This window comes from Stegodyphus dumicola, chromosome 4 (assembly GCF_044657685.1).
Source record: "Stegodyphus dumicola isolate Sdum_Otavi_A_Nest chromosome 4, ASM4465768v1".
Lineage (NCBI taxonomy): Eukaryota > Metazoa > Arthropoda > Arachnida > Araneae > Eresidae > Stegodyphus > Stegodyphus dumicola.
In genome coordinates, this window is record NC_140771.1 from 222887002 (window position 1) to 222959090 (window position 72089).

General features: G+C 32.6%; 1 protein-coding gene across 1 annotated transcript; it reads right to left on the bottom strand.

The window, feature by feature from the left end:
- Window positions 1-11640: 11640 nt before the first annotated feature.
- LOC146997828 (uncharacterized) lies at window positions 11641-31655 on the bottom strand. The gene is made up of 3 exons (XM_085814409.1): window positions 31468-31655; window positions 30530-30767; window positions 11641-11696 (listed from the first exon to the last, which is right to left on the bottom strand). The coding sequence occupies exons 1-3, from the start codon at window positions 31621-31623 to the stop codon at window positions 11641-11643; spliced, it is 450 nt and encodes a 149-aa protein (XP_085670535.1). The 5' UTR covers window positions 31624-31655.
- Window positions 31656-72089: the final 40434 nt, after the last annotated feature.

A 72089-nucleotide genomic window follows, 5' to 3' on the forward strand; every position in this document is an offset into this window, starting at 1 on the left:
CGTAGAATAAGTAAACTTTGAACGAATGAGGCGCTCGTGTGGCGCCGTCTATTAGTAGGGATGAAAAGCATTTTCGCATTGTAACTCAGGATGCACAAAATTTATATCATTTGAAGATTAGCTAATCGTTGCCACATGTTCTATTCAATTACTATAATAAATCTAGAACGATACATAAAAGAAATTAAGCAAACAAAAACAAAAAATAAACAGTTTTTCACAGACGATTTAGTATTTCTCATTCAATTAATTCAGTTCTCACTCCGCGACAAGGCAAAAATATATTAAAACTGAAGATGTCTGTATTGGAAATTATGAAGTAAATCGTAAAAACTTATTTCTTCGAATAAATTCCAGAATGGATTAAGCATGATTAATTCGCAATATAAAAGAAGGCGTTATCTTTGTTATTGCCAAGCTTACTTTCTCTAGATTGGCAACAAATCTACTATTCTGCTGTTTCAAATGAAAACAAGCAATGGCTGCCATGGAAAAAATTATTAGGCTTAGCGGCAGTTAAACGACTTTTAAATTGTTGATAATTCTAAAAACATTGCATACAGATTTATTAAAAGCATAAAAACCTTAACCGGAAGATAAGAACAGCATAATTTAATCATTTTTAAAGCAAAAAAGTGCACTATTTAAAACATATAAGAATAAAGAAACTGAAACCATTGAGCCGAGTAACAGAGTGGATATATATATATATACATATATTTATATACTTTTGGTGCGGCCGATTGCAACCAAAATACGAGGTGCACATCTACATGTTATAGCAGTTCTATATAAATTTCAACGTTCTGATGCTACTCGTTTTTGAGTTATGCGAGATACATACGTACGTACGCACAGACGCCACGAAAAATTCTCTTCAGAATTAATTTTAAATTAGTTTTACAATTTTTTTGGAGGTAAAGAGTCCTTTATTCTGTCCTTACGTACAGATGTCAAGCAAAAACATCATTAAATTGCATTCGATAGCGGTGGAAATGGATATTTGCTTTGAAATATGCTGCCTGAAACTTACTGTTACAATACTTCCTTTTTACTTTGTACAAGGAAGTAACAATGATATATACGATTTCAAAAATGAATACCAAAACAATTGTAAATTGTCTATTCCAACTGCCTCACTTTTGTGTAAAGAGCGATTTAAAAAGTTTTCTTTGAACTTATGAATCATGTATTGTATGACTGACAGATGCGCCAGCTCCGTAAAAATGATAATACGTATTAAAAGGGAAAATTTTGTGAAAGAATGTAAAGCACGTTTACTCACGTTGAAAGTTATGCACGTTTACTCACGTACTGACGGTTTTATTGCTTTATACGGTTTGTTTTTGTAACAGAAGAATGAATCTGAAATTTATGGCCTGTGTGTCACAAACCGACACGTCCATTACAACATATTTTTGCTACTGTTTTGATCTCTTTCAATATTGAGACCTGCGAGTGGCCCCGTATTAGTGCTTCAGAACCCATTGTATTCAGTATGGCATAATCTGACAGGACACGAATAGCAGATCCATCCACTCCAATACGGTATAACGCAGGTTCCAGTGAAATTTATTCAGTTCTTCTTGCTCAGAAATGCCAGTTATACCTTGGATATTTCAATGCCGGATGAATTATCATCAGACCCTAATCACGTAGGATCTCCCTGAACATCAGTTGTCATTGTCCACCAAACATTGCAGCCGTTATTACCACCTAGCAAAATTTTGCCAAAGTTTAGAAATATGGTGTTGCTTTGAGCCTAAAAAAACTCAGATATATACTGCGGGGGGGGGGGGAAGACAGTTCTATATCTCCCGTTCCAGACTGTGCCGAATGACAAAATTCAAATTGAGTTCATGTCTCGAAAGCGCGACTTAGAATACATGTTAGATTCATATATAGCATTGTTCTAACATTGATATTTTGACGCAAAATCGGACTTTTCCTGAAATAACATACCAATGTTTTTCCATATTTCTATTCTACAACTCAAATTATGCTTAGATATTAAATTTCGTAAAATTTGGTGCAAAATTTACGGAGAAATTCAAAAATTTATCTTGGCGCAATTTTTTTCAGTTTGAGCCAAGAATAATTTATTTGGCAAACTTCTTAATATATGGCAACCAATTTTCCTTTCCCTTCTATTATGCGAGAGGAAAAAAATAAGTACCTCGTTCCAAGGAGGTTAGAATAGAAGGAGGGAGGGTTCGCGGTTTCCTCCACTATCGGGGAATGAAACTCCGCCGAACAAGCGGCGTCCATGTTTGTGACTTCAAAGCATTGCATTACGGCAGTGACATGTACGTGTTTCTAACCTGTTCCGTGCATTTATTTTCCAGTAAAAATATGTTAAATTTATAATGAAATCCCTCGCTATTGTTGAATTTTTGTTTTAAAGTAATAAAGATGATATCCATAATTTACTATGTACAGCAAACTATTAAGAAATAGTTCGAAATCTAAATGCATGCGCATAACATTAAAGCCTTTAAAAAATGATGTTTCCGCATATTTCACGGACTTGCTTAGGTTAGAAAATAAATCTTAATAAAATAAAACAGATTTATGTGAATTCATTGATTTCAGTTATGCGCATTTCATATTTATTAATCTCAAAGAAACTGCCTTTAATTAAGTTGAATTACAGAAATACACCTATATAAGTTTTTGGATACATCTTTCCACATGTTCAATTGTGTAAATATTTTACTTAATTTTATCACTATACTGCCCAGAAATTTGTAAGTTTATGCAAAAAATTTTTAACAACAGAACAGTTTATCTTAACTTAAAAAAATGAATAATAATTAATATATAAAGAAAAGCATTGCTCTATTTAACACCTTTACAATTAATAAAAATAGTAACAATTGATTTCTTACTTTTCATGAAAGTTATAAAACGAATTAACTGAAACGTTCAAATTATACAATTTAAATCCTACCACATAGCATTGTATCTTAAGGAACGAAGATACCAGCTATAAACAGAAACATTAAAATGTATTTAATATATTTTGATTATAGTTATATTAAATAACCTATTTTAAGTCCTTCTTTTTCACATCTGAAAAGAAAACCACATGACATTGGGATATTTTTTGACATAGTTGTCATATTACATAAAAAAAGAAAATTAATACTTACGTGTGAAAAATAATGCCCGGAATTTTTTTCGAGAATTTATTTGTGCATCCATATGCAATACAAGCTGACATGCTTCAAAAAGAAAAGAAAAAAATGTTGCAATGACAGACTTCCTTGCACAAGTCACGGTGATAACAGGAAGATGGCCGCCAAGCTTCACCGTTTGAGTTGAACCTTCCCTCCTTATATTCTAACCTCCTTGCCTCGTTCCTACTTTCTAATTTTAGCAAAGAGTCTAAACCACATTTGATGTTTTATCGCTTTCAACAAGTATGCCAAATTACAAAACGCCCCAATATATAAATTCAAGTATATATCTTTAGAAATTTTGAATAAAAAACTTTAATTTTTTGCAGGTATGCTTAGAAATGCGTCTACTTTAAGATGATGCTAAAAATTTTATAGTTATTTTTCTTTTCTTTTTATTTTAATATTTTCTTGAAAATATTTTTAATTCAAATTTAATTCTGGCAAAAAAGATTCATAACATTAAAAATTTCAAATTAAAAAAAAATATAAAAATTATTTAAAAATACAAATTTTAAAATAAATCATAAAGAATGGGTAAATTTTTTTTGGAATGAACCTAAATTTCGAAATGTGAAAGAAAGAATCAAATAAGTTTATTAAAAAAAGAGAGATTAATAAATTTATACCAAATTGAATTAACATGGAGGAACTAAAATTTTGAGAGCTAATGTTTTAAAAACTATTCGTGCGATTTTTACAAAACTTGTTGGTAGTTTGGGGTAATTTCAGTCATAGAATTGAAATATGCAAAAAAAATGGCATGTTAATTCATAAAAAGTCGGATTTTGTGTCAAAATACCTATATTATAACAATGTTATATATAAATCTAATACATATCCTAAGTCGCATTTCGAGATATGAAAAACGCAAGTTGAATTTCGTCAATCGGCCCAGAGAACGGGATATATAGAAGTATCCCACTTTTGTTTTTTATTTCGCAGTGTACGTCAATGAAATATTCGTATTTGAATTTCTTCTGTTTTATTGAAAAGCTGAAATTGAAGCAAAATTTATTCCTTCAAAACGGAAACGACTAAAATATTTCATCTTCAACTTCTATGATTTCCTTTCTAGCTGCGCTTTCAGTAGCCTTGAGCTATAGCATACAATACAACTTCATCAAAATATTTTCTGGAAAATATTTTTAATTGAAATTTACTTCTGCCAGGAAAGATTCATAACATTAATATTTTGGAGTAAGCAAATATAATCCGAGATGTTATAAGGCTTAAGATTTTTGGAGGTTAAGAAAGAATCGTTTTAATGTTCACGAAATAAAATTATTCGTAACATAAACATAACATAAATTCCTGTTATGTGTAACTCAGAGAATATGAATCTTTAATATAAGGAAAGAGATTCGAGAGGGATTTAGATGATTAATTAGCACGCTGAGAGAGACATTTTCTGAAATTTTGCCTGCATAAATAAGCAAGTAATAAAGATCGAAAAGTTATTATCTATTTATTATCTATTTAATAATTTTTCAGAGATTAAAGAATTTTTGATGAACAAACTCAATGATTTCAAACCGAAGAATGGCAACACTGTACGAAAAAAAAAAAAAAAAAAAAAAAAAAAAAAAAATCTGAAATGTTTTAGATTTTAAATTACGTCCAAAGGGGCGTTTTTTTAACATTTTGTGTGTTACCTTTCTTTATTAAATATCATGTTCCTCGCACTTAAACCATAAGATCCAGTGCAACAGCAATATCGCAAAATAGTTTTAAAACGAGCATATCTTTAGAATTTCCGATACAGAGACTCACGCGCTGGAGATAAAAATGTTTTTTCTGCACAACGTTGCCATTGCTCGCTTTGAAATCCTTGAGTTTGTTAATCAAAAATTCGTCAAAGTTTTAAAAAATAGGAAATCGATCATAAAACAAATTTCAAATTTCAAATTTGGTCTTCCACATGCTCATATTCGTTGGAGGATTACGTTATTCAAAATTCGATGACTCTATGTACCGTTGTTTTATCACAATACGAGAAATATACATACATTTATGCAGATTTTTCATTATTTAATTTCTTCAAATATAATGCAGGACTCTAACATTTTGTGGCAACAGTTTGAAAAGTGAACCGGCATTTATGAGTCCGACGCAAAATGCCAAAACGAAACTAATAGTCCTTCGGGATTCAAATCCCTTTGGACTAAAAAAAAACATTTTTTATCTCCAGCGCGCGAGGCTTTGTATCCAAAATTCTAAAGATATGCTCATTTTGAAATTAGTTTGCGATATTGCTGTTGAACTGAATTTTATGGTTTAAGTGCGAAGAACATGATATTTAATAAATAAAGATAACACATAAACCGTTAAAAAGCCCCTTTGGGCATAATGTAAAATCTGAAACCTTTCTGATTTTTTTAAACTAATTTTATTAAATGAAAAACGCGAGGAAAAATTAAACGAATAATTTATATTCTGCAGAATGTTGTTACACTGTAACATTATATTCTGTAACAGTTACAGAATATAACAAATGATCAATATTCACGGATAAAAAGTGGTAACTATCAAAACATTATTTTTTTAAACGAAAGCCTCATACCGGTAAGAAAACACAGTAATATTAAGAATAAAGTAACTAATAGGATTTCTTCATTTCTATTTTTCCGTACCTTGAATCTCGCCTGCTTTTAATGTTGTTCCCTGCTACTCCCTAGGAATTAAATCATTTAATGCCGTGGAAGTGCTATTTATGTTGTCTGCTACAGCTTGCAAGTTTGGAGTCATAGTAATCGTTGTTATCGTCTTCGTCATCATTCAGTCTGACTTCCTACGAGCAATGATTATCAAAACCATAAAGAGCGTAAGGTATCATAATTTTTTTTAAAGCTTTTCACTATTATTGTTTCATTCGTCAGAGATCATTCATCCAAATTCCACGAGCAAACCAATTAGTAAGCTGAAGACAATCACTGCATGGACGAATCCATTTTAAAATATAGGGGAGTTTGCTTTTCTTGAGGAAAGGGAAAAATACGTGACTGTATAAAACATTTTTCAGAACTTATGCTAAAACCCTGAAATAAGTGAGTAAATACGGTATTTGATTTTAGAGAATTTTAAGGCTGCATCTAAACAAGTATTCTGATTTTATGTGTAAAACATTAATGACGGTTTTGTTTGCGTTTATGGTTTGTTAAAATTATATTATTTATTGTTATGATAAGTAATAACGTATAGTAATGATTTTTAAAATGAAAACTTTGATGTATTTTGAATTCTGATACCTTGAAAAATGTAGTGGTAAGATTTTGAATTCTAAACTTAAAGCTCTGCTTAGGTTAGTTCATTAGTTTCAAGTTCGGTTTCGGTTAAGAAGCGTAATATCTAGAACTTATAAAGTTTAAATATTAAGTGCTAATAAAGAGTATTTGCATTATGAAAACGTTGAGGATCATTAATCTCACTAATATGCTGTTCTTGATAAATTTTATTGAATATTTTTAATTTAAATTCTTTTTGCAGTAATTCCTATTACAGATGGAATCAGAGACCACCAGTGGCCGAGCGGTAAAGTCGCTGAACACTGGTAGTTCGGTCCGAGGTTCGAATCCCGCGAACGGGCTGGCTGCATGGGCGTTTTCGTGGTTTTCCCCATGTTTAACGTGTATACGAGCCAGTTTCCCTTAGAAAGTCCTCCACGAAGGCATCCCTCCTCTTAGGCAGATAGCCCTCGAGGCTTTGCCATAATTACACACACACACAGATGGAATAAAACAGAAGCTATATGCATTTTTACTTCCTTGTACGAAGTAAAAAGGAAGTATTGTAATCGCGAAAAGCTTCAGGCAGCATATTTCAAAGAAAATATCCACTTTGACCGCTTACGAATGCAATTTAACGATGTTTTTGCGTGATATCTGTACGTAAGGACAGAATAAAAGACTCTTTTCCTCCAAAAAAATTATAAAACTGCTTTAAAATGAATTCTGAAGAGAATTTTTCGTGGCGTCTGTACGAACGTATGTACGTATCTCGCATAACTCAAAAACGAGTAGCCTCAGAACGTTGAAATTTTGTATATAAGACTACTATAACATGTAGATCACAGGATTTGTTGAATGTGCGTTACAATGTGAAATGGGTTCAACAGTAGCGTGAAAGTTTTCCAGATCAATTTCAACAGCATTTGCTTTCAATTCAGGTACAGTCCATATGCTTCCTCCACAGACACAATTTTTCAGGAATCCTCACAAGTAGAAATTACAGGGATTCAAGTCCAGGGAAAGACAATTCCAGGCATTCGGAAATCTTCTTGAAATTAACTTGAGACATTAGGTTATTTAGAAGCAGGAGATGAGCAACGCCTTCGCCGGGACTCGAACCGTGGACCTCTCGAATACGCGCCGAGCGTGCTGACCACTACACCACGAAAGCTAGTTCGGTCGCCATTGTAGAGACATTAGGTTTTTTTTTTTTATGCGGGAGACGTGAAAGAGGAGCAATTCCCTTGCCGGGACTCGAACCACGGACTACTCGAATACGCGCCGAGTATGCTGACCATGACACCACGAAAGCATGCTAAGAAGGCGGGAGAAATACTTTATAAACTACTCATCTCCAAAGTTTACACGAAGCAGTGCTTTCACTGATCTAGCAGTGTGAGAGTTTGCACCATCTTCCACGAAGACGGTAATCTCTAATCATTCTTATTCTTGTAAGGCAAGAATAACTTGCTGTTGAAGAAGCTCTCAGGATATGTTTTCGACACAGCTATTAATACATACAGTCTAAACGTATCTGCAGTTAATGGGCTAAGACTAACTCAGTAAAATATACTTCAGTTACATATCAGCTCACTATAATTGAACATTTAAATGGAGGAGGTCATGCCACTGTGTAATCACATTATTTACGGTTCGGAAAGATGTTACAGGGAGAAATTTTTCTTTGCATTTATTGTATGTTCGATACTAAAATATTGAAAGCTTTGAGCAGTTTTACCTCTTGGCAAAAATACATTCTCTATATATGTGCACGCAAGAACAATTTTTTTCTCCACTTCCGACAACCTACAAAAAAGAATGAATAAATAAAGTGTTTCACTACATGCAAAGGAAGCATCGAGGGAAAAAATATTGATATCTTCAAAGATAGATGACAGAATTTCTTTCGCATCTTTCTATACAAGATTCATGTGATGAAGCATTTGCCGTTCCAGTAATTCTTTTCAGATATTAATAGATACACAACTACTAGAGAATTAAGTATCAGGATCTGTAATATAATCTCTTCCTTGAAAATCTATTACTTTTCAGAATAATATCCAAGGAAGCATGATAATTTGGTTAGGAAGTTTTATTTTCAAGGCTTTCTTTGTCAGTAACTCTTCAATCATAAAGAATTCGGAAATATTCTGAAGATATAAAGGTAAAGTTGGAAGCAAAAAAGTCACGAGCTTTATTGAATACTTCATAAATTACTTACCTTTATAGATCAGTAATTTTTTAAAAATATTATATTATTCACTAAGTTTTACATCTGGAATTGTCTTGTATACCAATATGACTTACAAGGCATTACTGATTATTATTACCCATCTTATTGAAATTACTCTTATAATTACTGAAAATTAATACTTTGTCCTTTTTCTATAAGTTCCTGCATAAGACAGTTTTCTCTGTCTTCCTTAAAGTGTTTATGTTTTAACGAAACGTTTGAAGTTAAAAAGATAAAATAAGAAAAATAGTTTGTTTAGGTTACAAGAATAACGGATAAGAACAATGGGCCTTTTTTTAGTATTACAAGATTTTAATATTACTGTTGCTCTTACATACAGCTACTCATGTAGAAGACTTTTAAGGTATTTCTCTCGCCTTCTTAGCATGCCTTCGTGGTGTAGTGGTCAGCACGCTCGGCGCGTATTCGAGAGGTCTGTGGTTCGAGTCCCGGCAAGAGCATTGCCAATTTTTCATCTCCGCTGCTGTACAGTCACAATCCCCACTTTACTTTCAGTGCAGAATTGAGCTTTCTCATTCTTGTCTTGTATTTGCGAGAATGATGAGCGAACAGCAGCTTTCTCGGAGTGTGAAACTATGCATTGTTACCAAATTTCTCGGTCTAGAACATATCCAGTCATCTGAAATTTGGCAGAGATGTCTTTGCTTTCAATCAGTGTTGATAGTGTACAAAACATTGGGAAAAAGCATTTGTACTATGGCAAGATGTATGCCCGATGGACTCCACACGCGAAGGATGACAACAAAATAATGCCTATACAAACCGCCAGTTCTCTCCTTCGGCGGTTTGAGGATCAAGAGGATGCATTCTGGAAGTTCACAGTGACTGTCAATGAAACGTGAGTTCACTACTTCAGTCCAGAAACACAGGCTTAAATACCGCTTGGAAGGCGTACTGTTTTATGGATAACGATGCTGTAACCAACAGTGTTCAGGTGTAGATTTACAGCTAACTGAAAATTTTATGAAAAGGGCATAAAAAGCTTCTAGAGCGTTGGTAAAAAAGTAAAACTCTGCAAGGAAGTACATTGGAGGTTGGCATGTTCAAAATATTTCATTCGCAATAAAGGGTTTGGTAAAACAAACGAGAAGCAAAACAAATTAGTCCCGGTCATATTTTGAACCCCCTTGTATCTATTAATGTTTAACATGTTAAAGCGCTAAGTCTCTTTCGTCTTCTTTAGCCACCGATATTAGACCTGAAAAATTTAGAAGAAATACGAATTGCACAGACTTTTGTAGAAATCCGGCTGTTTATATAACAAATTATCAAAATGAAGAAATTGCAAACAGCAGCGCTGTAAATATACCTGAAATATCTCGTCACAAACTGCAGTCAAAGACTGAGAAAGTATCTAAAATTCGTACATATCCGTGAAAAATGTTGCTAAGATAATGCAGCACAATTTGAATGAGATACTGCCAGAAAGTTGGCAAAAAGTTATAACATTCATCGAAACCTGCAAAGATCAACCATTTCCGTGTATACTGTGCTTCAACAATACTCAATAAAATTTATTTTGGAAACAAGTCACATTTAGATATATTCTCGAAATTATTTAAAAATTTCTTAATTAAAGAACATAATTTTTCAAATTGCATATTTTCAATCAACAGTGACTGACGCAGCTCGATCGAAAAGTATACTGTTAGTCACTGGTGACTGATGTGGGTGGAAAGGAAATTATAGTGTCAATCAGTCACCGGCGACTGCTTTAGCGTTTACCGTGTTTAAAATTTTGAATGTGATCAACATTTTGATTGCTAAAAGTAAGAAACTTCTGAGTCTTACTGCATCTTATCTTCATTTACAGACAAACCAAGTTCTTGATAACACTGAAATTCACGCCTTAATGATTAAATAAATCAAAAAGAAGTACTAAATCTCATGTGAAAATGTAGAGTTTTTAAATAAGATAGCGAAAGTTTGAAATTAAAGTAGTAACTTTTAAATTACAGTTACTGTGTGCAGTAAAAATTTTCTGAAATGCATTCAGCATTTTGCAAATGATTAAGTAAAATGTTTTTCTAAATTTCTTTTTGAGAAGAAAATCTACTTTTTTAATATTTGGAATGGTGCCTGCATAAAAAAATTAAGTAACTTTTAATTTGTAGAGTAACAATAAAAAGAAGGTATAAACAAGGAAAAGATTTGTTATGATTTAATACATATATACTACAGTTTTCCAATATAAGCTCTGACGAGTTGCAGGGTAGTGTTCCTAGTACTCGGCGCTGTAAAAGGGCCTAGTGCTAGGCTCTAGTACTGGGTCTAGTACTAGGAAGCAAATAATCACTATGTGAAAATTTGGTTCCTTAAAAATTTTTAAAACAAACAGTTGAAAACATTCACTTGATTACATAAACGTTGTAGTCAAACACCTTTACAAATCACACTAGTCAGCCATGTTGGTTCATATTTTATACATGTAAAATTAATTTTTTTATTTCAAGGTATAGTGCCTGGTATGTTCCCCTTAATGTTTAAAGAATAATCCGTCTCTTTCTGTTGGCTTAGGGCTGCATAAGAGATGCTGTAATCAGTCGTTATAAAGCCATGCTTTACTTCTTGAAAGAAAATTTTGTAAGAACTATGCTTCCAGAAATGTGTATAGTCAAGTTACCATCTCCATTCTGTAAATTGTTTTGAACACTAAATAGATACACATTATTGCTCACATTGGTGGCAATTCGTTATCATGCAGAAGCAGAATGATACTGTAATACGTGAAACATATTTTCGAGCCCAATTGTTTCCTCATCGTCCTCATCGTCATAAAATACTGCAGGTAATATACGAAAAACACTACGCCCAACTCAATTTCTCTCAAAACTGCGGATAGAAATCTGTCAGTCAAATTAATTCTGACAGGAATACGTTACTCGAAAACACCAACTGAATTTCGTCTGATACCAGCATGAAGCTCTGGAAATAGAACCAATATCTGTACAGTAAACGCAGACATGCACTAAACCATTTATTAAATAGTACACTTGCGTGATGTAGAAGACATAACACCTGCGACTTCTTTCCTCTCTGAAACAATTATAGTTTGAAGATTATAATGTACAGAATTGTATATATTATTTTAATCATATGCAGTAAAACCTACGTCATTATAAATTTAATATTCGGGTCAAAGGTATAAGTGCCTATCTTTGGCAGACTATGAAATAACCGAACCAAATGGAAACAGGATACAAAGCAGAATAGAGGATGCAAAAAGTTACGTCTAAGCCATACGTTCAAAATTCTAAAGGCACAACCGATAATTGTAATGATGGTCAATATGTGAAAATAACACATTTCCTTTCAGTATAAGTCAATTTGTGTGCCGAGCAAGAATGTGTTCCCGTACTATTTAATTATTACCAGTCTGTTTCTAAACTGCATGACGAATTTTAATTCATAATTCGATGCAATATTTGTGCAACACATACATGAATATTTCAGTGCTCGTTCAGTTAGCACTTACAGATTACATTCAAAGGGCATCTAGCAGGAGTTGGGGAGCTGAGAAAAAGCAATTTCAGAAACAGGACGGTGAACCATAAAATTTAGGAAAATTTTAGTATAGATACACAAAATTTGAAATTACAGCATAAATATTGTATCTCTCTGAGTACAGTACCTCTCTGAGTACATTTTAGAATGCATAAGAAAAAATCTAATGTGTACACTATATGACTTCCTTGTACGGAATATTAAATTATACCCATTTTTTTCTTGAATTTCATTTAAATTGATTGGATTGAATTAAATCTACTTCGTCGACAGCGCATAAACCACAATAGAATAAATGCACTCTTTAAAATTCACTATATTTGTTTACTATAGCGACACTCTGAATGCACAAAATTTATATCATTTGAAGAATTATCTTATCATTGCCACATGTTCTATTCAAATACTATAAAAAGCTAGAACGATGTATGAAAGAAATTAAGAAAACAAAACAGAAAAGAAACAGTTTTTCACAGACGATTTAGTTTTTCTCATTCAATTAATTCAGTTCTCACTTCGCGACAAGGCAAAAATACATAAAAACTCAAAATATCTGCATTAAAAATTACGAAGTAAATCTTAAACACTTATTTCCTCGAAAAAATTCCAGAAAGGATTAAGCATAATTTAATTCGCAATAATAAATGAAGGCGTTATTTTTGTGTTGCAAAGCTTAGTCTCTCTAGATTGGCAACAAATCTACAATTCTGCTGTTTCAAATGTAAAAAAATATGTCCGCCATGTTATTTAAAACTTGACCGCACTTAAACAGCTCTTAAATTGTTGATAATTGTACAAATATTGCTTCCAGAATTACGAAAGGCATAAAAACCTTAACCGGAAGATAGAAACAACAAATTCAAACCAGTGATAAATGTGTATTATCATTAGTTATCAAATAATACGTTCTTTGCACTTAAACCATAAAATGCAATTAAACAGCAATATCACAAAATATTTAAAGGAGCACATTTTTAGAATTTCCGATATACAGTCTCGCGCGCTGGAGATAAAAAATTTCTTTTCTCGTACAGTGTTGCCATTGCTCGTTTTGAATTCGTTGAGTTTGTTAATCAAAAATTTATTTAATTGTCACAAAATATGAAATTGATAACAAAACGAATTCCAAATTCCAAATTTGGGCTTCCAGATGCCCATATTCGGGTAGAGACATACGTTATTCAAAATTTGATGGGTCTAGATACCGTTGGTTTATCATAATGCGAGAAACATGCATACATTTATGCAGTTTCTTCATTATTTAATTTCTTTAAATATAATACAGGACTCTAATATTTGATGGCAATAATTTAAAATGTGATTCGCCGTTTATAGCGAATTTAAAAAAAAAAAAAAAAAAAAAGATGAATTTTTTTTTTTTTATAAAATTAAAGAGGGATAAAAGAACTAAAAAAAACTTGCATTTTATCGAATCATACAATTCAATGTATACTTAAAATGCAAAGCTACGGGTTTCGTTTCAAGTTTTAAATAGGTCCATGTCTTTGTTGAACATTACAACAGCATAAAATCATTGTATTTCGAAAGCTTTTTTCAAATATCCCTATATTTTGGAAAGCAATAATTATGTTTATTTTCACAAATTTATAAAACTTTGAATGAGACCCTTTGTGTTGTTTATACCTTCTGCAGTCAAAAATTAATTTATAAACTGAAAATACATAAAAATAGCATAACTGAAAGGCAAAGTTTAATTTTATTCAGCGCTGATAATTTAAATAAAAGTATTCAGTGCGTTCAAAAAACAGTTTCATGGTGATCTTTTTACATCGAAAGAATGCGTATAATATCATAATCAAAATAGCTCTTGAAATAGTATATGGATTATTTTCTTTTCAAATCAGCTCCATAATTACGTTCAGTTTCGTCTGCTTATAGAATGGCAGCACTTTGGGAATTGGCTATTTGTCAGAATGCGTGAAAAGAAGAATTAAAGATTTGACGTATTGTGTAGTGTAGCATTTTCTAGATCGAGTGAGTGATAATTATTTGTTAACATAACATGTCCTGAGATGACATAACGACCCAAATTTTAGGAAATTCGGATGTTTCACAGATAAAGAGTTTTCATAAATTCGTTTCATATTCGGATTAACGAGAGACGTTTCATAAATTTGTTTCATGTTCGGATAGACTAAAGACGATTCATATTTACATAGACGAAATTTGCAGAAGCAAGGTATAACCATGACCTTTTAAAACACAATGAAATGAATATAAAAAAATTCACGTCTCGAAAAAGAAATTTCTTCCTTTTTTGCATACTACGCAAAAGTTATTTATTTCTTTAAAACTATTCCCATTTTTTTATCGATCCGAAATTTCTTTCCCTTAGGGCTTATAAAATAAAATATTGGTACTTTATCAGGATGAATTCGCAAATCTCTGTACGAAAAGAAAAAAGAAAACGTTGAACTGATTCTTGGGAATTGAATTTTTTATCATGCTTCTTTTTTGGTATTAATATAATAGCAATGATTCTCTAGTTGTTTTTACAGGTTGAATAAGGATTAAAAAACGTGACACAAGAATAAGTCTCATCAATTAAACTTGCTAAAAATTAATGACGCGTTAATAAACATGTTGCATTTCGAACTACAGTTTTAAAAGAAGAAAAAATCTTCAAAATGTAAAAGCATATCGTTTTAAAAGAAAGCATCTTCAGGAAGAAGAAACATCTTCAGTATTATAAGAGAATATGGTTTTAAAAGATGTATCTTAAGAAAATAAATTATGGAAGTTATTATTTTATTAAATGATATTCACATTCATGTACTTTCAAGATAAATAATCTGTTTCCGAATTTCAGAAGTATTTCTGCCCAAACGTAGGAAACAGAAGGCATCATTAAAAAGGAAAACTAAAGACTGAATTTTATTTTACACCATTTTGTGAAAGAATTTTTTTTTTCAGATTCTTTAATGACTTGTTGTGTTAAATTTTTAAATCGGATTTGTTTAAACAGAACGATTTGTGAAATAGGATTTGTGTTTTTCGTTTTTGGAGTTTGTTTAAATTTTTATCTTACTTATTACCTTAAATCCTGTCTCATCAATAACTTTATTTCTTAGATCATTTCCTCTATTAGAGGGAGTGAACCTAGTATGAAAATTGAACCAGTGTGGCGATTTTTGATCAAAATTTACGTTGCTAACGCAATTTTACTATTTATTAACGCAGTTTTACAATTACTGGTACTGTTACTAGAGAAGAAATTTCTATTCCTTGAATTTCAGTTTTGTAATTTTCCGTAAGTCGAATCAAATGCTTAACACGCACAAAATTTACTAAACATTGTCGATAGCTCAAATTTCTTAAATTCAAAGTATTAGAGAAACCGAACATTTTCCAATGTACTGAAATTATTTCACTTACATTTCATTGCGATAACTCGACTTCAGGTATTATCCTCAAATCGCAGAAGTCCTTTATGTAGCAATATTTATCTTTGTAATCCATTTTTTTTTAAAGCGTACTCTTGGAAGATTTGGTTTGATTTGTTTGATTATGGCAAAGCACGTGAGGGCTATCGTAAGTCGAATCAAATGCTTAACACGCACAAAATTTACTAAACATTTTCGATAGCTCAAATTTCTTAAATTCAAAGTATTAGAGAAACCGAACATTTTCCAATGTACTGAAATTATTTCACTTACATTTCATTGCGATAACTCGACTTCAGGTATTATCCTCAAATCGCAGAAGTCCTTTATGTAGCAATATTTATCTTTGTAATCCATTTTTTTTAAAGCGTACTCTTGGAAGATTTGGTTTGATTTGTTTGATTATGGCAAAGCACGTGAGGGCTATCTGCCCAAAGGGAGGGATGCCTTAGTGGAGGACTTTCTGTGGGAAATTGTCTCGCATACACATTACACATAGAGAAATTGACGAAAAAACGCCCATGCAGCTAAAGCCTGTTCGACACGACTCGAATGTCGGACCGAACTACCAGTGTTCAGTGATTTTACCGCTCATACGCTGTGTGGGTATATTCTTCTCAGAAAGCAATGTTTTGTTTTATTTGATGCTATGAGCTGCAAATGTTAAGATTCCAATTTTTTACTTCCTTGTACGAAGTAAAGGAATTATTGTAATGACGAAAAATTCCGGGTATCATATTTCAAAGAAAATATCCATTTCGATCTCTATCGAATGAAATTTAACGATGGTTTTGCGTGACACCTGTACGTAAGGACAGCATAAAGGATTCTTTTTTTCCAAACGAATTATAAAACTGATTTAAAAAGGATTCAGAAGAGATTTTTTTCGTGGTGTCTGTACGTATGTATGCATGTATGTATCTCGCATAACTCAAAAATGGGTGGCCTCAGACAACACCTCCTTATAGAAGGAAGCCGGGACACTGGATTGTGACGTCACGCGTAGTCGTCTATGTCGAAACCCCGAGAGAGCAACGAAACAAAACAGGCTGCGCGCTAGTGCCGTACTTAACGTTGATTTCACTATTTGATATAGATACTTGGATGGGATTTTATTCAGAGATTCAATTATATATAATGAATAATTTAATTACTTCAAAATTTAACACAATAAAATTTGACATAAATTTAAGAATTTTTTGTTTCTTATTTCTTGACTTTAATGAATTATACTTCCTTGTAGGTTTCACAGCAGCATTTAAAAAGTTAAAAAATCAGCCATACTAACTCAAAAAAAGAATTTCTGACTTTTCCCTCATAATTTAATATTGCTTTATATTTTTCTAATATTTATGAAAAAAACCCAAATTATCTGCATACAAACTATTACTTATCATTTCATTTTTCTTCCAATCAGTAATTTGTCTTTAAAAGAAAATGGTATAAAAATGGTATGCTAAATTTTGTCTATAATATGCTATGTGTCTTGCAAGTTTCAAATAAATTAGTATATCAGAGGTTTGCTTAGCAAATAATTCAATGTGCAATTTAAAATTATTGCTTAAATCTGTAGAACCAATAATATTAGTTGTATATGTACTTAACTGTATTGTGTTAGTTATATAGCTGAACTTGAAAATAAAGATTCACAAGTGAAAAATAAAAAAAAATTATTTACAATTTTATGCAAGCAGTCAGCATAACAACACAACATTTAAGTTATAACATACAAATAAGTTAAAACCAGCTGATCTCTTTTTATCAATAAATTATTCAAACTTTCTTGTAAAAATTGAAGCAGAAATCTCATTAAGCATATTGCCATACTAAGAAATCCCATCAATTCTTATTTATTAACAGGTGTGAAAATTTCAAAACTGCTTCTATATTAATTGGGTCTCATCAGAAACAATAAGATGAGACTATGTGACCTTAATATTTAAATTTTGATACTGCAAGTTCAAGTTTCTATTCGTTAAATTTCAACCCATTTTGTCTGGCAATTACAAACACCGTTATTAACTTTTTACAACAGCCAATTAATAGTTTCAAAATGTATTACGATACTGCCATAATATGGATAAATATCGGGCAAACACTTGAGAAGACCGTCCATTACCATTTAAAACACTTCAGGTGCACAAATGATATTAAATTTTATACGATGGCTATTATTATTTATGAAGCATAAAGATACATTCAACAGCAAATGGATGTCAGCATCACCAGTATATGTAAAAACATTTATTGATGTTGTGTAAAGGAAGTGATTATCAGTTAATGTTTCAAATATAGAAAATAATAAAAATGTTTTACCTATGCACCAGTATCCAATTTGAAAGTATCTGGTCACTACATGCAACACAATTTTGTTGTAATTTTTCCAAGCTAAAATCGTGATCTTCTAAGTTACTCGCTATCAGGCTTGTTTAATTTAAGCAAAGAATATATCAAAATGATTTGTCCAGAAAGCCACCAGTCTTAATTATGGAACACCGGTAATTTCAAAATGCACATGAAAATCACAGGTTTGTGAAATGAGTGCTCCTAATCAGAGACACCCTTTATTCAGCCAATTCCCAGAATAATAGTAGGAGTTATTACAAACCTGTTATTTTGTCGCCATGCTGAAACACATAACTGTTATCTTGATAAAGTAATTTATCATATGGTAACATGAAAATTATACTCAAATGATATAAGTAATGGCCACTTAAAGACACAACATAGACCCTTTTTTACACAACAACAAATTAAAGACAAGGAAATGAATTTTTCAATATTTTTAAGTGTAAAACAGTCAGTACATGCCCATATAAAAAATATAAATTATAATGACCCATTCTCAGTATAAAAGCAGCAGTTACCATAAACTTGTCATCTTGTAAGCATGCTGAAACACAACTTTTATCATGAGAAAGCATTTTACAGTATGTTAACACCAAATGATAACCACTTACTAAACATTAAGTGGTAGCCATTTAAATACAACCCAGATACCATTTTATGCAGCAAACACTCAACAGCACGAAAATGAATTTTTCAATATTATCATCTTTCAAGTGCTCTGAATATAAAACAGTCAGTGCATGTCCATATGAACAAAATTATAATGACCCATTCCCAGTATAATAGCAGCAGCTATTATAAACATACAATTTTCTAATCATGCTGGAAACATATAACTGTTACCTCGATAAAACATTTTACCATATGTTAACACAAAAATTATATCAAAATGATAAGAGTAGTGGCCACTTAAAACATAACCCAGACACATTTTTATGCGATGACAAATTAAAGGCAAGGAAATTCCTTCTTCAATATTTCAAGTCATAGAGTGGATATATATATAAATATATTTATATACGTTTGGTGTGGCCGATTGCAACCAAAATACGAGGTGCACATATACATGTTATAGCAGTCCTATATACAAAATTTCAACGTTCTGAGGCTACTCGTTTTTGAGCTATGTGAGATATGTACACTGCTCAAAAAAAAAAAAAAAAAAAAAAAAAAAAGGACAGTGATATATCTCCCGTTCTACTGGGCCGATTGACAAAATTCAAACTACATTTTTCATGTCTCGAAAGCGCGACTTAGGATATATATTAGATTTATATATAGTACTATTCTAACATAGGTATTTTGACACAAAATCGGACTTTTTCTGAAATAACATACCAATTTTTTTACATATTTCGATTCTACGACTCAAATTATGCCAGAATACCAAGTTTTGTAAAAATCGTACGATTAGTTTTTAAAATATTAGCTCTCAAAATTTTAGCTCCTCAATGTTAATTGAATTTGGCAAATATTTATTAATATCTCTTTTTTTATTAAACTTTTTTGATTTTTTCTCTCACATTTCGAAATTTTGGTTCATTCCAAATAAAATTTACCCATTTTTTGCGTTTTATTTTTTAAATTTTTATTTTTAAATAATTTCTATAGATTTTTCGAAAAAAATTTTGAATTATAACCTATAAAATTTTTACCATCATCTTAAAGTAGGTGTATTTTTAAGCATATCTGCAAAAAATTAGACTTTTTTACTCAAAATTTTCTAAGATATACATGAATTTACATATTTTCGCGTTTTGAAATTTGGCATCTTTTTTTTGAGCAATAATAGTGCCAAATGTGGTGTATGGATTTTTGTTACACTGAATTGCCACAGCTATTTTTAACCCTAAGGCCTACGTTAAAAAAAACGATTTCGGCGAAAAAATTCAATTTTTTTTATTGCCCAATTTAAAAGGTCAATTTTGTAGGATTCCGAAAATGGTTCATTTTTACGTTTGTGATAATTAGAAGAGAAGGTATAGCCAATTAACTGCACTGGAAGTGCAAGCAGAAAGACCGGAAGTGCCATTTAAAAGGCTCAACTTAAAGGTAAACAATGTTGTTATCCGTGTTTTTTTTTTTTAACTGTTTGTGTGTAAAATTGTGCTAAAACATTTCATTTTAATTCTGGGTACTTTTTTTTGTTTCTGGCAATAATTATTTGCCTTAATTCTTTGAACTGGGACTAGCAACATTGCGGTTTTTTTAACTGGGTTTGGCAACATTGCGATTAGGTATAAAGACTATGTTGCTGGGTGCATATATAGCCGTTTTAATTTTTAATTCAGGATATCTTGGATTACTTCCTGTGTTTGAACATTTAGGCATATCAATTGAACAAGAAATGATTAAAAATTACTTTGGAATTGATAACGAAAGAATAAAGAACTCGAAAATTCATTCGTCGCTCATTTCGAAAATAGCCAGAAAAAAATTAAAATCAAATAGGAAATCAAAATTACTTAAGTATAAAGATATGGAGGGTGTGATGTACAAATGTGGAGAATTTTAAGTGTAAATACAACAGAACAGTTTTTCTGTTAATGTGAAATCTTTAAATGCGTTTTCTGAAAAACTAATTTTTCTAGTGTTTTTACATACAAGAAATGAAATTACTCAAAATGGTCTAAAGATATCTCTATTAAATTTCCCTAAAATGTTTTCTATATTATTTATTAGGTTTTAAGCTACAATCTAAGTAATATTTATTAATTTGATTGTTTTATAAGTATTTCTATATAAAACGATAAGAAATATTTTACAAAAAACTGTGTTTTTTCATGTAATTACACATATTTTAGTAAATTTTAGAAATATCATATACATTTTAGTTCATAACACAGATAAGTGTTGTATTAGTATACAGTATAAAAAAATTGAAATATATGCTGTGAGAAAAAATATACGGCATTTAACGTAAGTGTTAAATTCTCCTAAAAATTTGCATAAAATTGCATATATTTCAAAAATTTATAAAAATATTCCTAAAAATTTACCTATTTTCATGATTTGATATCATATTTTGACTAAATAAATATATATTTCATCAGAATTCTATGTTTTTAAAAAAAAGTTCTCCGAACGTAGGCAGATACCTTAAATTTCAAGTAAAATTTTACGGAGAATTAATTATATGATTTTTTCCCTCAATGATGCGTAATAAATATTTATTAATACTATATGAAAGGCTATTTTTTTAAATTATAGATGATATTATTCAAATTTTTAACTATTTTTTTTTAAATTTCACTCGTATCTTTTCTTTTTTTTAAAAAGATTAAGAGTAAGTTTTTGTAAGAGTAAATTTTTACCTTCCGCGTTTTATCGTCTGCTACTTTACTTCGTTTAAATCGAATTGTCTAAAACTGAGAATTTTCGTTTGATATTTATTTGAATTTTATGACATTAACTGCATAATTTATTTCTAAACAAACTGTTGCTTTTGAAGTGGCTGAAAGAGCGGCTGATACTATTATCCATATTTTTAAAGCACAATATATTTTTATAGAAACATAATATTTAGAATAATCATTTTTTATAAAAGTCAAATTATGATATAAACATACAACCCTCTAGAGACTGAATTAATGGAAGTTCAATGGTTATGTAGAAATGATCTGCAGCTACTTAATGGCTGGATAAGTCAGCAGATTCTGTGGACAAGTAAGAATAATTATATAAACGACACCAACATTCTGGATTCAATAAACAACGAGGATACGATGTTTACTAAATGAATTAAGAAGTTTTAAAACAAAAAATCAACTCATTTTTTTTCCTAAAATGTATTTTTGTGCGTAGCGTATTTTCATTATATCCTTAAAATTCTAATTTAGAATGTAATTGTCAAGAACTGAATCTTAATCATCAGTAATATAATAAGTAATTATTGCTGTTATTAATAAATCCTTCTTATAAAGTAATTGCAAATATTTCAAAAACTTTCTGTCTGAATGCAAACATTTTTCTATGCAAATATTTTAAATTTTATATTAATCAAGATTGCACACCATATTACTTATTTCCACTTCAATTCTTACAGTCAGTTCTAGTAGAATTTACAAATCAATTATATTTAATTAAGGATTGAATTGGATTATTTAATTATGGCAAAGCACACGAGGGCTATCTGCCTAAAGGGAGGGATGCCTTCGTGGAGGACTTTCTAAGGGAAACTGGCTCGTATACACGTTACACATGGGGAAAACCACGAAACCGCCCATGCGGCCAGCCCGTCCGCGGGATTCGAAACTCGAACCGAACTACCAGTGTTCAGCGTCTTTACCGCTCGGCTGTTGGTGGGCTATTTAATTAAGGAATGACCATCTAAGTTAAGAAACAGCGTACCGTAACAACATTTCAATTATTGGTTCCGTATCTTTCATGTTACTCCCGATTGGCTAGCTACAGGATTTTTAACGAGTATTCGGATTTTACTAGTAACTTCACTTGGAAATCGCTCTTAAACTAGGTTAGTTGGTTATTTGAACATAGAAAGAACATGGGAGCTATTTAATTAAGATGCTTTCATAGAGAATCTTTGTAAAGAGAACCTAAAAAACTACGAAAACCAACCATGCAGCCTGGGTTAGACTGAGCAGCAAACAATTAGTATTTAACAATATTTTCTTTTTCAAATGCTAGGCAACTGATGAGGCTCCAATTAAATCTCCAATTTAATATTTTATTTGTAAATATTTAAAATATTGTTGTATTCTTTGACACAAAAAGCAGAATTTAAGTTTTGTTAACTCGTTAGTAAACTACCAAGCGTAGTGCAAATGAATATTCAATTTCTTTGGCATTAATTGTATTCACTTAATATTCTTGGAATATGAGCTAAAGAAGGAACGTTCTCGGAAGATTAAAGAAGTGTTTAAATCCAGTGATATTAGGTTTGTCTTACAAGCTCAGAATCAAAACGATTCTGCAATTGCCCGAGTAGTTGACTTGTAAATGGATGTGAATTAAGCAGATGACTTTTAATCTTACGTTATTCAGCCAGAAAACGTATTCCAAATGTTTTGTATTGCATGACAATGCATCTTTTCATTATTCAATAACCAGTCGGAGAACCGCTTGTGTTCGGAAAATAAGTATGTATATTCAATCGTCCTGCATGTTCTTCAAATTTGTCTTCTTGTGATTTTTTTTCTTTCTCAAAAACTAAAGTTGCCTCTCAAAGGAAAGTTTTTTGACATTGAAGAGACAAAATTAATATGACATCTACTTTTAGAGGCATGTGAAAAACAGATCTCTACAAACCTTCTCTTCCATTACATGTTGTGCAGTCAGACAAAAAGTTACATCAGCGTAAATACTATAATCTATTTTTATTACACTCTAATTACTTTATTAACATACAGTGAATATATACTAAATCTTTAACTTTAGCTTAAGTAATTCGGAATTTTTGACGGAATTGTTGTCGGAACTAGCACTTGGAGGATAAGTCAAATTAAATATTTCGATAACCCAGTAAATTCAAGTTCGAAATTTCAATATTTTATTTTCGGAGGGAGGGGAAATGTTTTCAGTTTTGGTACATTATACTAAGTGTGTTTGCTTCGATTTTTTTATTTTTCCATAAAAGCGAAAATTTTACGCATGGTATACATATAACGCATAGCTTCAAATTAAAATTTAATAATATACAGAGTGGTTATAATTAAAGTTCCACATTGAAACGGTCATAAAACTACTGGATCAAATGTTATCAAACTTGGAAATCGTGTAAAGGAGGTCATGGGAATTTATTTTCCGCGAAAAAAAGGAAGTTCGAAACCTCACCACCAGGGATGGAAATGGCGCTGTATGCAATATTGTTAAACGAAATATGGGTCGGAATCTAACTTAACCTTTTGTTAATAATACCCTTAAGAAACTTTGAAGTAGGCAAATTATTATTTAAAGACGTTAAATTCGATAAATGTCAAGTGCGCCATCCCTGTAAGTGAGAATTTCGTCCGTGAAAACCACGAATTAGCGATTAGAAAATGTAAGATCGCAAATCACTCTCACAAGTGCGTACAATCTGGAAATCGTTTTCTTACAGATCGCTAATTTGTAATTTTTTAAGTCTGAATTCGGCACTAAAACATGAAGATACTGATTCAAAATGCTTTTAATCGATTTGGGCCAAAGAAATCTCTCATGTTATCTATCTAGTTCCATTGCATTCTCTTACTGCATTCGATTGCATAACAGTCATTTCACACCGTTTACTCTTGAATGACAGCTAGTTTTATAACTGAACCATTTTTTTCTGAAGAGCAGTCGACAGCTGGACCACTGCGATTGCAGTTCCTTAGAGCCAATATAAAAATGTTTCGTGATACATGAACTGCAGTAACGTGGCATTTTAGATACTACGATTTTTATGCAGGGCTGGGCACCACCTCAAGAGTGTCGCATAGTTACTTAGGCAACATTTCACAAATGAACGTCTTATAGGCCAACACTTCCCCTCTTCCCACCAGACCTCAACCTCTGTGACTTTTGTCTATGAGGTTATCTCAAAAGCACTGTTTATGGTGATAATCTAAACAATTTGGCAGAAATGAAAAATGTGATACACTGATAACATTCCTCCTGATATGCTATGTGTAACGTGTATACGAGCCAGTTTCCCTTAAAAAGTCCTCCACGAAGGCATCCCTCCCTTAAGGCAGATAGCCCTCGAGTGCTTTGCCGTAATCTAATAAACCAAACCAAAACCAAACCTGATATGCTAAGAGCTACTGTTGAGAATGCAGTAACATGATTTAACTTGCTTTCGGAAAATGCTGGACGCTACATTGAACATGCTTTGTAACACGTTTCGGAAAATATTAAACACATTTTAAACAGATGTTTTCGTGTCTTATTTCATTTAACAATATTGTATACAGCGCCATTTTTCCCCTGATGGTGAGTTTTTGAACTCTTTTTTTTTTTTTTCAGCCGAAAATAAATTCCCATAACCTCCTTTACAAGATTCCCAAGTTTGATAACATTTGGTCCGGTAGTTTTCCTTTTATGACCATTTCAAAGTGGAACTTTAATAATAACCACCATGTAAAATAAGCTTTAAAAGTCTGACAGTTTGGTTCAAGTCCCAACTTTAAAAAATATATATATAAATATAAATTTTTATATTAATTCTCTTAGAAAGCATGTTTTAAGAAGCTAATTTTTTCTCTCGCGTTATAGATTGTATAAAAAAACATGATCTTTAATATGATTTAGATTGTTTCAGCCGATATAAGAATCGGGTTACTCTGTGGTACAGAATAAACCCTGCTGGACTGTTTTATTTCTTTGTCATTTAGCAAAAATCTTTTAATTAAATTATTTATCCTTTGGACTTCGCTTTAAACTTTATTTATAGCTAAAATGACTAAAAAATGAAAAGCTGTCTTTAGCTGAAACGCAATTTATATAATTGATATTTTAAAAAATTGACAAGAATGCAAAATGTATGGAAGTCTAGCAGTCGAAAAATCTTAATTTTCTTGTGTGAGCACTGAAAATAACTGTAGAAGGAAAGAAGAAAATTAGGGAGAAAAGTAAGCAAAAATTTGCAGGGAAATTTGGCTGTCAGACGTACCAAGATGTTCAAAAATTTGGACGCTTTCGAATATACTTTCAGGATACTTCAAAGAGAAAACTCTTGGACGAGTACACCAGCAAATACCATCAATTGAGCTTGTGTTAACAGAAAAGACAAAACGATATCATTGCAGATTAAAGTGAAGAGCGACTGGTTTTAAACTATATGGTTGTGTAAATTACGTTATAGAACATCATATCGTATCATAAATGGTGAATCCCATGATTTCCTCAATCGAATTATTTGAAGATTCAAAGTTTATCCAGTGATGTATGTGGATGTCACTTAAAGATGTTTTTTCCCTTCCTGATGAACTAGCGGCCGAGCAGTAAAGTCGCTGAACACTGGTAGTTCGGTCCGAGGTTCGAATCCCGCGAACGGGCTGGCTGCATGGGCGTTTTCGTGGTTTTCCCCAAGTGTAACGTGTATGCGAGCCAGTTTCCCTTAGAAAGTCCTCCAGGAAGGCATCCCTCCCCTTAGGTAGATAGCCGTAGTGTGCTTTGTCATAATAAAATAAACCAAAACCTTTTGATGAAACCAGTCTTTCCTTTCATCTCATAGCTTCAAAATGTTTAGCCTCTAAAGACTGATAAAGGCTCTGACGAAATACTTCGTGAAGAACTTTCTAAGGGAAACCAGCTGTCATACGCGGTACACATGAGAAAATCCACGAAAACGCCCATGCAACCAGCCCGTTTACCGGGGTTCGAACCCCGGAGTGAACTACCACTGTTCAGCAACTTTACCGCTCGGCCGTTTGTGGGCCTTTATGAAATGGAAGGCGATAACTTTATTTAAAATGATTGTCAGAAATACCAAAATGTTTCGAAAAGTTGGATACTTTTCAATATACTTTCAGAATGCTTAAAGAAACAGAGAAGAAAAATAAATTTTTTCGTAAAATTTAGTATTCGTATTTTTTTAAATTTAAAACTTTTCAATCTTATGATATTTGATTCTTGCGATTTCAAAAATAAAATATTTGACTAAAATATGAATAACATTTTAAGAAACCAAATGTAGGATAAAATTGTGTAAAGCAATGGGCACAATGATAAAACTGTTTAAAGCAGTGTATGCAAGTCATCCTAAGTTAAAATATCGGGTATACATCTCTCTTATTTATATATATTTTTTCTAAACGGAACATTGAAAGGCGTGTAAAACTGTGCTTTACTGTATTTTCTCTTTTAATATAGTATGCAGCTTTCAAACGCATCGTAGTCTGGGTTACAAAGTATTCTTCCGAAAAAAACGCAGTTCAAATAAATAAAATCAAATTCTGGAAAATTGATATTAATAAATATATTTAAAATGCTCAGTTCGAAGGAATAAATAGAAAATTTTAAAACAATTATCTGAAGAGACAATGCAACACAAACAATTAAAATAAAAGTATAAAAATTTAAAAATGACCTAAAGTAATAGCTATGACGAAAAAAATATATAAAGAAAACTATTTGAAAAAAAAAAAAAAAAATAAGTACACGCTGCACCTTTATTTACGCAGTTCGAATAGGTAAATAGAAATTTTTAAAACAGTTATTCGAAAAAAAAAAAAAAAAAAAAAAGTGCAACTTAAACAATTAAAATAAAATTCGAAAAGAAAAAATTACTTAAAATAATAAGTTATAATGAAAAATATAATATAAAGAATATTATTTGGAAAAAAGGAACGATGGTGACTTTTTTTCCTAAGGAAACTAGGTTGCCATATATTAAGAAGTTCGCCAAGTGAAGTATTCTTGGCGCAAAGTGACAAAAAAGTGCCAACATAAATTTGTGAATTTCTCCGTAAATTTCGCTCCAAATTTTACAAAATTTCATATTTAGGCGTAATTTGAGTCGTAGAATCGATATATGTAAAAAAATTGGTATGTTATTTCAGAAAAAGTCCGATTTTGTGTCAAAATACCTATGTTAGAATAGTGCTATATATAAATCTAATATATATCCTAAGTCGCGCTTTCGAGACATGAAGAACGCAATTTGAATTTTGTCAATCGGCCCAGTAGATCGGGAGATATAGGACTGTCCCATTTTTTTTTTTGAGCAGTGTACGTACGCACGAACGTACGTACATACGTTCGTACAGAAGCCACGAAAAATTCTCTTCAGAATTAATTTTAGTTTTAGTTTTTTTAAGCAGTTTTATAATTTTTTTGAAGGAAAAGAGTATTTTATTCTGTCCTTACGTACAGATATGGTGCAAAAACATCGTTAAATTGCATTCGATAGCGGTCAAAATGGATATTTTCGGTGAAATATGCTGCCTGAAACTTTTCGCGATTACAATACTTCCTTTTTACTTCGTACAAGGAAGTAAAAAGGACATGCCTTCTTCAATATTTCAAGTCATCTAAATATAAAACAGTCAGTATATGTTCATATCAACAAAATTATAATGACCCATTACCAGTATAACAGTGGCAGTTATTATATACATATCATTCGGTAAGCATGCTGAAACATCACTTTTATCAGGAGAAAGCATTTTCCATATGTCAACTCCAAACTTATACCCAAATGATAAAAGTAGTGGCTGCGCTAAAACACAAACCGAGACACCTTTTTACGCAATGACAATTTAAAGGCAAGGAAATGCCTTCTTCAATATTTCAAGTCATCTGAATGTTAAACAGTCAGTATCTGTCCATATCAACAAAAGTATAATGACCCATTACCAGTATAACAGTGGCAGTTATTATATACATATCATTTTGTACCCATGCTGAAACATATCACTTTTATCAGGAGAAAGCATTTTACCATATGTCAACACCAAACTTATACCCAAATGATAAAAGTAGTGGCCGCACTAAAACACAAACCGAGACACTTTTTTACGCGATGAGAAATTAAAAAAAGGATATGCCTTCTTCAATATTTCAAGTCATCTGAATGTAAAACAGTCAATATCTGTCCATATCAACAAAAGTATAATGACCCATTACCTGTATAACAGTGGCAGTTATTATATACATAACATTTTGTAAGCATTTTGAAACATATAACTGTTACTTTGATAAAGTATTTTATCATGTTAACACCAAAATTATACCCAAATGATAAAAGTAGTGGCCACATAAAAACATAACGCAGACACTTTTTTACACAACAAATTAAGGGCAAGGAAATGAATTTTTCAATATTTCAAGTCAATTATAATGATAAAGAATCTTACCATATGTTAACACTAATTTGATATCCACATTAATAATAAGGACCACTTAAAATACAACCCAGACACTTATTTACATAGATGCATAGAAATGAATTTTTCGTTACTATTACTTTTCAAGTGATCTCAAGGTTAAACAGACAGCATACATGAGTAGAAAAAAAATAATAAGGAATTCACAATAATGTGTAACAGTAACTGTTAGATGCGAAAATATTTTTTCAATAGCTAGTATGTGTTAATGCAAAATGTGTTTCCTTAGTTAGTCCACCACTAGAACAGCCTAAAAGTTTCCACTGATCTAACCACTCAAGTAACTTATTTAAATAAATATATCTAACATCATCATTTTGCACAGTTAACGGCTTTTGATACTCATTCATCTTATGGTGTCCTTTAAAGATACTTTTGACATTGACTATTGACCACCATGTAGTTATAATTTTAATAAATTCAGCTGTTGTTTCGTAATTTAAAATACTATTTTCTTTACCAATAACCATTATTGCCTCTGCAAGACGATTGTCAAATATTTGTAATGCTAGCTTGACATTTTGTCTTTCCAAATTGGTTGGATACAGAGCTTTCAGAGTCAAACCATAACTATATTTTACAATTCTGCCTGCCTCTAATGAATGGAGACTTTTTATGCATGCAAATGCCGCTGTTTCGACCTTGGAAAAATTTTCAAAATTTGGATAAAATAAACATTGCCCAGAAGTTTTTTGATTTATCCAGTTGTTCCTGACACACTTCAAGATGTGCACTGAGTCAATAACAAAAAATAGTGGCCGAGATAAGTCTGCAGGGTTTTTATACACAATACTAATTTTTGGAGGCATACAAAATAATGACATGGCTTTTTTATTTATTGAATTATTGTCAGAGACAACTGCCACAATTCTATAACCTATATTTTCTAAACCAATTATAATTTTCTTAAGATATTGATACAGATCCTCAGCATTTAATGATTTAACTGGTAATATATGTGCCACATCCTTGAAAGGTGATAATAAGCTACGTATCATAAAAACATAAGCACTTGTAGCAGCTTTTTCACAGTTGTAGGCCATGCCACACAAATTTCCTCCTTTAAAATCGAAACATGAATTTAAATGCACTTCATCCATCATAATAATTACAGTTTTATCATTTTCTTCTAAATCCTTGCATCTTTGTTTAACATATCCTAAAAAGTCATCATTAAATTGCTCAGTAATAGGATTAAGAGAAAACGTTGAACAAATTCTACGAATAGTACGTGGATGGGGAATAGAAATGTAACCCGAATGTCGTAAAAACTTGTATGCATGCGGTGAGATCGAGTTTAACAAACTGCAAAAAATAAGTAAATCTGGAGTATATCGATACTTCTCTTTCTTTACATTTAGTTTATTTACTTGCTCTGAAAGGAAGTTCAGTTCAGTTTCTTTTTCAGGTAACACTCTTTTCAATTCTGAAAGCATATCATCCACAATTTGTATAGAATTCTTAATATATTCTTCATTTTGTAAGTTATGAGACAGACTTTCAACTTCCTTTAGTACTTCTAGAAACATATTTACATTACTAATTTTTAGACGGAAAACAAATTTACCAATAGATTTTATAGCGATGTTTTTAATATAAACACATACTGTTAAATCCTCATTTATTACTACCGATTTCTGAATTTCTGGAGCTGGGTCACTTAAAATATCAAGTAACATAGTTGAATTTTCAGTATGTACAGTTGTCCAAAATGTTTCTAAAATCTGATGTTCTAGGCAATTATTGAATTCAATTAAACTTTCAAATGATCGTTCATTATCATACCGTTCTTTCATTTTCAAACTTTCTTCTATCGCTTTCTCCAGGTATTTCTCTTCTAAACGAGCTTTCTTCTTTTCTGGTGACATTCTCGATACAGAATTTGATGACATGTAGGATGGGCCATCAGGGAACTGAGAAGGTATGCATCCTTTTTTCAAACGTGGCCTAGAAATTGGGGCTTTAATTAACTTCGCTGATTTCTCATCATACATTTCGATTTCTCGTATTATTTCATCTGATCGAAAATGTAATTCACATACCTATAAAAGAAAATATTCAAAAATCAACTTGTTGTGAGTACAAAAGTTAGATGCATGTTAATATTTAGTAACAGAAGTCAATAAGCCCTATGATTTAAATAAATAATTTGATACATAAATGCGAATTAAAAAACCAGTAATATCATTTCAATTACGTGTATAATTTAAGTAATTTGTAAAATCTGGAATGCTCATCATAATGATTACAGCTTTATTTACATTTAAAGAAAATTATATATTTGAGATAATTGTTTACAACAAACACTGGTTACCAAATACAAATAATTACCTTAAATACATCATACCAAACTTTCATATATCATTACAAAAATTTTAAAATGAAACCTATTATGATTACTTAGTAGTTCCTTGTCATATAAATTATGATAAATTTGGAATAACTACAGAATCTGCCTGCACAGTATACTAGAAAGCATTTACAAATTATTGGCATTTATGTAACTACTAAATTTAGAATTATTCCTGTTATATGGAACTTTATTTCATTCATAAAACTTTGAAGGAAAATATTTTTTTGAAATGATTAAAACAGGTAAGATTAAAATCTTTCAAACATAAAACTTCTTACCCACAGATCAAAATCTAATATCGTAAGCATAAACATCACATACCTATCAATAAAAGTAATAAAAAAATGTAAAGATACAAAACATAAAAAATGCAGTAAAATTGAACTTACTCTGGTATGTTTAGTAGGTTGAAAGCCATCTTTTCTTCGTAGACTCCTTATCCATTTCATCCGGAGTTCAGTCTCATTTGGAAACTTGAATACAGCCACTTTTGGTCCGTTTTTATAATTACCACGACATGTGGCTACAGCACATTTATGAGGCATCGTATGAAATTATAAAAGCACGAGACAATATAAAAACTCAGTCGCTAACGCAAATAACCGCTCCACGTTCGTCGCTCTTGGCTCAACTACGGGGCTTTGATTTTGTTTGAAGGAGCGAGGTGAGTCAGAGACGACTACCTGTGACGTCAGAGCTTCCCCTCGCTTCAGTGTCCCGGCTTCCTTCTATAAGGAGGTGTTGCCTCAGAACGTTGAAAATTTGTGTATGGTTTCCCTATAACAGGGTTTCTTAATTTTTGGTGTGGAGATCCCCTAATATTTACGAAAATTTTGTGGGACCCCAATAAGCATTGCGCAAATCCGACACACGCGAGAGTTAAACAATGAGTTTCTTCACCTGTACCGCTTCTATTATAAAAAAAATGCTTCGAAACGTTTTCGTCTTTTCTTTGCCTGTATTATCTTATCTTTATCTATTTTCACATATATTATGTAAAAATATTTGGTAATTCTAAAATTATTATAAGTTAAAGAATTATCAAAATTGCTAAATTTTGGGCGACCCCATGCTACAGGTATCGCGACTCACAGTTTAAGAAACTAATACTCTTTTCCTCCAAAAAAATTGTAAAACTGCTTTAAAATGAATTCTGAAGAGAATTTTTCGTGGCGTCTGTACGAACGTATGTACGTACGCACGTATCTCGCATAACTCTTAAACGAGTAGCCTCAGAATGTTGAAATTTTATATATAGAACTGCTATAATATGTAGATGTGCATCTCGTATTTTAGTTGCAATTGACCGCACCAAACGGGTATAAATATATGTGTATATATATATATCCACTCTGTTACTCGGCTCAGTGATCTCAGATTTTTATTCTTATATGTTGGTAAATTGCGCATTTTTTGCTTTAAAAATAATTGAATTATGATGTTCTTATCTTCCGGTTAAAGTTTTTATGCCTTTAATTAATCTGCATGCAATAGTTGTAGAATTATCAACAGTTTAAGTGCTGCTAAGCCTAATTTTTCTTACCATAGCAGCCATATTTGTTTACATTTGAAACTTAACAGAATGATGAATTAAGTCTCGCTGCACCTTCAGTGTCTTTTTGCCGAGTGGGACCAAAAGGAAACTTTCAGTTTTGTGCACCGAAAAATCTGCCTTCTTGCCCGCTCGCCGAATTGCTTGTTTTGTCATAGAAACTCTACGAAAAAACAAGCAATTTTTTAAACAAGTAAAGCAAGCACTACTTTTAATTGTAAAATATTTTTTAAAATTGTTTTAACTGTATTTGGTGTTTTATGTTTTTCTATATCTTTTAATTTTTAATGCCGATATTTTTAGTTTTTATGCATTTTTGCCTTGCTGCGAAGCGGGAACTGAATTAATTGAATGAGAAATCTATATAATGAAATTCAAGGGAATAAATTTAAATGAAATGCAAGAAAAAATTCGTACTATTTAATATTCCGTGCAAGGAAGTTATGTGGTGTACACATCAGATTTTTTGTTTTCATGTTGGGCTTGTGGGATTTACTGAAAACTGAAATGGAATCTGAAAACATCTTGCAGAATTCAGGAACTGTACTGAAGAATCGAGTATGAGCAAGTACGCTTTAAGGCTGCCAATTTTGTCGTTTCCTGACAAATGGAAATGACTGTTTCTCATATCAAAGCTACATGAGCAAGTGTCGTTTTACTACCTGCCGAACTACAAACAAGTACTCCAGGGAATTTCGTTCTTGAGAAGAGATTTGAATCAGAATGAGAATATTTATGCATATATATTTAATTTAAATCAAGCATAACATACGGATAGAACATTCTAAAAACTTTAAGTAAATACCTTTTTAAGGCTAGTCTTAAAATATCGTCTCCGTAAAAAGGCACATGGCACACATCTGTTAGCTAATATCATAATTCTTTTAATTAACTCAGCTTGATTCTGTGATTCTGAACATTTCATATGCTTTTGAAATCAGCATAATGCACTCCGATTTTTAAAAAGCAAAACTGGGAAATTGATTTTCAGAAGATAAATACGATCTTATTTTTTTAAGAAATTGAAAAATGGCCTGTATTTTTAAACTGCCTATGTTAAGGCTGATTTTGATACTGAAATGTTTTGAATTAATTCTTAAAATTCTTAACTTAAATTAACTTCGTCATTAATTCTTGGTTTCGGTTATGTTTAAAATAGTGAACAAAGATAGTTATTAAACCGTGAATTAGAGAGAAAGCAAAATTTAAATTTTTAGACGTAATCTGTTTCGCAGCTACATTTTTGTTGCATGACTTTCAATTTAAATTTTCATGGCGCTTCAAACTGGCTTGATTTTTCATCATTCTTGGAAATGAGTTTACATGAGCTTTAAATGTCATAGCTCTATAGCAACGCATTTTGAACCTGCGCTTGAATATTTGAAAGGAATTTTTATGATGCAAAAATGAATGCAATAAAAAGAAAGTGAACTCATCAGACTAATGCTCTTTTCAGTAAGAAGAGAAAACAAAAGTAAGCCATGCAGATTAAATTGCGTCTCAAGGTAAGTAAATGGATAAAAAGCATTAGAAGTTTTTGGAGTAAGGGGATGAAATGGGTCTTCTCTTTAAAGTTTAATATTCATCAATTTAATTGAATGATGATTAGTACAATTGTTTCATTTCCGAAGAGTACCTTCGTGAAATTCTGCTGAAGAATTTTGGAGAAATAAGAAAGCTGATATCGGTTCTTAAAAGAATTTTACAAAAACATTATTTTTAATGCTCATAAAATTAAGATGATTACTGAGACATGAATGCGTACGCAAAACTGAAGGATTATATTAAAAGACATAAATTTGCAAATGAAACTGTGAAAATAATGTTTATTTCCACGCGGTTAAATTTTTAAAACTGTTTTACATCTTCGTGTTAAGTAATTTTACATCTATCTGCCAACAGAAATAATTTGCCCAATCCATAATTTTATTGGTATTTACATATTGACCGTAAAAGTTTACTTCAGCTGATGACGAATGGGGAGATCTAGTCTTTGCCAGTGTTTAACAGGTATTGCCCTACATCATTCATTAACTAGTCTTATTTTAATTTTAAATAATAATGACCAATTTTGTTTCATCTTTCATATTACAATACGCAATTTAGAAGTATAAATTTTGAAACATATTCACATGAAAGAGGACTGAAAATCTAAAAATATAATGCAATTACATTAAAAATAAATTTCGTAAAGTCTACAGTTAATCGAGTCCATAAAGTTTGATCACATTTTCATCAAATCGATCTTACAAATAATAATAATAATAATAAACTAATAATAAATAAAGTAATTAAATTTTAAAGAAGTAAATGCTACTAATATATCCATATTTTTAAGCTGGATGACACATATGCTTTCTTAATTTGACAAGCAGATTCATGATTTTACAAATTTCAAGAGCAAGGTGTTTTTAAATAATAAGGAATCTTTTGAAAGGAATGGCATTAGCTGCGGGGAATTTTAATATCAAATTATTTCGTTAAGAGGCATTGTATTATATAATGACCTGGAGGTCCATTGTCCCCATAGACACAATGATTTAGTGTTGGTAAATCCGAGTTTACAGTAAAATGTTGCAAATGTTGCAAAATGTCCTTTTATGAATTTTGGTAACTGCGAAATCAAAATTTTACGATTTAGATTAGCTGTTGGGAGATGCTTAAAGGGGCATTTGGTCTATTCACAAAAATTCCTTTCTTGCTATATTACTAATGACATTGTTAAGGTGGAGATCTCACGAAACTTGCTTTGCCATTGTGGGTGGCTGGAGGTAGGTAGCTCATCTGACTCAGTATAATGATTGGTACATTTGTGAGGTTGCGTAATACTTACTGCATTCTTACTCAAGACATATATATTGCAATTAAGGGAATCTCTTTACAAATATATATAACTAGCAGCTACGTGGCCAGCTTTCGTCTGCCTTTTAAATGTATCGGAAAAATGCCTGAAGGAAACACAAAACGTTAAATTTAAAAACTGCGCAGAATTTTACTCTGCAGAACAACTCCATAAAAAAAGTACTGCATATAACAAAATTACATTATCCCTTAATGCAAATATTAATTATCCTAATAAATAAATTAACCAACTTCCCGATGCCTTCTCTCAACAAACGTCCAGTATCCCAGAGAAACATTTAATTTAAATAACTGCACAGAATTATCGCTCTTTTTTTTCGAAGTGGCAACAGTGCTGATTTTCAACAATCAGCAGTCCAGTACACATTTGAACGAAAAACTGTTGCCGAAACCACATTTATAAAAGAATGAAACTATTCAAAATGATGCAATAACATCGGAAAGATAAAATTTAAAAAAATCTGATTTGAATATTGAAAAAATCGCTTCGAGGTGCACTGGATCTTATCTAGATGCACCTATATACCAAATTTTGTAGCCTTGTGTCTATTAGCTTACGCGCAGCACGAATGAAAAGACACACAGATTCTTTCTTTTATTATATGTAGAGATTAAGTGAATTATAGTCCTCGTAGCTTGCGGATCCTGATAACGATGGTCTCTCTAGCTGAGAGTCTATATCTGCGTGATACACCGCTCCATTTTCTTGCGAAATTTAAAGATTTCGTTTAGTTTGATTAAAGCACAGCACTTGAGGGCTATTTACCTAACGGGAGATGAGCTTTCGTTAGGTAGAATGAAAACTGTCTTGTATCCATGTTACACACTGGGAAACCAGAAAAAATGCCCAGCCAGCCGGCCTGTCGGGAATTGAAGTTAGCTCTAAGTAATAATGTTTAGAGAACCCTACTACTCACCATGCCACATAGGTGAAAGTTTAAGGAATAAATGGTTCTTTATTTAGTAAGATAATTCCAGATCGTTCCATTTTTTATTAGATAATAAGTGATCCAAGTTTTGCTTGTAGTATATACAATAAAAATGTAATATCAAAGCTTGAAATTATATTTATTTATCCGACAAAAAAAAAAAAAAAAAAAGGCATACATGAAAAGTTCCCAATCGCATTTAAAATTGTAATAAATTGTCACTTTCTTTGTGTACTTGGTACCACTTAAAATTCATTTAAATACGAATATAATCTTTATACCTTGATACAGAAGTGCTTATTCAGGTTTTCTGCTGCCTACTTCAGTACTTCTGTGCAACTTAAAGCAGAGCCACAATGGGTATGATGATGAAGATTTTACCTTATTAAAATCTCGAAGCAAACGATCTTAACGTCGAGGAATAATAGAAAATTCCTTAAAAATGACCTCGGAAAAGAATCTCGGTGGTCTCACAGTGCCTTTTATCGCGTCATTAGTTCCAGCAGAACACACTAATTGGAAACTGAGAACTTTTGGGTAAATGAAAGCAAAAATACTTTTAGGTGTGTAGTTCAATAGGCAGTTGAAACTGTAAACTGTATGCAGCTTTAAGCGAATTGTTGAAGTTTGTTGGTCAGTTAACGACTCTTAAATTTTCCTGATATAAATTATTTTAAGTTATATCATAAACTTTAGTTCTAATAAACTTCTAGTTATTATTTATTGAGTTGTTTGAAAACTCTTTATTCTTGTACTGGAGATAATGCGTCTTGACAGCTAACAAACCTAGACCATTAATTTAAAATCATGCTGGGAAGCAAAATTATAATTTGGAGTTATAAAGTTCTATTTAAAACGCAATAAGAAGATTAGTATACCAAAACTCCGACTAAGCGGACTTTAAACATTTTCATGCCAAATATGCAGATCATTTGTTCTTTCGAGGCAAGGATAATTCAACTAATGCTAATTTATTTACATGTCGTTTTTAACTTTGTATTTCATTTACATTACATAAAAGGCTAATACAGTATTAATATATATATATATATGTAATAATAAAATTCCATAGTCAAGAATACACTTAAAATTCTAACTGTATATTCTTTTCATTTTTAATGGCGACATTCTCTTATTTGAAAGTACGTGGAATTAAATCCAGAGCCCCGTAGTCAAGTTGTTTTTCCCGCCTTTTCTACACGTGCAGTTTTAGAATGTTCTGGAGATATTTTAAGCGAACTGAAATGGCTGACGAGGCTGACGTCATTTCTTGGAAGCTCCGCCTTTCCAGAGGCTATAAAAGGACTCGCAAAAGGAATATCGGGGCTTTTTCTTTAATGTCACGATGCAGTAAACTTCATACAAAAAGTTATTAGTAATTCTTTTTATTTACTACGGTTATCTGATTTTGTAATTGCTATTTTCTTCTGAATAATAATAAATGGATCCTGATTTTAAACTTATCGTCTGATTATTTAAGCTACGACTAAAGCTGATACATCACATATATATATATAATTTTCATAAAATCATCAAATTATTCTAATAGATGAAGGTGTTACTATAGTGTTTAAATATTTGTATACAGCTTTTAAATACATATAATCTGCAAACAATAATAAAAGCCCAAGCTATTGCTCTTTCCCATTAACTTCCACAAATAAACGTAAGTTGATTAAACCATCATATATTTTTGTAATACATATTGCATGATTAATTTTAGTATTTTTTATAAACAAAAGGTATCTTTTTTAACTTTAGCTGAAAAAAGTGGTTACGCAGTTGTTTTACTCAAATAAAAAAAACTTTATTTAATTTTATCGAAATAAAAACAGGATTTTATATTTGGTTTTAAAGGTAATATTAACAAAAATTAATTTAATTGCTTCATTTTGAATCATTAAAGTAAATAAAATAGAAATCAATCTTGTGCTTAGAAAAGCGAATGCTCGCCACTCAAATCTGAATAAGTTTCTTAACGAACGAGTCCATGATGAAGGGAGGAAATAAGAAATATATTGTTGTGTGCGAACGGGTATGAAATAGATTGAATGGATGAATGGACAAGTTCGATAAAAGGTCAATAAAATTTATTCTTGTCACAAGAAATATAAGAAAACAGTGTGATTTTCTCAGAGATATTCGTACAATACCTCAATATCACGCAATATAATCAGCAGCTAAATTTTAAACCACTATAAATGTTAAATAGTACGCAAAGCACAGAGAAAGCTCAGGCTTTTTAAATCTTTTAAATTGGACACGAGAAAGTTCTGGTAATTTCTGCTTCTCGAGATTTCTGGAAAGCAAAAGAATAGAATTACAGCTAATACATAAAAATAGCTAACTAAATACAAAAATTACATAAAAATATCAATTACATAAAAATAGCTAACTAAATACAAAATCCGTAACAATATAAACTAAAACCGAACTTTGTTAATGAAACTCAAATACAGTGCCACAATATAACTCTTTTGTTATTGTTGGAGAAGTTAAATACAAGATTTTATTATGACTATAATTATTAAGAATAGCATATTGAAAAGTAAATAATGTATTTTTCTTTGCAATAATATTGGCAATTGAATACATTTGGAAAGTGTGTGTGTGTGTGTGTGTGTGTGAATATGGCAAAGCCTCGAGGACTATCTGCCTAAGAGGAGGGATGCCTTCGTGGAGGACTTTCTAAGGGAAACTGGCTCGTATACACGTTACACATGGGGAAAACCACGAAAACGCCCATGCAGCCAGCCCGTTCGCGGGATTCGAACCTCGGACCGAACTACCAGTGTTCAGCGATTTTACCGCTCGGCCGCTGGTGGGCCCTATTTGGAAAGAGTAAGAAAGAACTGAAAAGTGTAATTTTATTAAAGGTCATGTGAATATATTTCATAATGATTCATGAATTATGATTTCATAATTTTTCAGGTTTAAAGAAAACCTGATTAAAATTAGAGAAAAGCTCTAATTTTTTGAGAATGCAGAGGTTTTAAATAAGGATTTATCTGTCAAAATAAGAAAAAAAAAAAGGGGACACCTAAATAAAGAGACATCAAAATATAGCACTCAGTACATAAATTTCAATCCGCAAATCGTGACTGAATTTAATCATTACAACTGTTGTAATGAATTAAATAAGGTTTTTCAATGATTGCTTAAATTTCCATCTCATTTATTTCGCCATTCAGTAGAAAAACTAAAAATAGTAAAAAATGAAATACTTTTTTAATTGGAATTGAATTTATCATTATTAATATGTAGAACATGAACATCTAATTTTTATTTATCTCTTGTTATTAAATATATGGAAGGTTTTTTATAATAATGCTTATTGCGTGTTAAATTAATGACTACCTAGAGTGTTCTTTCCAAGCAATTTCATTATTTAAGGATGCACTCATTAATTTGTCATTTAAATAACTAAGAGAAAAATTCTTGTTCTTTATTGAATTGTGTCTTCAAAACAATGTTCTTTAGAAAAATGGCTTCAGAAATGTGATCAAGCAGGATCACATTTGTAAAAATGAGTTTAGGGTATCTGAAATTAACTGTTGCATTTTAGATATATTTTAATTTTATTTTGCAATGCAAAGAGTAAATACTAGGTCAGATGTTTCCAAATGGCAGTAGGCAGAGATTGTTGATGTAACCTGCTTGGGATAAAAGAATGAAAAGGAGAGAACAGGCGATGCTGAATTTAAAAATGAAAACTGGTCAGATGATTTTTAGTGGAAATGATTATTTAATAATATGGATATTTAAAGACAAATTGAATATGGGTTTTTGAAACCAAAATCAACTAATAAATTACTGTTTCAAGACTCAAAACATTCGGCATTATACTGAAATTGCAGCAGTCCAACATTCTGAGTTAAAATTTAGTTTCCTCTAGTATTTTGTCTGTGAAAACTCACGTAAGCATCAACTAATATGTAACACTGATGATAATTTTATCAGAAAACTTTGGCAATAAATTTTAAGATTTTTGAAAAATAACAATTGCATTTAATTATATTTGCTTGTAAGGCATATTTTAATTTTATAACACTTATTTTAATTTCAATGTATTTTTCTATCGATTCTTGTTTCTATTTAACTCCCTACCAGAATGAGGTTTTAGAATCGCTTTGAATGCAAATGAGTTAGAAGGAATATTTAAGGAAGGTTCAGGTTACTTCGTGAGAGAGAGCTAGGTATCCTGAGTAGCCTATATTTGCTCAAGGCTCTTGCTAACGATAGGCGCATTTGATTCTTTGCTACAATGAATGTTGTGGGCTTGTGCTGACCATTGTCAGAGGAGTGAGATTGGTGTTAAATTTTGTATTAAGCTAAGTAATGAAAAGAAGTTTTTTCGAAATCAAAATATTTATATTCGACAAGAATGTATTTGCAAGGAACCGATTGGTTAACAAAATGTTGTAGTACAAGACTCTTGCCAACGATAGGCGCATTTGATTCTTTGCTACAATAAATTGTGGTGTAGTGTTAATGCTTCAACGGTGTGGTGTCGAACTCCAATGAAAACTCTAATAATGGAACACCGCCTGAAAATTTTATTGAACGCCCAAAAAATGGCTACATACAATCAACAAGAGAAAAACGTATCTATTTTAAACAAATTCAAATTCTCTACATATTACGTGCGAAAGCAATACGTGGCTCTCGAGACTACGTTTGAAACAATGCCAACATTTTAATATTATTTTTAAAACAATTAATTCAATTTAACAACTATTGAAAACGTATTCAGAAGTTAAATAATAATAATATTCATTTTATGCTCTCGAGACATGCTTGTCCATAGTTTATCTTTAGTTTCTTCTTCCTTTATGTGACCTTATCACAACTCCTTTCCTCATAAAGGAATTTTTCTTGACTATGGAAGGAAAAATTCTAAATACTTTTCACTGCTTTCAAAACACAAGTGGTAACCATTTAAGTGATAATAGAGAAGCCAGTTACATTACCTTGCACATATTTCCATTACCCTGCACTATTTTTTATAACATAAACTCAAAAATACAACAAGGATTTAAAATGCTAATACTTAACATTTAATTCTAACAATTTTTGAAAATGAAACACACAATGCAAACAATTTTGAATCTACACAAATATAATTCCAAAACGCTACAAAAATCATTTTCACCAATTTTCACTAATTTTTACCTTACATTATATCCACTAGTGATATTCAGTCACTAGACTAAGGCACCTCTCAAGCCATCTGCATTATCGTGTAATTTGCCTGGCCTATGAACAATTTCAAAGTTGTACTGCTGAAGACACAATGCCCAGCGAGTCAAACGAGAATTTGATCACATCATTTTGTTTAAAAAAGTCAACGGATCATGATCCGTCTGGATCTTGAATTTTTGTCCGTCTAAGTACGGATTTAGTTTCTTCAGTCCATAAATTATGGCCGCTAGTTCTCTTTCAATGGTGCTATAATTTCGCTCCGCTTTAGTAAACTTTCTGCTAAGATACAGTATAGGGTGATCCTCCCCATCCTGAATTTGAGACAGCACAGTACCCGCACCATATAAGCTGGCATCTGTCTGCCCAATAAATTCTTTAAAATAATTTGGTGCAAATAAAACCGGACTCTTTACTAGTTTGGTCTTCAGTTTATTGAAAGCCTTGTCACACTCGTTTGTCCAAATAACTTTTTTTTTTTGTTTAACTTCAAAGCGTCTGTCAAAGGTGCCGTAATATGCGCGTAGTCTTTTATGTACCTTGCATAGTAACCCACAGTACCAAGGTATCTGTGTTTTAGTAGTAGGGATCGGAAAGTCTCTGATTGCTTGAATCTTGGCCTCACTAGGGTCACTTCCCAGACCCTACTTCATGACCTAGAAATTTCACATGGTCTTGGGCGAATTTGCATTTCGAGGGCTTAACAGTCAGTTTAGCCTCCTGAAGGCGACCTAAAACCACATCTAAATCCTTCATATGCCTGTCCCAAGTCAGCGAAAAGGCTGCGATGTCGTTAATGTACGGTAGAACAAAATTATCCAGCCCTCCTAAAACTTGAGCGATCAATTTACAAAAATAGAAAGAAGCATTTAAAAGTTCAAACATCATTTTCTTTGGGATGAAAAATCCAAAAGGCATCAGAAATGCGGTATACCTCTGTGCACGCTCTGTGAGTGGTATCTGGAAGTATCTTTTGGTTAGATCCATGATTCTGATAAATGGAGCTGCGCTGACTTTTTCTACCACTTCTTCAATATTGGGAAGAGGGAAAAATTCAGTCATAGTTTTTGAATTTAATTTTCTGTAGTCTGTACAAGGACGAGGATCTTTTCCTGGGACTTCTACTAAGATTATAGGCGAAGCATAATCAGATTGCCCGACTTCTATGACTCCTAACTCAAGCAACCGCCTAATTTCCTCTTTTAAGATGTCTGCTTGCCTCGCGGACATTCGGTAAGGCCTGATTCTAACCGGAGACTCATCCAACAATTTAATGTCCATTTCGACCAAAAACGTACAACCGGGGGTCGAACGAAAACTCCGCTCTATACTTCCCTATAAACTTCCTGGAATTTTCCTATTTCCTCTGCCGAAGCTCTTTCTTCTAGCTTACTATCTTCTAGCTGTTATTACAAGGGATAAGGAATATCCACTTCTCCCTCAATATCTTCCATGACCACCTCCATGACAAGATTCACAAACTCGGGGCGCTGATGATAAGGTTTCATCAAATTTACATGATAAATGGTATCACTGCTATGCTTACCCGGAATCTCTACCGTATAATTGGTTTCGGAAACCACACTAGTTACTTTACCTGGTTCTATCCGTTTACAGTCATTTTGCGCGGTTTAGACGTGGCTGAAACAAGCACATTTAATATTAAAAACATTTTAATATTATTTTTAAAACAATTAATTCAACTTAAAAACTATTGAAAACGTATTCGGAAGTTAAATAATAATAATATTCATTTTATGCTCTCGAGACATCCCTGTCCATATTAATCTTCAGTTTCTTCTTCCTTTATGTGACCTTATCACAGAATGTTGTGGGCTTGTGCTGACCATTGTCAGAGAAGTGATATTGGTAACAGGAACATTATTAAATTTTGTATTAAGCTAAGCAAGGAAAAGAAAAATTTTCGAAATCAAAATATTTATATTCGACAAGAATGTGTTTGCAAGGAACTGATTGGTTAACAAAATATTGCAGTACTTACTTGTATAATAACAGTTATTCTTATCAACATTTATCAGTTTACCAACTTTTTGATAAATTGATTTCTGTTGTCACTGTACCTGATGCAAGTGAGCGAAAAATATTCACATTCAAAGTTTCTTTTTTAAAATCTGAAAACCATGCAATTTTAGTTTTTCCATTCTAATAAATGACTTCGAAATTCATCACTCTGCAGTGCAAAGCTGCTGATTTTCAGTTTAGGAAAAAAATGTATCCCTCTTTCTGCAGTATATCATTGCACAAGGTTCCATGTCTTCATGACACTTGCTCGTTTAACGAAAAAGGCTACATATATTCACCCAATATCATTTCATGCACAGGAAACAGGCGTAATATATTTGGATAGATATTTACTTAAATGTAATACTGGCAGCTATCACGAACCTCATTTCTGAAGGCCATCTCTCAAGACCCGCCTATCTTGCCTCATCATCATTTGGAGGGAATTTTCTTCTTCATGCGCAACAACATTCGTCATCGCAGTAGATTCCCATGGAAAATAAACCAGAATCTGAGCGCATTTTAGGAAAGGTAAAATATATGAATATGCTAGAGATGTTTCTGTAGCGGTACAGACAACAAGACAGGAGACAGATCTTGTTAAGCATACGGTGACGCTAAATGCCTCTAAAAGTCATGTATTATGCTATAATAAATTGAAAGCGGTCTTTTCAAACTTCGTTTTATAAACTGTTTTGTCTTGTTTGGCAAGATGTGTGCTAAGATGTGCCTTTTCCATTAAAATAAAATCAATTTGAAATATCGTACACTCTCTCGTAGTATCTATTTGTTATTAAAAAAATTTTATATGAGTTTCCAGGTACGGCTAATACGTAGGTCAACCAAAAACGCCCATGTTTGAAAGCCACTTCCTTAAAAATCTTACGATAGTTTTTCAAAGTTAAAAAAAAAAAAAAAGGCAGGAAAAGATAAGTGAAAGTACCAGAAGTTAATTGTAACAAATTTTAAAATTCTCACGTACTTTTCTAAACGTTAATTAATTTCATTGGAAAGAGCAAGAAAATCATGCATTTAACAGCAGTTCTTTCATAATTATTTTCAAGCATATAATTCTTTTAAACACATAACATCTGAAACATTTTATAATGTTTATATCATAACAAAAGTACACATTCACATTGTCTTTGCTGTATGTATAGCAGAAGCTCTTGCTTGTAATTACTCAACGTCCATCTTTTCCATCGGAATCGCGAACGTTTTTTTCTCATGATAAAATCATATTCAGTTTCCCGTACCGCATTTGAGATATACCTTACATTAAAACATTCCTGCGTAATATCTTGGGATATACTACCTCAAGTTGATTCATTGAATGTTTTCTGATCCTTGAAAAAAATCTTAGTCCATTCACTCTTTTTCAAGTCTCTGATAGTAACGCTATTGGATAACTGTTTTCTTCATAAAAGTACCACTGCGGGCATTACACAAATCACTATTTCTTCCTTATATTTCGTTCTGAAAGTGAAATCTCATTTCAGATTTGAAGTGTTTTAATTCTATGTCTCTTTGTGTAATGGTTAGATATCTGATGTTAGATATTCTGGTGGTGATAATTAACCTCACGCAACATAAGCAACATTTCATCCTTTTTGTTGCGACCTAACTAAATTATTTCGAACTGCATCAAGTGTTACAAATGGATCGACAAAGAGCGGATTACAGACGAAACTATCACACACCTATTTGTAATTTCTCTGTCTTTTTATAGTAAAACATTGTGAGGTTTATCTATTTATTTTTAACTAATAGTTAATTTTAAGTTGAACTACTTTCCTATCATTCACTTTTTACCGACGCTTTTCATGCCAGAATGGGAATAAGATAGCGACCGTTTATTCAGATTGAGGTAAGAAGAAGTGCTATTTATGAGAAAAACTTATTTTCTTGATTTCAATGTAAAAATTCTCCTGGTATTTTATACCTGGATTTGTGTACTTTTAATCCAGGTATAAAATGCCAGGAATAAGAAGGAAGACTATGTTTTATTATGCACGTTTATATACGTTCTTACAGATATCACAAAAATATTCTAGGCCGTATATATACGTTCTTACAGATATCACAAAAATATTCTAGGCCGTATATATACGTTCTTACAGATATCACAAAAATATTCTAGGCCGTATATATACGTCCTTACCGGTTAGAGGGTTTTAAGCAAGGGTTTCGGCAGTTAGTGTTAGAGCTTGTCTGCCTAGTTCAGGCCGTGATTGTTGTGCGGCCGTTGTGCCGTCATTATCAGAAATTTGATTCTGTGGCGTTGAGTACTTCTAGCCGTTTGCTTTTCTCAACGGTTTTTCTACAACCAGAGCCTTTCCTGCGCGTTAAGCTATTCTGTGAGCTGTTAGGCTAGTCTTCTACATTTAAATTAGTTCAACATTACGTATTTCTGTCAAGCCAGAAGTGCTTGGCTTGTGTAAGCCCAAGTTGAGTTGAGTCATTGTTAATTCTTGTGTTCAAATAACAGGGCTATTTACACCCTTCTTCTGATTTCGTATGTCTGTATTTTAAGACAAGAGGATTATTCCTCTGTAGTATTTCTAGAGTTCCTCCGTTTAGGATACGAAAGAAAGTAACATTCTATAACTTGTTGCCACTCAAACCTGCATGAATTCTTGAATGAACAAACGTCGTGACGAAAAAAAGGCAGAAAGCAAAAAAGTAAATTAAAATAAGATTTCGTAAATAAAATGTAAATGCCCCAGGTTTACTGGAGATACATTTTATGAAAAATCTAAGAAAAAAGCAGAGGATCGGAGAGAAATAATTTTGCTGCAGTTGCAATATATATATCGCTCCCACAAAGCCGTTCGAATTCCATATGATTTATAATCATCATCCTTTACATTTACATCCAATACATTTACTTGTGTTGCGGGCCTTAAGTGACATTACTTTATGAGATTGCTAGAGTCATATTGGAAGGTATAACTCTGTGGTTTCCGTCAAGAGGGTCATTCATTTTTGGAATAACATAAAAAACGTACTCGTTAGAAAATAAAATGATGCTTTTCAAAATTTATGATTGTATCATTCATGAATAGACTTTAGAAAACATATACTGTATGAAGTTGTTTCAGAAAAATATAAATTTTATCTTAAGATGAATCCTGATTGGAAGCGAAAAATTTTGTTATTCTTCCAGCGTCTCAAGTACACCGAAAGTAATTCTCTTCTCTGTGTGCAAGGGGAATTCATCCAATTAGGAAAGTTTTAAATCGCTGAGATCGAAGTTAAAGCGAACTGTGGGAATCTACACGAAATTAAGGATTTTTTTCTTCTTCGAGTGTTTCTCCTTCTAGCACTTTTCAGGAAGCTTCATTAGTGTTCATCTTGATTCTTGTACCGTGTGAGGTTTTTGCTCCTCCTTATCTTAAGTCTTTCTCTTGCATTTCAGCACCTTCCGTTTTCTTAGATAGTCTTTTCTGAGTTGTAGTATACTGTGGTTAAATGCTTAGCCTAAAACCTTGCTTAATGTCATTATAAATGTAAGGTAAATAAATATCACATAACTTCAGTTTTTAGAAATGCAGTCAAGTTTATATTCAGTAACATTAATCCCAATTTATCTCCTAAAAGCAAGCTAATTTTAGTTGCATAGTTATACCATTAAGAAGTAGGATACATTTCGACTTATAATTTTAAATACTTCCTAACTTTCTACATAACCAGAGAAACGTTTAATTAATTAACGTAATGTGTGACTTAATTTAATATTGCTCGGTACAGAGAACGTTGACTTTATTACATGTGAAATTTAAGCATTTGTAATTATACATTTAAACTGAATGCAGTAAATGTAACTACACGTATAAAATGTGTTTAAATCTGGGATATATTATAATGAAATTGCCTTAGCATTTATTTTGAAATAAATTTCGTTATTTGTGTATTTATACAGTGCAAGTTTAAAGTTTTAGGACTGAATTCATAAAACAGCCGATAATAAAAACGTACCTAGCTTTATCACGTTTTAGTCTTCTGCATACACTCCATCTGATGGTATAAATGTTTTTTCTAAATTTTGGATGTTGTGAAAGTTATGTTCTTCAATGCAATATTTCATTTTATGAAAGAAATGCGATCCAGAAAATATCAAGCGTAATGGGTAAAAAATAATTAATAATAATTAAAGTTTTCGTAATCAAATAATTGTCGTGAATAATCTTACAGAGAAGATTTTGATCTAAGATGATGAATTTTTTTTCAGAAATTGGATAATTTGTGGAACACACAGCTTGCTGTTAACTAATTCTTCCCGTGGAACTGTCTAAAGGATCTCTCTTTGTCGATCGGAAAAAGTCACCTGTATTGTTTTTTTTCGACCTTTGTTTAAAGTCGAAATTGTTATAGCTGATGCGAATTTCATCTTATGCATGCAGATGGTTATTGGTTTGTCTCTGTGGGATAAGTAAGACATTAGTTTTCATCTTTAATAGAGATTCATTGTTTGCATCGTCCCACCAGTGGCCGAGTTATTAAGAGTACTGAATCCTGGTAGTTTGACTTCGTTTGGATTCGAGGGGACTGGACGTTTTGCGTAGTTGTTTTTGTGTTTTCGCCCATGTGTAACGTGAATGCAAGCCAATTTCTTTCAGAAAGTCTTCCACGAAGGCATCCCTCCTCTTAAGCAGATAGCCGTACTGGTTTTGCCATATTTAAACAACAAAACACTGCTTCTATTGGCCATTTCATTAAAATAACTGTTGTCTTACGACTGTTGTTGAACCTACTTAATAACAAACACCTCTTGTATAGCACAAGTATCTGGCTGCATAAATGTAAACCAAATTTCCATTAAATTCCTCACTGTAGGAAAACGAAATTACAGGAGAAAATTGAAGCTGCGTAAATAATCATCGCACCATAGTTATTATTGGTAGGCCCACTGGGGCTGATTGAAACAAAAAATCAGTCCTAAAGAATTATAGACACATTAATAGTATTGTTATATTTTCAGTGTCCGTTGTTTATTTTGCATTAAATCTACTTTCACGATACTGATCTATTCCGTCAATTCCAAGTTATTATCTACATATTCAGTTATAGATAATAACATAGTAAATGTTGTAAATGAAAATGATGAAGAATGTGATACAGTTTTCGCTGTTCATTTTTAGAGTCATTAGGTTATATCGATGCAGGAACGTTCAAAAATGTGCAGTTCCCTCTCCGAGACTCGAACTCTGGACCTGCTAAATATGCGTCAAGTGGCTTCCAGTTACATCACGAAAGCATGCGTAATAGAGGAAGAAAATACCTTATATATTCCCCTTTTTTAAAGGGCTACTGGAGATTAGGAGACCCAGGTGCTAAATCTTGGGGGGGGGGGTGACGAATCGTAATCCACCACCTTTTAGTTCGGAGCTACTTGTACTACCTTTTAGAATTCTTCGAAGCTAGGAAATTGAAGAAAGCCATTTCCGTTTTGCCGGGCCCTCCTTAATACGCGTCGAGTGCACTTTCAGTTATACCAGGAAGGTATTCGGAAAGGAAGGAGAAGATACCTTAAATACTAACCCATTTAAAGGGTGACTGGGGATAATGGGACCCAATTGCAAATTCTGGTAGCGACGAATTGCGTCAACCAACTTTCAGTTCGGGTGTCAGTTGTAGAGTCATTTGCAATTTTTGAAAACAAGGAAATTAAAGAAATCTGCACTGCCCTCACCGGAACTCGAACTCCGGACCTCCCAAATACGCGTCAAGTGTGCTTCCAGTTACACCATGAAATCATGCGGAAAGAAGGGAGAAAATACCTTATACATTATTTACCTGAAAAAGAGTGCATTGCTTTGGGAAAAAATACGAACTTAAAATCAAAATACGAAAAGAATATTTATTTGTTTTACATGAATTTAACGGACTTATGTTTAAATAGCCTCGAACAGATAAATTTTGTTTACTTCCCTACTTTTTTCTTTTTGAAAACTTTCCAAAATGGTTTCCTGATCCCAGCAGTGGCCGTATAAATATTGAAACGTCCACAGTTTTGTAGGAAGCAATGGAAGCACGAGTTCAGGCTCATTTTCAAAATTGAAATAAATTTATTAGGAAAAAAACTAAGACGGCTTCGAATAGCACAATACTTAACAAAGGTCGATTGACTGTCACATTGTTGGGTTTGGGTTCGGATGTAGAATAAGAATGAATGTTTGTGACTGCAATATCGTTGTCGAACAGGAGTTTTTAATATCCTCCAATACGAAAGTTCCTTTGAGACATTTTTTGTGTGTGAGAGGGAAAGGTATGTGAGCCCTAAATTCCGTCTCTCGGTATGGAGAAAAGTCTCGGAGGCTTTTAAAGAATCTATCTTATATGAGAAATCGTTCTTTGTATTTCTTAGACGGTTTCGAAATTTTCATCCATAGCAGCCTCGGGAACAATAAATTTCGTTTCATGCAGACTGGAATGAAACGGCAGTTGAACTTAACCTTGCCTTTATTCTTTCTACCAAGCACATGGCTTTGTGTGAATAGTACTGTTGCAACTCTCAGGGCTACAACGTGCAGGTTACAAATTAAATAATCACAGCAGGGATTATTAATATAAAGATTTTAATATGGATATCTCACACAAGCTGAAAACGTTACATTACTGTAACTAGTGCATACATAACTGAGTGAAAAGGGAATTTCCCCGCTTAGTTCGCTTGCTTGTGTCGAATGGAAAGAGAGTGACAGTGCGCAACAGCGCGCTTTTACTCTGAATCAGATAAAAGAATATCTGGAACAACAAAAGGAAAATATGAAGAATCAAGATGATAGAATGGGATATTTCACTTAGCCGCCATCAGTCGGCGAAGAAAGATGAAATGAATGAAAATAGACCAGCAATGTGAAAAAAAGTTGGATCAGTAAGGTAGTAGGTACTTCAAATAATTAACAAAATGTTAGGTTAGCATATCCGAAGGATATTTGTGTTTTGCTTTAGGAAAAGGTGAGCATCGCAAAGAGCTGATACAGCTGTTTGGATGTAAAAGTACAGAAAAGTTAAAGAAAACAATAAGAATAATAAAAAATAGTCCAATCAAATGCGGCGCTCCTTCTGTGGGCTTCGCCCAGCCGTTACGTAATCGTCTGTCTGCAGCAGCCGTCTCCAACAAATACTATAATCTTTAATCTACTTGTTAGCAGTAATAACAATGCTTTAACCAAAGTTCGGCTTTTTTACTTTGGAATTTTTCATTTACTTGCTAATTTAAATACGTAACGTTTGCAATTAAAATGTAGAAACATAAAATTAAATGTCTGAAATTTCTTAAGACGTATCTCAGTCAGTTAACCTGGGTAATTATGAGAATTAAAATTAAATGTTTAAAATGTCTTCGTGTTGAAGAAAGGTCGACGATGGTTTACGCTATGACTTAGATTGATTGATTTGGCTTCTAGTATTTCTGTTTGTTAAGAAGCTCATGTATTTCATAACTCATCGTTTTCTTCGTTGATTGGAGATAATCGATGATTATTCATATTTGAATAGTCTAATCACTACCATCTTAGAAAATCAAAATAATGATTCTTTGTCTGGTAGCAAATGTGAGATCAGGAATCCATGAGATTCTCGTAATTTTATTTAGCATTTAAAGGAAGAAACTGGCTGATTTACATCATTTCTTCTTCTTTTTGTAAAATATGTTTTTTGATTTTGTTTGAGAATTTTCATTTTTTTCGTAATTTATTAACAGTTAAAAAATGTTACGCCTACAGTATTAACCAAAATTCCATCCCGACAACTTGTTATTTTGATTAAGTTTTATTGGCTGAGAGATTCAAATACTGGTTTTCAAAATTCTTCATTACTTAGACACTGTTTTGCCTCTTACAAAATGTACTACTGCGATAAAAAAATATAAAAAATACTTCATTTAAAATATGCACGAGCAAAAGTCACTTTCAAAGTATTTTTAGAAATTGTTACAAGTTTTATCGACATTTGGCAACAATTCGCATTTTCCTGTCCTTTTATCTTTTGCAAATATACTGTTTGACAGAGAAAATGCTCCTGCGTGAAGTGAAAAATGCATTGCTATGTAAATTTCTATAGCACAGCCAACGTGCAATTAATTTATGCAAATAATTGCATTTTCTAGTCAATCAGATGATAAACACCTGAAAAATAAGCACCTAAATAGCTCGTGAAGATATTAGTTTCGGCAGCACAAAGGCGAGTTTTTTTGCTGTTTTCGACTCTGATGAACAAAGAAGACAAGATTATGTTTTTAAGCTTCTGTGGTACTCAGTATGAGCAAATAAATGGGCGAATTCATAAGGAGCTTAAAAATTTGCCCCTATTTTGCTGACTGTTTCTTGTGTCGTATCGCGGAGGAAAAGTAGATTGATGTCACAGTTATAGGTTAGATTGGCAATAATGGGCTTAAGAAGGAATGGGGCAGCTCCAAAGAGGGTCCGGTGTAGGAAGACGTCAGAGCGCACTAATCGGCACATAAGACGTCCCGTGTGGTATGTAACCCAAGGTGCACAACTGGAGCCCTTTTGTGAAGTGTGTAGAATATTCTACGATTCCAATATCGAAGCAGATAGTTTCAAGACGATTATTCGATGTATATTTGGTTTAAACCGTCCCTTATGAATGCTTGTACTGAGAGTGAGTCATAGTTATGAATTTTTGCTATGCTGTTGAAGCAGAGTGGTACAGGATGTAAAATAGGATAGTGCATTCTACAGGGACGAAGCTTACTTCTGCCTCAAATGATGAACCGCGTGCGAGAAAGTGGAAAACGATGTAGGTGGCTATATCTATTTTTGAGTTACATATGGCCCATCTACGTATAATATTGGTTTGGAGAGTTATTAGTGTTAATAGCCATTTATCTATAAAACGTATTCTAGGCACTTCTAGGACGTAGTATTCTAGGACGTAGCTATGTTGCTGATGTATTTCCTATCTTCAAAGCAACCCAAGCGCTCATTTGAGTTAATGCCCTGCTACGCACTGCTGGACTGAGCTGAATGAATTGCAGGTGTCTGCCGATAACATCGCGGACGAAAACAACGCAAGGCGAAAACGTCGCGCTACAAAACATCATGGGAGAAAACATCGCAAAGAGAAAACATCACAGTTCTAAAACATTGCGGTACAAAACATAGTCATCGAAAATAAAGAGGTTCAAAAACTTCGTCGTCGAAAATATCCTGGTAAAAAATAAAGACCCCGCTTAACGCGGGGGATACGTTCCATCAAAGTAGAGCGTAATGCGAAACAGCGCTAAACGAGGCTATCTTAACATGTAAATAATGGAGTTAGGGGAAGACGGATAGAAAATTGGTTAGGTATTAAATTTAATGTTTTTTTTAATAAAAATAAAACCAAACATTTATTTCTTACAAAAATAAAAACAATATAAACGAATATACTTATAAAAACAAATAAAATTCTAAGCCAGTCAGATCATTCAGTCTATTCTGTGTTTCCAATTTTCTGCCTTTTTGTCAAGAAGGCTTTATGATAGATTGGCTTAATGGCATACTGCGCTTAATTTCGTTGTCAGTCCATATAGACAGTCGTTTTTCCACTTCCTCTATAATGTTATTTCTAGAACGGGTAATTCTAGTTGCAGAGCTTGACGTAGTTGCAGTTGCCAATGACAGTATTTTTTCTTTATTCTTAAGAATTGTCCTTATTGTTGAAGTTGCCAAATTCAATGCAGCACTAATTTGAGATTGACTCTCACCAGAATCTAATCTTTAATCACTTGCTTTTTAGTTTCCAGTGAAATGTTTTTTCTGGTTGCTTTCTTTTCTTGTTTTTTATTATCATCCATGATAAAAACTAAAGATCATAATATTTGTCACTGTATTAATCGTTATAGTATTATGTAAATTTATACTTACAATAATGTCAACAAATGTTTCAAATGATAAAAATGCTTCCGTATAGCACCTCACCGCACCAAACAAGAAACATAACTACAAAGTTCCGGATATGTTATTTGGAAACCTACCGCTGCGCACAATTTCGAGGAATCCCCGTAGTTCATGCTGCGAGCAATTTCGGGGAATCCCGAGGTTGAAATAAAAGAGCGCTAAACCGAAACAGCGCTAAACGAAACAGCGTTAAGCGGGGTCTTACTGTATCTACAAATCATCGCATGACGATAACATTGCAGACATGCTTTTTTCAGGTTTTAATAATTGTAAATGGATATTCCCATAATGATTAGTGAGCGCAAGATGTGAAGAAGGATAATTTTTACTTTTATATTTTTTATTAACTAATAAATTTTTGCTGAAAAAATAAGAAGGAAACTTAAGCATAAAAAATTAAATGCAATTTATAGATTATACTTTTCATGAAAAATTACCAGTAAAGTTTTTACTTTATGAAAAATTATTTATTAATGGCCTTTGTTAGTTAACTATGTCGGTTTAAAATTCTATTAAAGGCTATAAGTTGCATTAATTTTCTATGTTTAAGTTTCCTTCTTATTTTTTCTGTTTTCGATATCAAAAATTTATTAGTTAATAAAAAATATAAAAGTAAAAATTATCCTTCTTCACTCATAAATCATAAATCATTATGGGAATATCCATTTACAGTTATTAAAGCCTGAGAAAAGCATGTCTGCGATGTTATCGTCTTGCGATGATTTGTAGATACTTTATTTTTTACCACTATATTTTCGACGACGATGTTTTTAAACTGCGAAGTTTTGAACCGCTTTATTTTCGACGACGATGTTTTGTACCACGATGTTTTAGAACTGCGATGTTTTCTCCCACGATGTTTTATAGCATGACGTTTTCGCCTTGAGTTGTTTTCTCCGCGACGTTTTCATCCGCGATTTTTTCGCTGTAACCCGAATTGCAAGGTGAACAAATACTCAGGTGGTCAGGTTGATCACCCTATTTCACACCAATCAAACATTTGTGGTCCTTGATAAGGCGCCTGTTGGATACTTAAGATGAACTAGGGGATCACATTAATAATGCCTGGTGCACGGTAACATAATCTGGTGCACATAATATGATGAGCACTCTCTCCTTCGATGCTACAAAAAGTTCGAGCATTCTCGTAATGGCGATGTAAAATATTTTTGACGCCTCCTTTGCATCAGTGTTTTATCATCATTAATACCTGATAATTAAATCATTTATTACCTATGCCTGTAAAAGGTTTGATCCGTTTCCATTTATTATTTCACTGTGCAGTATTTTCTCTGTCAAGCAATGTAGATTCGCTTTTAAATAAGGAAGAATTTTAGTTTTTGATTTTTTTTCCAGAATAGTGGTGAAATTCCCATGCCTGACCCGAATACGAGCTGGTTTCCTTTCCCGAAGACATCCCCTCTGTTAGACAGGTAGACCCTGAGTGCTTTGTCATAATCGATAACGAAACAAACCATTAGTCACAGCTTTTATTTCCAGCTATTGACCGTATTAACTGCATAACGTTTTATTTTAATCAGAAAACCTAATTTAATCTAACTTAGCAAAGGAAGGTAGATTAGCTAAGAACATGGATTAAATTTGTTTTTAGTAGTTTAAATTTCCGCTGGTTACTACTATTTTCGAAATGTTGCAGATAGTCCTTCAGAGCAACACTTTACCAAACAGAAAAGATGTGAGTGGTAAAAGATGTTCAATTAAGGCAGAGAATACGTCGAGTAGGAATCATGGTGCTTAGCCATTGTCGCTTGACAATTAGGGATATAACTGATCCAGTTCGTGCATAATTTATACCCTGTAAAGGAATTTTGAAAGTTCGTTTGGATAGCGAAGCATCGCTCCACGGGTTGATCAAAATCAATCTTTTTTTGATTCTTTTCCAGAAATAACGCATATCATTATTATAATAACCCACTTTTTAAATGCATCTAATTTTCAATATATTGTTGGATAGAAGATTAATTCAAAATCGAAAGCTGCTATGGATTTTGAATTTAACGTGGTATATGTAGACGGTACATATTTTCAGAAGCGAAGAACGATAGCATATATGTTATTTAACCTCTGAAGACGCTTATAAGCTACCTAGTTTTTGGAAGACTAGAAAATTTAACGAGGGAGGCAATTTAATCACTTGTATTCCCCAATTTTGGAATAAATGATTCAAAGTTTTCTTTTTTAATTCATATCCGCTATGAATTAACACAAATAGAATTCAGATAAGAAGATGTTCTGAAAATTTCCCGAGATAAATTAAGATTAAAAAGTTTCCGAACTGATAAAAATTTATATTCAGCCTTCTCGTGTTTAATATTCTTTTTTAAGAACAAAACTCCAGCTAATGGTCTAAAGATTTTTTTTTGTCTTGTAATAAACAAATATTCATTCCTAAATTAAAATGGTTGCTTAATTACCTCATCGCTTTGGTTATAACTACTCGGAAACATAGTGTCTTTCGTATAGATCTACCGTGAATTCAGTTATACCAAAATATTTTTGTTATTAGACGGCTTTCAGCCCGGTTGCTTCAAGACACCTTTAATCAAAAGTAAAACCACTCATGGAGAAACGCTTTATCCAGCCGAAAGGGAAAAAATAAAAAGAAAGAAAAATGTGAGAATTGCACATAATATTTCTATGAAATCCCTAGAGGGCGCATCACGAGGAATAATATTCGTTTCTTGGTGGCTGTAACTTATGACATATACGAACACTACTCCGGCATGAAAAGTAATTTATTCTTCCGGTTTAAGGATGAAGTAGACTTAATTATTTAAAGATTGTTTACTTTGCTTCTACTATGCGAAATTCCTTAGAAATTCCTTAAAATATTTCCCATATATTTCCGCAGATGTTGACATTTCTTTCACTCTTTTTTTTTTGATCAAGAATGACTAATTCTCATTACAAATTTCTCTTAATTAGTGTATGTTTTATAAATTAGGAATATGAAAATTCCAGTGAGTTATTTCTTTTCATCACGAAATAAAACATAACAATATTTGTAGATTTATGTGTTTCTGTAAATCTTTATTATTAAATAATAAAGAATCTTTCTGCCTGTATGTGTGTGTACATCTGCATGTATATACGTCTGTATGTGCGTACGGTATGTATGTTCCTCACATAGAGGAAAATTTGATTTCGATTTAATTGACAGTTTGATTGAATTTAATCAATATTTGAGTAAAAAAACCTAACGATTTAAAAGAAATGTGTTGCCACTGTCAGAAATAAAATATTCTTATTTTCCTCGTACCAAGCGTTAGATATTTAACTTCTTTTTGAAATTCAATTTGTCTATTACTAATTAACAAACGAAGTGATCTCAAACAACAAATTCAGCTCTTAAATCTATTCTGACTATTAATTACTAGTAAAATTACAGTGTCTGGTCTCATTAAAATCTTTACAGTTTCTTTCTTTTTGCAATAATTACATTAAGAGGCTGGCTATCCAGCATCAGTATTTCTTGTCACCTATTATGTTATGTAAGTTTTATGAAAGCAACATAATAGCTAATAGAAGAACTTTTCTGTATATACTCGTAGTTTGAAGCTACACAGAAAATTTCATTCGAAAGCCAGAAAAGTTTAGTTGTTCCGAAGTATATCGTTTACACAATGCATTCATTTTACCTTTCGCGTAGCAGATAAATGACAACATTTGTTTTAAAAAAGTCTAACTTGCCGTCTGCCAGTCTATACAAAAACAAGATAACTTACGTTTATGGTCCTTAGCTTGATGGTGATTTCGTAGCAAACTCGAACGTTTTAACGAAAGACAAGAGCTGTGAGCATTTTTCGAAATACATTGATTTGGTATTAAAATCCTCGCTTATTTAACTCTCAGGTTTACCTAATTCTTTTGTTCAAGTTTGCATCTTTCGTTCACTTTCGTTTTACTTGGTATTATTCCGAAGGAATTATTTGTTTAATAATCTTGCCCAAATTTTAATCAGAGATAAGTGTGACTCTGCTTCTGAAAATCTTTAATGATTGTACATTTTGATTATTTAGAGGTCATTCGTGATTGCGAAAGAACAATTGTTCGGGAAAAAAAGTGATGAAAAATAAATATCCGAAATCAACGTGTTTATTACATTTTAGTTTAAAAAGCTGGAGAGCAAAATTGAGAAAGTTATATTTTCCGGAAAGACTGGTGGAAAATAGACTTGATCACTTTAGCATTTTTTTCTGTACTGACTTGTCTTCGGGTTTCTTTCCATGGCAAATTGAACATTTAAATTTCTTCCTAAGGAATTAGGCAGAATTAACAACTTTAGTGGTTTTTTGTTTGGTTTATAAAGGAAAGAGGGAATCGAATGTCTGTAACCACTGCTACAGATATGGATGCCGAAATTATGGAGCCGGAATTACGGCGATAGGACTGATCCCACCAAAGATGCTACTCAATGTGTGGAATGATTATCACTTAAACATAGCCTGTGCTTCAAACAGCGCTCGCAAAGAGATGTCTGGAAACGTTTTGACTAATTCTTTCCATTTATTTAAATCATAGTGCAATAAGCACATTGATTTCTGATGTACATATTCTTTTTTCTTATTTCTTTCCTTAACAGCTTGTAGTTTTCCTCTGTTAATAACCTAACTGATGACATTGCAGTTTGAATGTGATATTACGCAGTTAAGCAAAAGAAAATGTTCGAGTGATTTTTTTAATTCTTGGTTAGTTTCTTGTGTAATTTATCAATACATTCTTGGACGTGACCTTTCTCATCTTGAAGATCTTTGGTGTTCCCAAATTTTGGGTTCCTGATTGGCTTGTATATCCAGATAGCTCTTATAGCCAAAGCTCTCATATAACTACCAAAATACCGATACCAACATTTCTGAGAAATGTACCTGTCAGCTACGTTATAAGCTATCCAACTTCATTGTTAAAAATGCGTTCTGCATCTTTATCTTAACTGCGTCCCGACTCCTCAACGGAGAAACATCTACTACCAGTGGCACAGTACAGTTATAAATTAATCACCATTTATAACTGTACGCATTCCTCTCCAAGAAATTTTAATCACTTATTGAACAGATGAACTATGTCTTATGAATTCCTTGTATTATGGGCAGTCACAAATTGCAGACAATTCCCAATTTTTGTTTTCTTAAAGAGAGAAATTCGCTTCACATTTTTGAAAATTTCTTTGTGTTCGTGAAGGATTGTACACGTGTCAAGAAGCAATAGTTTCAACAGCTTGTATACAAGAAGGGTGTAATATTTATAAGAATTACTAAATTTCCAGCATTTTACAGAGGTAGTTACATGGATAGCCTAATATTGCATGTGTTCTTAATATTTTACATGGTGAAAAGAAAAACGTGTTGGACGAGGAGAAGAAAAGAATAAAACACCTTAGCAATGGGATTTTTTTCTAGCATTTGAACTGCGCATTGCTATGCTTCTACTGTCCCATTTCCTTTCTATTCTTCCCGCGGAACCACGGAAAATAATCTAAAAAAATCCTTGGCAATTCTGGATTCAGATGTCCGACTACGAAGGCATTTCGTAAGTTTGAATTCTGTCTGCTGTAACTCCCAAGGGAAAGAAAGCCAGAGAAAAGAAGGGGGGAGGGATTGAATGAAAAGAAAAGCTGGAGGAAGCGAGAAATTGGAGGACGGAGAGATGGCCATGAATATGACGACATTTCCTCCGGATATGAAGGGGGAAGCCAATTCAAACGCCTCAACTTCTGAAAACTTTTCTTTATCATCTCTTGCTTCTTAAACTCTACTTTCAGTTTCAAAAAAAGGTAGAGTAGTAGAGAAATAATAAGCGTCTTATTGCAGCAAGAGTTTGTTGCAGTACTCTTAAGAGCTAAAAGTGTCCAAACTTCATTGTGTTTCGTTTTCTCGAGTTATCAGCAACAAAATGTTTTTGACTTTTGTAGATAAATGAAACAACGTGAAGTTTTTGTATTAGTAATTTTTTAAACTTCATATATATTTAGCAGTTCTTTTATAAGGTATTTCTCCCACCTTCTTGGCATGCCTTCGTGGTTGTGGTGGTCTGCACGGTGGGCGCGTATTCCAGAGGTCCGCAGTTCGTTTCCCGGCGAAGGCATTGCATATTTTTAGTTTTGCTTGCTTCCAAAAGATACCTAATGTCTCTACAAGTGGCGTCCGAACTAAAAGAGTGGTGGTTGATGGCTCTCCACACCCAGGATTTGGCGATTGTGTCCCCTAGAAACCCCAGTCGCCCTTTAAAAGGGGGAGTATATAAGTTATTTCCCCCAACTTCTGGTCATGACTTCGTGATGGGGTGGTCTGCTCGCTGGGCGTGTATTCCAGAGGTCCGCGGTTCCATTCCTGGCGAAAATGTTGTTCATTTTTCATCACTCTTGCTTCCAAATAACATAATGACGCTACACTTTTAATGTAAATTCCCTTTTATAGTTTAGGGGCGAAACGGGAATTTATCTTACAGGAAATAAAATTTCGACATTATATTGTAAGACAATCTTATATAAAGGTAGATGCTAGTGATATAATATATATCTTATATAAAGGTAGATGCTAGTGATGTTAATGGTAGGATGCTCAGCTAATTGTTGAAAAGTGCATGATTGTAATCAGGGCGACAATATAGTTGTTTTTTCACCTTTTGCTCATTTTGAAGCCTAATGGTTTGTATAAAAAATATGTTTTGATTTTGGTTTCTTTCTAAATGAAACCGGAGGGGGGGGGAACCAATCATGCTTAAAGATCGACAAACTAATAAAATTACAAGCCAATAAGTCCGAAGAATCAGAATAAAACGAGAATGAAATTATAATTTCAAGTTTTCGGTTTTGAAAACGCACAGAAAGGGCAAAAATTAGATGATAAATATGTACTTTATTGCTTCAAACATAACAAAGTCTCATATACAATGTCTCACAAAAATAATCGGCCACTATAATTTAAAAAAAAATTTTAAGCAATAGGAGAATAGCTTTGAAATAAAATAATAAAGAATATTTTCCTTTGACTACATATTTTCTTAGCTCTCTCTTTGTGCTAAATAAATTTTAAAACATTAAATAGTAAATTTAGAGAGTAACGTTTTAGGCTGAAATGAAAAAAAAAAAAAAAAAAAAGACACCACAAAATTAATCAGACATTTTCATAATTTCTAATTAAAATCGTCTGCAATAAATAAAAAAAAAAACGTAATTTTATGGAATTAGTTTGGATAAAGAAGCTAGGCAAAAATCTACAAATCATTTGTTTTTATCATTCGCATTTTTGTTTTAGAAAATATTCGTTATTTTAATGTTTTCTTGCAGTGGTTCGGTCATGAAAGAAAACATAGTTAAAAGCTCGCAGATTAGTTATTGATTTTCATAAAAAGAAAGGGAGATATGTTAGAAAAATTACCTATTAACTTAATTTAAGTAATTGCACAGTTTTTGTTGTTATTAAGAATAATAAGAAACAGAATCATATTCAAAACAAAAGATGACCTGGAAGACCATCTAAGTTATCTGATTGAATGAAAGACTTAATTTAGTCTAAGATACACTAAAATGAATCCAAAACTGAGTGCTCCTAAACTTGTTGCGAAACTTCGTAAATTATATGGAATATGGTGTGAATCCAGAAACTGTGAGAAGAGTAATGCGATTTGCAGGATATCATGGGCGAGGAGCAAGAAAATTCAGTCAGAAAAGTCAGTAGAAAAAGCAGTCAGAAAAAGAAAACCCCTTCGACTCGCTTTCGCAAAATCGATGAAACAAAAGACACCCGACTGCTGGAAAAAATCGTTGTTTGTTGATGAAAGCAGATTTAACATCTTCAGGTCAGAGCGCTAGTGTGGAGAAAACCCAAAGAAGAATTTCGGAAGCAAAACTTAGTACCAAGTGTAAAACACAGTTGAGAAGGAGTTATAGTATGGGGCATCTATGGCACATTCCGGTGTTGGCGATATGGAGTTTATAGATGGTATTATGGATCAGTATAAGTACCGAGACATCTTGAAGCGAAATTTGGCATCATCAGCACAAAAACGTAATACAAAATCGTTTTATATTCTACCAGGACAATGATCCAAATCATACTAGGCATAATGTTAGACACTGGCTGTTACATAAGTGTCTCTGATACCTCTGCTTTGAGGTGCGGACCGGATAATCCACTTTTATTTTATATAAGTGTCCGAAAGTAATTAAGGCACTACGCCAGTGGCCAGATTTTAATCCTATTGAACACATTTGACAAGAGCTAGAATCGAAAATTCGAAAATAGAGCATATCTTCGCGGCAGCAGCTGAAAGCAGTGTTTCAAGAGAAGAGCCATAAAATAAGTCCAAAAATAACAAAAATTCTCGTGTCTATGTTCAAAAAATTAAATGAAGGTATCAAGTGTAAAAGTAATTGTTCGCGCCTGCGCATCTGTAATGTAATCCACGCATGCGCATCTGTAATGTGATGATCAGACTAGTTTGAGAATTGGCATCGACGGTGTAAGAGGGCTGGTCACAGCTATGAGTTAATGAGTGATTGTAATTAATTATGAGAATTAATAAAGAATCGAACCAGCGAATTTATTTAGTGTGTGTTATTTGGGACGAGACCCAAACATATCTGGTCGTAGTCGACCGGAGTGTGAGCTTGTGCATGAATAAGTAGTGTTTCGTTTTTGAGAACACAGGAGTGTTTGTGTTTGCCAGTATTCAAGCTTGTTCTTTTCAACGAATATCGCCGATTTTGGATAAGGATATTCATCAAAAGTGAATCACTGCAGAGGTAAGTGATTCCTCTCTTGTTAATTCAGTACATTCTGTGCTTGTTCTGTTATAAATAACAATGTTATTTAAGGGTGCTAAAAAAGAAGATTTAAGGCTTATTGCCTTAGAAATAAATCTAAATATTGACGAAAAAATGACTATAGCAGATTTGACTGATATTATTGAGAATAGTGACATTTTCAAAACTAAACAAGATTTAGTAAAAGAGATAGCAAACTCTATTATTGAAAATAGAAAACAGGAAGAGCAAAAACTTGTCGAGTTAGAAAAAATAAAACTTGAGAGATCAAAGAATGAGTTAGAGTTGGCTAAGTTTAAAGCAGAAACTAAACTTGGTGGTGTAAGCGAAACCGAAACAAAATCAGAGTCACTCAAACCGAAACAAATCAGAGTCACATCAATTAATAAAAAGTATCAGAACCCTAACTGTAAAAATTCCTATACGGCCTGAGAGTTGGGGATTTTTCTTTTCGTCATTAGAACGAGCGTTTATTACAAAAAATGTTTCGGAGGACTATAAAGCAGAAATTCTGTTAAATCTGTTAGGAGACAAAGCTTCGAATATAATAACCTATTTACATGATAAGGATATCGCGAATTATGAAAAAGTAAAAGAAGTAGTTCTGAAGGAGTTTCAGCCAACACCATATTCGTGTTTAGAAAACTTTAGAAAAACTGTTAAACAACCACATGAAACTCATGTGCAGTTTGCGTCACGCTTAGTAACTGCTTGGGATTATTATTTAAAATTAAGGAAGGTAACTGACTTCGAGACCCTCAAACAACTAATAGGTTCAGATAAGTTATACCAATCTTTAGATACGGGAACAGCTTCTCACATTGCAGTGAGGCAAGGTGATTCATGGTTTTCACCTAGTGAGTTAGGTAAAGAAATAGATTTATATTTCACGTCACGAGGAAAACCTCTTACTGAGAATTCTCATGTTAATCGTAAGTATAATAGCTCAAAAAGTGTAGCTAAAGTGTTTTTATCAGATGTTAAAACAGAGAACTGTGTTTTATGCCACGAGAATCACGGATTGGCAAAATGCCCATCGTATTTAAAATTACCGGTACAAGAAAGAGTACAGTTTGTGAAATCTAATAAATTATGTTTTAACTGTCTACATATGCATTCAGTATCAAATTGCCCATCGAAATATTCTTTTTTTTTTTTTTTTTTTTGTCAAAAACGGCACCACAAAACTATTCACTTTCCGAAAGCAAATAATATCGTAAAGGGGAAAGAATTTTCTTCATCGGAACAAAATAAAAACAAAACAAATGTATCTGACTGCAACGTTCCCAAACGAGATGACTCATCGACCTTGAATGTTAATGCGCAGGAGTTCGTTCAAAAGGCATTTATTAGCAATTATTCCAATAAACAGAGTACAGTTCTGCTTTCAACAGTCGTATGTTTTCTAATTGATAACGAGGGGAAAAAACACAGAGTGAAGTGTTTGCTGGACGGGGTCAGTATGTCGAACTTTTTGACACGGAATCTTATTGAGCATTTGCAGTTAGAGAAAGAAAAAACAAACATTTCCGTTTCGGGAATAAATGATGCTACTTTAACAATAAAGCATAAAATTAATGCTTCGATATGCAATAAAGAAGGAACTTTTATAAACAATTTGGACTTTTTAGTAATTCCAAAAATAACTGCTGATTTAACACCTTCGCGCAAAATTAAAATTTCAGTGCAAGATCTTCCTAATGTAAAATTAGCAGATGAAGGATTTAATGTTCCAGAAAGGGTAGATATGTTGTTGGGAGCGGGAGTTTTTTATGAACTTTTGAAACCGAGTCAAATTCGAATGAATAATCCTGATCTTATTTTTCAAGATACAGTTTTTGGTTTTATCGTGTCTGGAAGTATTCCAACAGAGACTGAAAACAGGATTCATTGTGGGTTGATAAAGGAAGAAGGCAACTTAGATAAAACTCTTAGAAAATTTTGGGAATTAGAAAATATTGAAACTGATAAACCCAAAAACAAAGAATTTTTAATTTGTGAGAAACATTTCGTAGAAAATTATACACGAGATAAAACCGGTAGGTACGTTGTTAAAATGCCATTAAAGGAGGATCCGGACATTTTAGGAAGTTCTAAACAAATTGCAACGAGTAAATTAAATTCCTTATGGAAACGCTTAGTAAAGAATCCCGAATATTTAAAATTATATTCAGATTTTTTAAAAGAATATCAACAATTAAGACACAATAACACGCCGAATAAATACTAATTCAGAAGTCAAACAACAAAAATCAGCGTTAATTTACAAAATTTTCACAGGACTAGTTTCGATGGTTTTACCGAACCATCATCTTCAGCTGCAAAACCGCAAATGAACAAGATAGGAAATAATGTTTAGATAAGATAAGAAAGCCTGGACAAGAATAAGCAAGTGGCGCCATCTGTTGGCGAAACCAGAACTAAAACATAATTTCTCTAAAAGCCGAAGGCAAATTTGGATTGGAATTAGGATCGTTAACTAGAACAGAAAGATTTTTATGAATGTGAAATGCCTCTAGAAAATCCAGTTCTCCAATGGAAGATGTTTTTTGAATAATTTTGGAAGCTGAAAAATTGAAAGTGTGATTTTCGGACCAACAATGTTGAGCAACAGAAGACTTCTGTGTTTCCTTTTTTCTAACATATGCCTCATGTTCTTTGACGCGAAATTTTAAGGCTCTCTTAGTTTGGCCAATGTAAATTAAACCGCACTGGCAAGGAATCCTATAAATACCCCTGCATGCATTATTATGAATCAAATGCATTATTATGAATCAAAATTGTTTGAAACTTTAAACTTCCCGGCATGGTTCCCCTACGTAGACGATACTTTTACCCTGTTTGAAGGTAATAAAGATGATTTAAATAGAGTTCTTTCAACAATGAATTCTATTGATCCTGCTATTCAGTTCACTTTTGAACTTGAGACTTGCAATTCTCTTCCGTTTCTCGACATTCTGGTCACACGTAACACATCCAACTTCAGTACTACAGTTTACCGTAAACCTTCATCGGTTTGCCTTCCACCACACTTTAAATCATGTCATCCGACTAAACAAAAGTTAGCTTCATTTTATTCCTACGTTTTCCGTGCTCTTCAAGTTTGCTCCTCCAAACTAGCCCTTGATGAAGAACTAAATTATTTAAAAGCAATAGCTATTGACAGGGGCTTTTCACTCAACATTATTAATCAAGCAGTTAAAAAATTCTCATCTCAACACACTAAAAGCCACACTCTTATTTTAGGAGATTATAAAAATTCTGTTGTCATTCCCTTCTTTCCATCAATTAGCTATAAAGTTGCACATATTTTGCAGAAATTTAACTTTCGGGTTGTTTACTCTCCCATCAATAAAATTCCAACTTCTATACTCAAGGACCCCATTCCGGATATGAATTCCTGGGGTATTTATAGGATTCCTTGCCAGTGCGGTTTAATTTACATTGGCCAAACTAAGAAAGCCTTAAAATTTCGCGTCAAAGAACATGAGGCATACGTTAGAAAAAAGGAAACACAGAAGTCTTCTGTTGCTCAACATTGTTGGTCCGAAAATCACACTTTCAATTTTTCTGCTGCCAAAATTATTCAAAAAACATCTTCCATTGGAGAACTGGATTTTCTAGAGGCATTTCACATTCATAAAAATCTTTCTGTTCTAGTTAACGATCCTAATTCCAATCCAAATTTGCCTTCGGCTTTTAGAGAAATTATGTTTTAGTTCTGGTTTCGCCAACAGATGGCGCCACTTGCTTATTCTTGTCCAGGCTTTCTTATCTTATCTAAACATTATTTCCTATCTTGTTCATTTGCGGTTTTGCAGCTGAAGATGATGGTTCGGTAAAACCATCGAAACTAGTCCTGTGAAAATTTTGTAAATTAACGCTGATTTTTGTTGTTTGACTTCTGAATTAGAATATCAACAGTTAGGACATATGGTCGAGGTAAGTGAAAGCGAGGAGGAACGAGGTTCATATTACATTCCTCATATTGGAGTATATAGGGGAGAAGAGAAAAGTAAGTCGACTTCCTTGAGGGTAGTATTTAACGCTTCTTCTTTGACAACCAAAGGAAACTCTCTAAATTCTATACAGTATAATGGAGGTGTGATACAAGATGATTTATTCTTAATTATGCTGAGATTCAGGAAATATATTTTTGCTTTCACTGCTGATATACAAAAGATGTATCGAGCTATTTCTATCCATCCAGATCAGTGGAAGTTGCAAAGGATTTTATGGAAAGAAGGCATTGATAAGCCAGTTAAAAACTTTGAGCTAACTACTGTAACCTATGGAACTGTGAGTGCACTATTTTTAGCAATGAGAACACTTGTACAGCTGTCAAAGGATGAAGGAGATAAATTTCCTTTAGCAGCACCTGTACTGAGAGAAGACATGTACATGGACGATATTCTATCTGGAGCTGAGTCGCTAAGTTCTGCGTTAGAACTTTAAAATCAGTTAATAGGCATTTTGAAGAGTGGAGGTATGTCACTCCATAAGTGGTGTAGTAATGCTACTGAACTGTGTCAAACAAACGACAAAACATATCACTTTGGTAAATCAGAAGAATCTAAAGCATTAGGTATTTTATGGAAGTCAAAAGGAGATTGTTTGAGCTTCAACGTTAAAATCGAAGACAACGTAAAGGTTACGAAACGGCAAGTGTTATCCGTCATATCTCGCATCTTTGACCCGTTGGGTATAATTTCTCCAGTTATAATTGTAGCAAAAATATTTATGCAGAAATTATGGCTGTTAAAATTGAGCTGGAATGATGTTTTGCCAGAAAAGGAGGCTAAAGAATGGAAAGAATTCTCCACTACCTTGCAGCTAATTAACAACATTGAAGTCCATAGATGTATTTTGTTACCGGATAGAATCAAGATTGAATTACATGGTTTCTGTGATGCCTCAGAGGCCGCCTATGGAGCAGTTATCTACTGTAAAGCAACATCAGCAACAAACCATACATCAGTGAGGTTGGTATGCAGTAAATCGCGTGTCTCACCCCTAAAGAAGACTACAATCCCAAGACTTGAGCTTTGCGAAGCAGTGCTATTAGCTAAACTGATGTATCGAGTGAAATCATCATTAAAATTGGAGCTTACTACTATCCACCTTTGGACAGATTCTATGATTGTGCTGTCATGGATCAACAAAGAGCCACACCTGCTCAAGACATTTGTCGCAAACCGGATTTCAAAGATACAGGATCTGACTGAAATAGCACAGTGGCATCATATCGCTTCTGAAGAAAACCCATCAGATCTCATATCTAGAGGTATGTCTGCCAAAAACCTGCAACTAAGTCAACTGTGGTGGAACGGGGCTGACTTCTTAATGAAGGATGAGTACCCTATAAGAGTTATACCTGAAGCAATTGCTGAAAAGGACAGTAATGAACTTAAAAACTTTGCTGATTCTGAACTATCTACATGTTTAAATCTGAATGTGAAAAATTTTGTTGATGATTTATTGAATTGCAGTAATAAGTATTTAAAATTAATTCGTATTATAAGTTTTTGTTTTAGGTTTTACAAGAATTGTAAGCAAGAACAAAAGCAGGTAGGTAATTTACAAGTGGGAGAATTGAGAGCAGCTGAAGAAACTTTAATAAAATTAGTACAGGGTGAGTATTTTATGAATGAGATAAATGATCTTAAAAATTCAGGTATTGTTCCAAGAAATAGTTCTATAAAAAGTCTTAACCCTTTCATTGACAGTAATGGACTGTTGAGAGTTGGAGGTAGATTAAATAATAGCAATTTAACTTATGAGAAAAAATTTCCTATTATTCTGCCTTCTAAACATAAATTAACAGAGTTAATAGTTAATTACTATCATTTAAAATATTTGCATGTGGGTCCTCAATCTTTGTTATATCATATAAGACAAAAATTTTGGATTGTAAGTGGTAGAAATGTTTGTAGAAAAATTGTAAAAAATTGCATAATATGTTTTAAAGCCAATCCCATTGTAGCTCAGCAAATCATGGGTGATTTACCCAAGGAAAGAATCACAACTAATCTTACATTCAATTGTACTGGAGTTGACCTCTGTGGCCCATTCTTAATTAAGTACAAAAACCAGAGAAAAGATATATATCAGAAAGTTTATGTGTGTATATTCATTTGTATGGTTACTAAGGCCATTCATTTAGAGCTACTAACAGATCTAACATCTGAAGCATTAATAGCTACCTTGAAACGTTTCTTTGCACGAAGAGGTAAAAGTTTAACACTATTTAGTGATAACGCTACGAATTTTGTAGGTGAAAATGCAGAATTAAAGAGGTTAAACAAACTAGTGAACCAACAAGATGAGCTTTTAGCTGGTTATCTGAGTTCTGAGAATATCGAATGGAAATTTCTCCCTCCCAGAGCACCCAATTTTGGAGGCCTTTGGGAGGCTGGAGTTAAATCTTTTAAGTACCACTTCAAACGTGTCGTAGGTAATGCAAAATTGACATTTGAACAATTTTTAACAATTATGATTCAGATTGAAGGAATTTTAAATTCCCGACCATTGACATCCTTGTCTTCGGACATTGATGATTTAGATGTTCTAACACCTGGGCATTTTTTAATTGGTAGAGCAATTAATTCGATCCCTGAGCCAGATATTACGGAAGTTAACATTAACATGTTAAAATTGTGGCAACAGATCACAAGATTAGTACAAATTATCTGGAAAAAATGGAACTCCAATTATTTAAGTCATTTACAAAATCGATCTAAATGGCAAAGTTCTAAAAACAATATACAAGTTGGAGACATGGTCTTAATTAAAGATAATTTGCCTTGTTGTAATTGGGCGGTTGGTCGTATAATAGAAGTATTTTATGGTAAAGATGGAAAGGTTCGCGTGTGTAATGTAAAAACTCAAACTGGAACTTTCAAACGACCAATTACCAAATTATGTGTCTTACCAATTCAAAAATGAGTATTGTCTTTATAGTTATTGTACAGTATTGAATGTGCTTCACATAAAATGTCATTATGTAACTGAAATGTTATATTGTATTGCTTTGAGTTGTACGCTAATGTATATGGTAAATGTCTAATTATAATAATGATTTTTATGTAATAGTACTTATTCAAAATTGTTTATGATATACTTGTTTAATTTTTTATGCTATATCTTAATTACAATAGTTGAATGCTAAGCATTGCAACGCGGGGCGGCATGTTCGCGCCTGCGCATCTGTAATGTAATCCACGCATGCGCATCCGTAATGTGATGATCGGACGAGTTTGAGAATTGCCATCGACGGTGTAAGAGGGCTGGTCACAGCTATGAGTTAATGAGTGATTGTAATTAATTATGAGAATTAATAAAGAATCGAACCAGCGAATTTATTTAGTGTGTGTTATTTGGGACGAGACCCAAACAGTAATCCTGCAAGATAATGAGATGCAAAAGAAATGAAAGATTTTGTCATTTTTGGATGTTATTTAAGTGTCCGATGATTTTTGTGAGAATATATTTCGTCAATAAACAAATGATACTGATTTTTGAATTTAATTTTCATCTTTCCGAAAATGTATTTAATATAAAAAATGTTGGAATTTGAATATAATCAAAATAAAAGCCTTTCTTTTTATTTTAATTTATTTTAGCTTTCAAGTTCATTAAAAGAATACAAAAATTGAAATTGTTCGATCTTTATGTCAGCCACTGTAAATAATTCTACCTTGAGCTTTTGCGCTATTTTAGATGGGGAAAAAGATTCGGTTTGAGAACCAAATCTTTTTTTCCTAAACTAATAATTGAACTAATACTTATTTTGTAACTGTATTTTTGTATCTGTATATTTAATTTGTATTTTTATTAGAATTTTATTGTGAATGTGCAAAATTACCATAGCAAATTGCAACAACAAATGTCAAAACGGTAAAACGAATGCAATCTGCTCTTGTATGGCCATGTAAATGATCTTGTTAACATCCTAAAAAGCTGCCGAGGCGGCCTCTTGAGGCCCCAGGGAGTTGTTCCTGGTTAGTGGAGGGCGCGGGACACATGCCTGTTTACCTCTGTTAGACATCAGGCGTCCCCGTCCTCCGTTACCAACCAACCAACTAATACTTGAAAGGATTGGCTGCTTGGGTGTTCTGTGGTGGAACATGGGCCAGTTTTCTTAGAAACCCTCTGTTAGGACAGTCCCTTCATTAGACAAAGAGCCTTCATATATTTTGCCATATACGATTAAACAGAAATTAATAACTTATATATGAATTCATTTGTTGATTCCTATTTCACTCAGTTTGTCTCATATCTGAAAAGTAATATTATTTTAAATTCCTTTTCCATAAACTAAATTTTAAAATTTCCTTTCGGATTATTTTATTTTTATTTAAATGGTATAAAAGAACTTACGTAACTAGAAAATTTAGTATTTTAAAATTCTTATTTTTATTGTAATTACACTTTTTAAATGTAAGTGTATTTTACTTATAATACACTTTTTACTTATATCATTACACTCGCACAGTATATTTTACTTATATAATTAAACTTTAAGTATTTATATTATAATAACACTTTTTGAATGCAAGGAATTTTATTAGCCCTGACCATGAGCCTCCATCATGTAATCGAAAAGAACGTCCAGTTTAATGTATGCTGAGTCCAGAGTGTGAATCCTGGCGAAAGCCATAGATTAATTTTTCATATTTCCTATTCCGAAATAAACCCAAGGATTGTGCAATCATGAAAATGTAATTGATTTTCTCCTTCCTTAACGCGTGCTTTTGTTGCTAAACACTTCCGGTTGGCAGCCGGGAAATTTGGAGTGTATGTCCCGGCGAGGGCATAGCTTGCTTTTTCATGTTACCTGACTCAAAAATATTCTAAATAGGTGTCTCTACAACAAAACTAATATTCCCGGATTAAACCGCAAAGACTCAAAGACGAAGATTAACAACACTTGTATTTTAAATGCATAAATATTTAGTGGCTATTTATATAAAGTGTGCTAGATATAAAAAACTTGAATTTGAAGAACTCAAAATATATTTCTAAAAAACTTGAAGATCTAGTTTCAGCAATCCCCTCAATTATAGTACTAGTAGTTTTCTATCAGAATGGAAAATGCTCACATGGAATTCACATAGACAGGCACAGACAAAAAAGGGGTGTGTGTGTCTGAAATGGTTTTAACGATTGCCCAGAAGGACTCTTTCAAAGTTTAATGTGCTTTATCGGCATAGATTATCGACAGAGATCGCCCACGTGAAATAAGAAAACATTTATAGGTTATTAGACAAATATGCATTTAGACTATCATAGGAAGGTTATATATCTTCTCTATATTTAAAAAGTGGAGATATATATAATATAATTCTATGAAAAAATTTAATGTTTTTAGTTAAATGTATCATGAATTAGATAAATGCATTTTTACTTAAATCGGGAAGATTAAACCTGTAAAAAATAATATTTTTAAGAACTGCATCTAGTGCTCTTAAGTAGTTTAGTTTGTTAATTAATAATAGATTAAATATGAAAGAATAATATATTACTTTTTTTCGAATGGCAGCAGACACGAATAAAAAGTGAAACAACACTTGGGCTAAAGATTTTGCGGTTTGTCGCATTTTGGTATTCATTCCTTTAAAAAACATATTTTGTAACAGGCAAATTTTGATGACTAATTGACATCAATGAATGTGAATATTTCTATATGGAGATTTCACAGATCATCAATTCGTGTTCAACTAGTTACTTATTTCATTAAAAAGTATGAAAGGTC

Bases quoted from the DNA above. Each gene is read 5' to 3' on its own strand.
- LOC146997828 (XM_085814409.1), bottom strand. From the start codon at position 31,623: ATGCCTCATAAATGTGCTGTAGCCACATGTCGTGGTAATTATAAAAAC. The intron at 30,768-31,467 runs GTAAGTTCAATT...TTTCTTTTATAG, and splicing joins AACCTACTAAACATACCAGA to GTATGTGAATTACATTTTCG. The intron at 11,697-30,529 runs GTTTGAAAATGA...TAATTGTTTCAG, and splicing joins GGAGAAAGCGATAGAAGAAA to AGAGGAAAGAAGTCGCAGGT.